General features: G+C 34.5%; 1 protein-coding gene and 1 pseudogene across 1 annotated transcript; both read left to right on the forward strand.

The window, feature by feature from the left end:
• Positions 1–2565: 2565 nt before the first annotated feature.
• RASSF9 (Ras association domain family member 9) lies at positions 2566–34193 on the forward strand. The gene is made up of 2 exons (XM_017880713.1): positions 2566–2987; positions 32786–34193. Exons 1-2 carry the CDS (start codon positions 2941–2943, stop codon positions 34044–34046), a joined length of 1308 nt encoding a protein of 435 aa, XP_017736202.1. The 5' UTR covers positions 2566–2940; the 3' UTR covers positions 34047–34193.
• A 15890-nt stretch (positions 34194–50083) lies between these two features.
• Positions 50084–50773, forward strand: LOC108535037 (TM2 domain-containing protein 3 pseudogene; annotated as a pseudogene).
• The last annotated feature ends 21316 nt before the right edge of the window (positions 50774–72089 follow it).

Genomic DNA, 72089 nt, shown 5'->3' on the forward strand with positions numbered 1-72089 from the left:
TACATGAGATATTTTGATACAAGCATACAGTGCGTAATAATCACCTCAGGGTACATGAGGTTTTCATTCCTTCAAGCATTCATTATTTGTGTTCCAAACATTTTAAATTTACTCCTAAATTGAAGTTATTCATTATTCTAAAATATACAACAAATTGTTGCTGATTGTAGTCAATTTTTAAAAGCATGTTTTTAACTGGACATGGTGGAGCATACCTGTAGTACTAGCTACTTAGATGGGAAAGACAAAAGCATTGCCTGAGTTCAGGAGTTTGAGACTGTAGTGTGCAACAATTGTGTCTGTGAATAGCCACTGTTCTCTAGCCTGGGCCACACAGGAAGATCCTAACTCAAAAAAATAAAAAAATTAAAAATTAAAAAAAAACACAGTGGTTTTGTTACTTTCTTGTAGGATTGCTTTTGCTCATTTTTCTATTAAGGCATTAGTATTCATGTTTTTTTATTCCTTTTCACTTCTACTATCTGAGAGACATTAACCCTTTATGCTTTTTCTTTCAGCTTTATTAAGGTATAATTGTCAAATAAAATGGTATGTGTTTAGTGAGTACAAACCTTTTATGTGTAATTCTTATACATCAAAGAGCTTGCTATGAAAAGTATTAATAGGGCATTTTATGTGAGGATTAATGACACTTAAATGAAACTCATTTGTGATAACCTGAAACTCAAAGTAAGATTATGCTAGTAAAGACACAGTATCGTTTCCTCATTCCCCATTAAAACTCTTTTATTGAAAAATATAATACATATATGTATATAAAATGTTAATAAGCGTGGAGAACCGAAACTAAAGGAAGCATAGGGATATTTGTAAATGTGAAATTATTTGCAAATTGACTGCAACAATTATATTAATAAGTAAACAGTATAGCTTTAAGGGATTACATTTTGAACAACTTAGAATAACTAGGTAAACTTCCATAATAGTTTAAATCATTTCTTGTGAGGTGCTAGTAAAACAAAATCAAAACCAAAACAGAAATACACCCAAGATTAGGTAACTTATGTTGCATCAGAAGTGCATATATACACAGTATGTAATATATATAAAACACAAACACACATATATACACTTACGTTTACAAAGATGAAGATGTGCATACAGATGTTTATACATGTATATATGTGTACATTTATACATACATATACACAGAACATGTCATTACTACTTTTGGTGCCTTGATTTTCTCTGGAATCACTGACCATATCAAATTAAGATGGGTATGTATTTTTTAATTATCCTAACTCCCAGGGATATAAAAAGGTAACTAAACTGTATAACATTAGCTATTGTAATGTTTCTCACTTCATAACGATTTGGATGTATATATGGATAGAATATATGATTTTTATATAAAATTATAAATAAATATAAATAATAAAATAGTATGTGACTCATGTGTATATGTACATACAGAAACATGAAATATAGATGAATAGAGAAAGATTATGATAAGAAATAATGAAAAACATGATTTATCTGAGCACTGCATAAATCAGTGTGTATCAGAATCATGGAAGCCCTTGAGATCACTTTTTTGTTTGGTGTTGTTGGGGGCAGGGGATATACTCCCAAAGTAAGTGTGAGCCATTCATATTCTTTGCCAAGGCTCAGAAGGAATTTACAGGTTTGTTGACTTTCTTTTCCCTCCCTCCCTCATCCTCTGCCTGAGAAGCCTGGGGAGGCTGGTGGGGTGGAGGGTGGTGGGGTGGTTTCAGGGGGGCAAAATCCCAGTAAAACACGTCTGTGAGAAAGCTCTCCTGGCCCTTGCCCCTAAACAGCGCTTTCCCATAGTGCCAGATACCTGGTGGGAGCTGCGCTGGGCTTCCTGCAGGCCCCTGAACTCTCCCAGCTCCATTCCCCTGCTCTGCTTCTGGGTTGGAGCTCTCCTGGGACCTGGCGAAACCCTCCCTCCCTTAGACTTCCCTTCACGTTTCGAGTTCCAGCAGATTCCCTAGGTGTGTCTTCTTTACTCGTTGAGGGCAGGAGCAGTTAGCTTTTCCTCTGAAATTCCCAGGGCTCTAAAGGCCCAGTGAATGTCAAACATGGGGTAGGGGTCAACATAAACTCCTTGGAAGTCAAACACTAAACTCCAGCTGGTTCCTAGACCAAACTGTGATGCATCAGCCCTGGAGGCCTGTGGTCCTTCAGGTCCTTCAACTTTTGCAAGACGAACTTGAGAGTGTGGAGGAGGGACCTGGAAGAAGCTCATAAGACCGTGAGTGCAGGGACTTAAAATCCTAAATTGTCTGTGAGTCCACCTTGATCTGGTTTCCAGCTTCGCTCTCCCTAATATATTTTAAAGTCCTGACACCCTGGCAGGGAATTTGGGGGTCGAATGCGTTGGCAAACAGAGTTCTCGGCTCTCCCTCATGCTTGCCATGATGAGATGACTTTTCACAGGCTGGAGCTGAGCAGGAGTTGGGGGATATTTACTTTAAATCCTTTTATGTGCTTTCAGTACACCTTGTGTGGTTGGGTGTGGAAAGAGGGGGATGGGGGTTTCCAGATGGAGTGAAATTCCCATTCCATTGGTATTACCATGCCTGTGGGGTTGGCAGTTCTTTAAGTTTAGCTAGTCTGCAAATAACTACAGAACACAATAGAGTCCTCCTCCCTTCCTCTCTCTCTCTTTCTTTTTTTTTTTCTTTTCCTGCTTCCAAACGCCTTCTTCGAGGGTGAAGCCGGGCAGGTCTCCAAAGGTGCAGCAGCCACAACAATCCCGCAGTTCAAAGTTAAGCAGCAGTTGCACAACTTCCAGCAACTTTCTCAGCCGGCTACTAATGAGCTGAAAGCCAGGAACATTCGAGGAGAAGAGAAAGCTTCCAGCCCTCCTCCCTTTACCCTGGAAATCCAGACACCCCACCCCTACCCCAGATCGCTTTAAGATAATTTCTTTATTCATTTGCCCGACAGACCATGGCTCCCTTTGGAAGAAACTTGCTAAAGACTCGGCATAAAAACAGGTAAAGTGTGTGTGTGTGTGTGTGTGTGTGTGTGTGTGTGTGTGTGTTTGTGTGTGTGTGTATGTGTCTGGTATGTGTAGTCTGGACCCTACCTGTGAAAGCATGTGTTTTGTGGTTGTTAGATTCTGATAAAAAAGGCTTTGTGGGGACAAAGCCCTAGCCTAAAGAGTTAGGCTAGTATGAATACCTAGATGGTAAGGATATTCACCCAGTATTGATGATGGCATTTACCAGCTCAAGGATCGCAGAGGATAAAGAGTGATTATTTTTGACTCCTTTCTCCCCTTTCGACCAGTCCTGACTCCACAATTAGCAAGACAAACAGTTTCTCTTTTTGTTGTCCTGGACATTTGAGGGTAGTAGAATAAAAAGTGTCATTTTGTTTCAAACAGAGCTTTAGAATATTATAGAAAGAGTTAAAACTTTGATAAAGATATAACTAAACTTTATAGTCACTAAATAGGATGAAAAGTAAATCTGCTGATGTAATTCAGAAACAATGCTTTGGCTCCCCTGAGAGTGGGGCATTCCTGAAAGCTGGAATGTTCCCAAAGTGAAAATACTCTGGAGAGAAACTCTGTGTGAACTGATTCTTTCGGAAATCTTTGAGAATGTTAGGAAGTTTTAAGCACTAAAGAAGGATTCAAGCAGCTATCCTCTCTAATCCTTATTATTACTATTTTACTTTTATTTGATTTGATATTTCAAGCTTGAAATGCCTGTAGTATAAATAAGTTACTTAAAACACACATACACACACATATTTTCCTAGGGACAGTATGTCTATTTTAGTCTTGTTAAATATTTTATTTACACAACAAATGTTATGTTTTCATGCCAAAAACTTGAGAATAAATTTAGACATGGGCTATATTTTTTAAGATATATTTATTTTGGCATAGGGACTTGTCCACCACTTTTCTCTCAATCATTCCTGTTTGTACTTGTCATAATTTGCTCAGTACAGATTTAAAAGGATACAATTACATGGTGGGAAATGATATAATTATTTTAAAGTGTCTACATGATGATACAGAGTAATACAACTTTAAAGTAAATCTCCATACTTTATTTTGTGCACACATGTCTACTTTGAAAATCCTGTTTTTAACTCATTCCAAATGTATTCATGATTTAGTTGACAAAATTTCCTTTAGAAATTAAATGGCCTTGATAAATACTGTAAAAGTTTCTAAGTAAGCTTTATTTTCTAATAATTTGACAATATTTCACAAATATGGTATTTATGATAATTGCAGATAATGAAACTGTATATTAAAATAAAGTGGTGTGAGTATTTAAAATTTGTGTTTTGATGGTGACAATGTATTTTAAAATATTCTAGAATATTCCAGAAAAGCCTCCCCCAAGCCAAAATAAAATATTCTGGTTTCTAAATGATATTTTATAGTGGTATTTTGTAGTATTATTTTGGCATTTGTTTAAATGTCATCAAAATATACAAAAATACTCTGGAAAACTTTATGGTTTCATAAATCTAGTTGTGTTTCTGGCATACTATCCCTGTAGTCAGGGCTTTCTGTTTGTTTGTTTGAGGTTTTATTGTTTTGCTTTAGCAATTTGAGATTTCTGTCATTGGTATGCCAAATACAGGACAATAAAACTTTGCATGTGCCCCTGAGTTTCCCTCAGGGAAGTGCATTCTTCAATTTCATTACATCAGTTCTGCCACTCTACTCTCTACTTTATCTATAAAATTAGCTTTCTTTCGAGGAGGTGAGTATACAAACATTTTAAAAAAGTTTTCTATGCAAAATTATGAAAAGGTGAAAATAAAGATAAAAAATAGAGAGTTTAATAGTGTTTCAAGTTTCTCAGAAAATGGAATGGCTCCCGAAGATGATGCTTTGTTATAAACGGAAGAGTTTTGGAAAAGGAGGCAAAAGTAAGGATATGCGTAAGCTTCTCTAATGAAAGTGTTTCCCTCTACAGATTTGTATTTTTCAATCCTTAAGAAAGATTGAAACCACAGCAGTGGTCTAGGACGCAAAAATATGGGTATTTCTATTAAGCAGTAAATAAATTACAGAGTGTATTGAAATAGAATTAATACTTGTTTTGGTATTTAGTAATGCTATACACGGGGTCTTTGGTTTTGTTTTTTCACCTTAGCAGAGGTGAGACCACAGGTGAAAATTACTTGAAAGATTAAGTTTGCTCATTTTGTTTACAGTTTTCATAATGATTTGAATAACCACACTCTAAAGCACAGAAACAAAATATCTTTTCTTCAATGATGAGTGATTTATCCTTTCATAGAAAATGTGATTTATGATAAGATAGTTATCTGATAAGAGTCACTATATTCTTCAAATACAGACATAAAATTTCTTGTACAATGTAAAGTAAGAATTTGGATAACAAATATATTTATATGCCTTATGATATATGACAGGCAACAATAACAAAAAACTACTTGAGCATAATTGCATCTTTATCAGCAGGAAAATATATGTACTGTTAGAAGGAACATTTGGAGATTAAAGATCATAAAATTTTGAGAAAGTCTGCTTACAGAATTTTTCTGCATGCTATTCTCTGCCTCTCTTTTCACTTTTGGTCACTCTTGGAGTGATACTTAATCACCCAGAATTGAACCTCATGAGATAGTACTATAAATGTTCTTATAATAAATGGATAGTTGAGAGCTTTAGAGACAAATAGGATGCAATTAAAACTTCAAAGTATGAGGCAATACAAAATTTTAGAAAATACAAACCATAAAGCTTGGAGAAGGTGGGGCCATATCTGTCTAGACACCATTGTGTTTTCATGTCCAGGACGGTGCCTGCCATGTGGTAGAAATACAATACAATTATCAATTTTGTAAATTGAATTATAATTTGTACTCAAACTATAAATATACTAATTATTGTATTCTCTATTCATCATGTGACACTAGCTGGTATTACATAAAAGTGAATACTTTTTAAAGAGTTAGTTGATACTTAATGTAATTCAAAACCTAAAGAGATAGACACATAGTTATATGGATTTTGAAACCAAGCAAATTTGATCATACTAGATAATTTTTTCCCAAATTTAAAGATTATTTAGTTCAACAATTTAGGAAATACTATTCAGGAAATTTGAAAATAATAGATGCCTAAATAAAAGCCTAAAAGTTTGTATGCCCAAATATAATCAGGTTTTCATTTCAAACTTTCATATAAAGACATGGAACCAATCTAAAATTTTTTTCTGTTTACAATGAGAGTTAATCTTTTAAATTTTTCTAAGTGTAATAATGTTTAATTGGAAGACTTCAGTTTTAAGAGAATCTGTTGATTTTAGGAGATGAATTATTTACTTTGATTCCAGAAAAACAGAATATTCGCTGACTGAATTCCAAAGATTCTTGATGCATATCTTCTTCATCAGACTTTTTGTTCAACATGAAGAATACAGATGTTTGAGAGTATAGATATATTTCAACAAGCTGTTCAAGTTCTGAAAGTGTTTTCTAAAAGTCACTAGGGAGCCAATGATCCTCACATAAAAGCTAAAGAAGTAAATAATGAAACACCAATCTATTTGAGATTCATGTGGACATTCAGCAATTGGATTTAGATTATTAACCTATTTACCATTCACATAGATTCCATTTGTGCATGTGATTGTCTTTATATTAGATTATGTTTTCAAGGTAAAGATTGTTTTAATGTTAATGTGTCTAAATAACAATCAGAAATGTTGTAAAAGTTCAGATAACTGGAATGTTATTATAAAGCTTTTTTGTAACACTTGGTTGTAAGGTATGATTTTGTAGTGTTTTAATTCATAAAGTTTGGAGACAGAGAATTGGTTGGTACTTTCACCAAACCTTGCTGGAAGTACAACATTACCATAACGAAATAGTGTCTAATGTATTTTTCAAAATAGGAAATGAGAATAGTTTGCATAGGGGATTTGTAAGATAAAAAATAATGAATATAAAAATATTGAATCCAGTTTAAAGGGCATTTAAAATTATTTTGAAGTACTATTTAGTTTTGTCTTCATTTTCCCTTAATTTCATCTCAAGGGTTTCCTTCGACTTTCACAAAACGTACTGATGTATGAATATCCACTACAGGTTATGGCAGACATACTTGTAATATCAACCTAAAATTAAAAGACTCCAAAAAATTTGCTTGTCCTGAATTTATGAGCATAAAATATTATAGCTTTATTGTCTCATAATTGATACATAAAATTTGCATTCCAGATTGCTTTTTAATCAATTAGAACATATTTAGCCAAAAGTTCTTAAAGCCAAGTACATTATATTGTCACTAGAAGTAAATCATTCAATGATTGCTTCATCAGAAGAAAGAATTAAGTTTTGTGGTTAGGGTAAAAGTTGCTGACAAGAAGGATGTCTTCTGTCTGTAATTAGAAGTATGGTAATTTGTGTATTCTGCAGAGTGGGAAATTATTATGCACTATTTTGTTTATCCTTCCAATCAAGATTCAAAATGTTCCCAAAATTGTATGGGGAAGTGCCAGATATTTGAGTATATAAATCTTCACAGTTCTCAGGAGTTCCTGAAAGTGATTTCCCCTGATTATATCTGGTAACTCAAGTAGTTATTAGTTGGCAGTGGATAGCTCATTAGGAACAATGACTGGAATGCTTTATCCCTAGCAAAAATATCCTGAGAGCTGTGGCAAGGGTGAAATTGAGCTCTAGGTTAAACCTGAATTGTTTCTCAAGAAAAACTAAGCCAGCTTTGTACTATATAAAATATATTATATACAGTATCAGTGCCTGGACACATGTCAAGGTGAGAAGTACTTAAATCAATTTTTGGAGAAAAGTTTTAAAAAGTTTGAAGCTGTCTAATAATTTAATTTAGATAATGTATTTATTGGCTGTATAACTCAGAAAGTTTTGATGTTATGTTATTGTCATGTAGTTCCAGGAGATCTGATGATAACCCTAAATAATTCACAAATGTGTGGCTCTATTCTTTTGATACTAGTTCCAAAAATGAAATAAGGTTGAAGTAGGGGTATGTGTTTACCTCTTGCAGGTGTATATGAATACCAGTCCTTGACAAGGAATCTCTTTGCCTCTTACATATCAGCTTTCTAAAGTGAAACCTCATGATATCTGCACCAGGTATATGTCAGAGGAAAAAGTTCAGCTTACTTCTGCATTATAATGACTTTAATATATGGTTGCTTAATTAATTTCTTGACATCCAAACACAACATTGGCAAAACACAACACTGATTTCTTAAGTGCTAATTCTTTACTATTTTTAATAGATTGTGATTCCATGCTCGTGGAGTCTGTTGTAGTACTATACCTTCTAGAGAAAGTTTGTGTATTTGTTGGATAAAATTGAAAGCAATTACTAATATAAATGATCATACAAGTACAAAGTATTTATGAGAATGGAGTAGAGCCTTGCAAAGATGTTTAGCACTGGCAGTAATAAGATATTTCAAGTATAAGAATGAGCAATGTAAATTAAATCTGCTGAAAAACAAGGAAAATTATGCTCAGAAGTTTATATCTTCAGACTAGAATGCACCCTGCTTTTATAAATAAAGTGATTTAAGCATTTTGTTAAAAAAAAATCATTGAGTATAGGTCCAATCAGAGCAGGGATCTTACTTGTATTTTTCCTTCCTAGATAGCCAGAGAGTAAGTGCTCAAAAAATATTTGTTGATTGAATAAAGACATTCAACATATACTCTCAAAATACAGCTGGTCAGTAGTGTATTTATGTTAAGTGGATACGTTAATGCAAGGTTGACCTCTCATCTTCCCTGGTCCTACGCTCAGCTCCTGGTTTTCAAGTGGTAAAGGGCCATATCTAATAAATCGATGATATGAGACTTTACCAGATGTTTGGTAGAAAAACAAATCAAGGAGCATGGTCATTTGTTCTCTAGGGATGCTCTTACCTCCCCTCATCCCCCTAGAGCACAGCCAGGTAGGCATATGAGTGAAGTTGGGTGGGTGAGACTGAATGGCTTATTCTAAAGACCTCACTGTTGAATATGGAGCATATCTCCTCCTTATTTGAGATAGTTTAGCAACACAGTTATAGGAATGTTCTGAGTGGCTACCTTTTAGTTTTATTTCTTTAGGACAGGTAAACTGTGTTTAGTACTGTACCAGGCATGCAAAGACACAACCCCATTCCTAAGAGATTAAACTCCTAATTGAGAAAACAGCATTATAGTAAAATAGCTCATGCAAGAACTTTTTAAAAATCACTCTTCCATGGAAAACTATCTTTGACAGGGTAGACAAAATCATAATCTTTGTAATACAATTAAGAAAATTAGAGTATAATCTCTTGGAGGTGATGAAGGCTATTCCTCTGTAGAGTAGGTGCTCAATAAATGTTGATTAACTCTATGTAGAAATATTTAAGAAAGGAGTAAATGGAGGTAAAGGAAAATAAAATGAGCATCATCGTAATTAGCTAGCATTTATTAAACTCCCACAGGCAACAGGCTTGAACAAGAGAAGGGAATGCAATAAGATTTAGAAAAATATGTAGGAGGGGGCTGAATCACACAGGGCTAAGATTGACTCACATGTGATAATTAAAAGAGAAGAATCCAAGAAGTGGGCAATAATATGGTCAGTTTGGCAATAATCCATAACCTTAGTTGAGTTGATGGAAAACAATATTTTACAATTACAATAAAAGTGTTTAAAATAATTTCATTTATTTATATAACATTGTCAGGTTGAAAGTCAATGGCAGTTGACTTCTGTTTATTCTAATCATCACATTAAATTGGTCAGTTTATCAGATCTTGAAATTGAATAACTCTACCATTTTATGAGTCTTTTAAATTTTATTTCCATTGATGCAGATAGTGGTCCAGCTTCAGCACATTTTCAGGCTCATTAATTATGGTGTATGATTGGTAGAAGCTTTGTGTCGGAGGCCTATTGATATGCCCTCTAGTGCATGTTTATTGTTCTCAACCAATGGTTGGGACATTTTGTGGCCACCTCATATATCTTTAGTTACTCTTAATGCTCCTTATTTATTCTGATCTTTTTCAATCCCACTGGAATCCCTGAAATTATGCTTAACTGTGGTAATTTAGCATTCAGTAGAAGAGCATTTGTTTTGACAAAACACAGTCTTCCACAGTAAAGCCTAAAAGGATACCTATTTCAGCTCTGCACATAAGGCCTTGTGTTTGCCTGGAGGATAAGAGAGATGCTATTAGTAAACCATGGAACTTTTTATGGAGTAGACATGTAATAACTACCTTCTCATATGGAGAAGAATTGTACATGATTAGTAAAAACATTTAAAAGGCCATAGTAAAATGTTGAGGTTTCATCTTTGTTAATAGTGCAGGAAACTAGGCACATTACAGAAGTAGACCACAAAGCATTCAACTTTATTCCTTGACTGCCTGTTCTTCCAGCAGTGAAAGTCAAGGAATTTCTTCCTAGAACTATAACTAATAGCCATGAGACTTAGACTAAGTTACTGTTTTAACAATGTTAAACATTTTTTGTGGTCTTACTTTTAATTAGGAGGATTTGCTGTAATCACAATTTAGAAGATTCAGTAAAATGATTGACTCTGGAATGTAGTGTTTTACAGAATACGCTCATAATATTTTATTTTTCATTTTTGTGGGCACATAGTAAGTGTATATTTATATTTATGTGATACATGAGATATTTTGATACAAGCATACAATGCGTAATAATCACATCAGGGTAAATGAGGTATCTGCCACCTGAAATATTTATCCTTGTGTTACAATCTGATTATACTCTTTTAGTTATTTTTAAATGTACAATTAAATTATTACTGCTACAACCACACTCTTGTGCTATTAGATACTAGAAAATTTATTTTATCCTTTCAGAAAAAATATACATGATGTTCTAAGGAGATCACAAATCTCACTCCATCAGACTTGTGACCTACTTAAATACACACACACACACACAGATATATTTATATTGAGTTATATTGTGAAATATTAATGATAAATCAGGTATGGATTATGTTTTTAAGGAGCTTGCTGATTAACAAGACACACAAGCCATATGTAAACAATTGAAATACAAAGCAAGCATTTTAAAGTGTCATAATAAAATCCACATGTTGAATAATAAATATTTATTTACCTTGTAGTATGTGCCATATATTTTTCTAGATGCTAAGGATAAAGTAGTGAGAAAGATAATCAAGGTTTTTCCTCTGATCAAATGTGTAATGCAGTGGTAGACAGATAGACAATGCAAGAACAATACATGAATTAGACATTTGAGATAGTAATTACTGTTATAAGGAAAAAATAGACTCGTGTAGTGGAGAGTGGAGAGTGGTCTGGGAAGAGTTGGCTTGTTAGTTAAGACTGTAATGGGCCGGGCGCGGTGGCTCAAGCCTGTAATCCCAGCACTTTGGGAGGCCGAGACGGGTGGATCATGAGGTCAGGAGATCGAGACCATCCTGGTCTACACGGTGAAACCCCGTCTCTACTAAAAAATACAAAAAACTAGCCGGGCGACCAGGCGGGCGCCTGTAGTCCCAGCTACTCGGGAGGCTGAAGCAGGAGAATGGCGTAAACCCGGGAGGCGGAGCTTGCGGTGAGCCGAGATCGCGCCACTGCACTCCAGCCTGGACGACAGAGCTAGACTCCGTCTCAAAAAAAAAAAAAAAAAGACTGTAATGAACCAAATAAATCAGGCATGTCAGGTTTGTGGTAGAAGACTGTTTCAGCCAGGTTGAACTGAAAGTATAAAGTCACTAAGACAGAATATGGTTTGGAGCTGTGGAAAACATGAAGGAAGACCAGTTAGTAAGGGGCTTAACTAGTAGGGAAAGTAGTTGAAGACCTAGGTGGAGTGTGATTATTTAGATATTTGTGGATCATAAGGGATGCTGATTGTACTTTAAATGCAAGGGAAATTCACTGAAGGGTGTTAACCAGGGGGAATTATATAATCTTATTTACATTTTTCAAAAGGTCAACTTGGCTAGTATGTAGAGAGGTAATTGTAGTAGGACAAAGAGTGAAAGCAGGGAATCTAGTTGCAGTGACATTACAGTAGTACAGGCAAAAGGTGATGACTAGTGTAATGATAGTAGAGAAAGAATGTAGGTGACAAAATGGATACAGTTTGGAAGGAGAACTTAAATTTGTACTGAGTGAGGGAAGATGAAAAATGAGGGATGACTCTGAGGGTTTTAACAGGGATGATTCTGAAGACATTTGTCAAAGAGCAGATGTTGGGAAGAATGTGTGGAAAATTAATGATTCTTCTCCAGCCTTGCTAAGTTTCAGATTAGTTAAATATACAAAGCAGAGGTATTCAGTAAGATATTAGGGCCTGAAACTCAGGACTGACATATAGATAGAGTGGTATGTTAGGTGACAAGGAGAAACAACCTCTGTGGGTTTTACAAAACAGCGTCTATCCTGGCATCTAAATGAGAGGGAAGGTTAGAATATAACAAGTTGGGAAAAAGAATATTGTAGGTAAAGGAGAAAGAGGAGGAAATGTAAAATATTTGGCATAATAGTATCAGTGAGTTTGTGAATGGCCAAACAGATTCTTTTACTTTTAAATTTAATTTAATTTTTCCTTAGATTGTGGTGGGAACCACTGAAGGGCTATGAGCAAGAAAATGATATGATCATTATGTCACATAAATATTAAACTTGAAGAAATATATTTAAAAATATTGGAAGGAATGGAGAAAGAATACGAGTGGGCCAGGTATGGGAGAGCTGAAGGACTTTCTTCAACAGAAAGAGAAGAACGATTTAAGAGTCACCATGGAGGCAGAATTTATAGGAATTCAAAATTCAATGCATAGGACCAGTATCAGGATGGAAAAAAAGAACCATTGATGACTAGATTTTGGTTCTGAGTAACTGGAGATACATGTGTGTCATCATAAAGAACAGAAAATATGACAGAGATAGGTTTTGGGAGAGAAGAACATCAGGGTGAAGAGTGAAAAAAATTAAGGTATGATTTTAATGTTTCCAAATATTCCACCTGTAAACACCTGGTGTTTGGATACACTGCACCTGAGACGGGACTGTGAAAGCAGCCTTTCATCCAACCTACTCTTGTCCCTCCTGACATCCACATGGGGCTGATTAATAGAGAATAGCACAATGCACCTGGAGTGGGGCTTTCAAGGCAAAACACAAACTGGTTTCCCAGTCAGGGCTGTCAGGTTGACTAATCTTACATGAATCACAGTCAGGCCACATGAGGCAGTCACCCTTTTAGTGATCCTTTAATTATTACCTTTGGTTGAAATTGCTTTCAAACATAGCCATTATTTCCAATGGACTGTAAAGGGGTGTGTGTGTGTGTGTGTGTGTGTGTGTGTGTGTGTAAAGATCACATGATTTTTACCTTTTTATCTCTTGGAGAATGGTACAGAGAAAACTTGTGTAGATATTGAAGTTCAATAAACATTTTATTATTTAAATAAATATAGTGTAGAGTTTTGGGGCAGCCAAATTATCTAGGACAGGAGCTGTCAAACTTTTTGTGTAAAAAACATAATAAATATGTTATATTTTCCCAGACATAGTGTCTCCATCTCAACTACTCTGTCCTTGTAGTATGAAAACAGCTATAGACAATACATAATGAAATTGATGTGACTGTGTTCCAATAAAACTTTTATTTACAAAAACAGGTGGTGGGGCAGTTATAACCATGAGGCCCTTAGTTTTCAGACACTCGATCTAGATTATTGACTGAGAAATTCCCTTTATATATCTCCCTACAACTCCCCTTTCTCATCTCCACCCCACTCCCAAGTTTAATACCTACTGTATTAGGCATTTAGTCAAAAGTGAGACTTAGTCCAGGACTTGACTTGCAAACTAGCAAAAAAAGGAAGCATTATCTAAAGTACAAAGTGCTGCTACTAAGTGTATATTACATTTTGTAGAAGTATCAACATGGTGAAACCTCGTCTCTACTAAAAATACAAAAATTAATCAGGCATAGTGGCATGCGCCTGTAATCCCAGCTACCAGGGAGGCCGAGGCAGGAGACTCACTTGAACCTGGGAGGTAAAGGTTGCCGTGAGCTGAGATCACACCACTGCACTCCAGCCTCGTCGACAGAGTGACAGTTCCTATCATAAATAAATAAATAAATAAATAAGCACACATTTCCATTTGAGTTTATGGGAGTGAGGTTATTCAGAGAAGGTCGGAGAACTTTCCTGAAAGCAACACTTAACACTTAAAGCAGAGTAAGAGTTAGATGGAGAAGGGATCCAAGGATGTTTCAGGATAAGGCAACAGGTTATGGAAAAGCTCAAAGTCAAAATAAAAGCATAGCAGATGTGGTCCATTCCAGTCTAGCAATCAATAATGTGATATGTGTAACAGCAGGTTGTTCTCATAGTAGACCTGTCAGAGATCAGCAAGAAGTAAGGAATGGCTAACTCAATGTGTATATTAATTAATGCTTGACTATGAGTTAGAGGAGTCAGATTATGGAAGGAATCCTAGGAGCAGACAAGAGATAGAAAGTGGGATAAAGGGAGACAGAGACAGATTTAAAATGCAAGACTCAGAAATAATTTAAAGACTTCAATCAAAAAAATTTAAAAACCTAGATTTGCAGTTTAAAAATGACAGTCTGGCACATATACACCATGGAATACTATGCAGCCATAAAAAAGGATGAGTTTGTGTCCTTTGTAGGGACATGGATGCAGCTGGAAACCATCATTCTTAGCAAACTATCACAAGAAGAGAAAACCAAACACCGCATGTTCTCACTCATAGGTGGGGACTGAACAATGAGATCACTTGGACTCGGGAAGGGGAACATCACACACTGGGGCCTATCATGGGGAGGGGGGAGGAGGGAGGGATTGCATTGGGGAGTTATACATGATATAAATGATGAATTGATGGGTGCTGACGAGTTGATGGGTGCAGCACACCAACATGGCATAAGTATACATATGTAACAAACCTGCATGTTATGCACATGTACCCTAGAACTTAAAGTATAATAAAAAAAAAGAAAAGAAAAGAAAAAAAATGACAGTCTGGTAAGATTATGGGGCACAAATGTGAAGGGGAAAGATTTTATAATAACAGAATATACAATATCTTACTACAGTAATATATAGTAAAAGAGTTGTCTGAATTGTGGTAGTGATGAATATGAGGGCAGATATTTGGGTTATTTAAGAGAAAAGATAAACAGTGATTGGTTGTTGAAGAGGAGAGAGGCAAAGGAAAGAGTTTAGGAAAACTCATTTTTCAAGCTGGGTAGACAGATGGGGAACACTATTAATAATTGTATTCATTAGGATGGGAACTCAGGTAATGGAATAGTTTGATATTTGCAGGAAGAATATGATGAATTAGTTTTCATGGGTCAAATTTGAGGTACCTATAAGTTATGAAAATGAAAATATCAAGATGCAAAAAAAAAAAAAGAAGAAGAAGAAGCTGAGAATATAGGTCTAGAGCTCAAGGTCGTTAATAGTTAGGTTTGAGAACCATCATCATACAACTGGTTTACACACTGCAACTATTATTGCAGTCACACACAAGAATGTGTTTAGTGAGACAAGAAATGAGTCACAGTTGAAAACCTAGGGGATGCCAACTGTATCAGTTATCACTTACTGCATAATAAAACACTCTCCAAATTAGTGGCTGAAAGAACAATTTATTATTTTCCATAATTCTGTGGGTCAGCAGGACTGGTTCTTCTGCTGGCTTCACCTGGGCTCTCTCATGAGCAGCTGATTGGCTGAGGGCTCAGTTCAGGTAGAGCAACTTGATTTTGATGGTTTGCCTCTTTTCTCTCCATATAATCTTTGAACTCAGGCTTTTTTCATCAAATAGCAGTCTCAGGACTGCATTCCTAAAAGAAGTAAGCAGAGGCTACAAGGCTTCTTGAAGCCTGAACTCCAGAACTTGCAAACATGGTTTTTGTCACATTCCATTGGTCATAGCAAGTTCTAAGGTCTATTTAAGGGGTGAAGAAATAGATAGCTTCTCTTAATGGGAAGAACTGCCAAGTATTTGTGGCCATGCTAATCTTAACTTGCATGACATCCACATCTATTGACTATGTGGAAGAAGCAACTTTCATGTGGGATATGGGAAGAAGCAGCTGGAAAAGTAAAGGGAGACCTATGTGAGTATGGCATCGTAACAGTCAAGGAGAGGAGAGTTGCAAGAATGGAAGGAGGAGGTCACAATGTATTATGTTACAAAGAGGTCTGCAAGCCACAGTTCTGCAAGTGGCTATTGGGTATGGCAGTTAGGAGATTTCTGATAACCCTAAGAAGACATGTGTCTACTGAGGATGAGTGGAGGCAGTAGACATTTTGTGGTGGGTTGAGGAGTTTCTGCAAAGTGATGTACTAGAGAGAATAATGATGGATTGCTATTTGGTGTGTGAAGGAAAGATAGTGGAGGGAAATATGTGGTCAAGCAAAGGTTCTTTTAATATGACAAGATAGTAGAAAGAACCAGAGAAAAAGGTAGAAGATAAAAAGAGTTTATGAAGGGGTAAATTATAAAGCAAAGTCCTAGAAGAGGTGGAGACGGTAAAATTAAAGCATATTAAAGAGTTAAAACCTAGGGAAGAAAAATAAACGCACAATACTTTTGATATAGATGATTCATGTTTTTCTCTTATCGATAATGTTCCCGAGTATAATATCTCTCCTTTTCCTTAACAAAATAGAATGGCAGGCCCTGATATACTCTTATTTCTACAAGTTAATAATTTTCTTTTCTCTTCAAGAAATTTATTTGTGATTAATGTAAATAGTTGATTATTCAGATGAAGCTTCCAATTGGAAGTTATTTTATTGCAGTTCATTACAGGGTATATTCAGAAAATGAAAGGCTGGGATAATGGGGTTCACCTCATGTTTTCAGCTATCCAACTGGATAACTGAAATTCTTTCATATGACTTATGCCCTTCAAGTTTACCAGCTTATCTCGGAATACATTTAGAGGGGAAGAGCAGGTGGTTGCATGTAAATACAAGCTCAAAATCATTATCATTAGGAAATATCTTGCACTAAGAATGCAAAGCCAATATGAATTCGGCTGTCAAAAGAAAATCTCGTACTAATAGCTGAAATAACAATAGTTATCAGTAAACAAAACATTAAGGGTAGGTGACTTTCCTTTTAATAAGCACTTATTTTGTTGCGAAATATTTCTTTACAAAATACCAAACCGTAAGGGCACTTTAGCAACCTCGCAGGTGCAGGTAATACTGGGAAGTGAACACTCAAATTTTCAACAAGATTAGATATTTTCTCACCATTTCATCTGGTAAATACCACATGTTAAATATTTGCATTTTGATTACAATCACTGTCCGGAATCTGAACTATGAGCTCAGTTTACTTAACCCCAAGTGGTTTCCAATACACATTCTTTACACATTCTCTTCCCTTTTCTCTGTACATGGGAATTATATTGTATAGCTACCCTGCCATTATGGAATGTCTAGGGTTTTTCTTATCCCACATGTCTGGTTTATAATATTACTTCTTAGAAAATTAAAGTGGCATTAGTAGAGCTCAGAACTAATAAATACAAATATACATACACACACTCGTATACACACAAACATATATATCAAATTTTAATTTTCAAGATAATTTCTTCTTTTGTTTTATTAAGTGATGACTGTCCAAAGTTTTCATAGAGTCATTAATTTTCTGAAAGACTCCAATTTTCAAACTATTTTTAAAAAATGTTAATGGTTTGAGTTTGGAGGAAACTGTTTTCATAGCACTAATTTTCATGCTTTATCTATCAAAACAGTGATTCAAATTTCCTTAGCAACCTAAGAAAAGAGCTGTATTATTTATGAGTTCTGTATTTATCTCTCCCTAGGATTGCAGCTGTATGATCCAAAAACAAATGTTACTTCAGAAGACATTTGCCACATACTGGGTAAAATTAAGCAGAGTTAGTTGTGGGCCAGAGCTTCCTATTTCAAGTGTAGCATATTTGCTTTACCTAAACTGCCTTCAGTTTTTCTGAGGTCATTATTTTTTAAGTGTAGGAAATAGCCAGACAAACTTAGAATTTATTGATCAATGTAGCTTTTTTTTTCTTTTTCTCTTCCTTTTCTTTCTTTCTTTCTTTCTTTTTTTTTTTGTCACCAGACTGGAGTGCAGTGGCACCATCTTGGCTCACGCAATCTCCGCCTCCCAGGTTTACGCCATTCTCCTGTCTCAGCCTCCAGAGTAGTTGGGGCTACAGGCGCCCACCACCACACCCGGCTAATTTTTGTATTTTTAGTAGAGGCAGGGTTTCACCATGTTGGCCAGGATAGTTTGGATCTCTTGCCGTCGTGATCTGCCCACCTTGGCCTCCCAAAGTGCTGGGATTACAGGCAGAGCCACTGCGTTGGGCCTCAATGTAGCTTTCAAAGGCTGAACAAGTGGGGGAACATTGAAACTTACTAAAAATAAATTGAACAATTCTCTAAAACTTAAAGAAGACAGTCAAAGGTCTCCTAGACTGACATCCTATACGTATTCCTGAAAAAAATTTTTATGTTTTATGTAAGAGATCCCATCGGCATTGTAATACAATTTTATGCAGTCATACATTATTTACATGAGGGAAATATTATTTAATTTATTGTTAGCAAATACAGGTGGCTTCTGAGGAATAAAGATGACATTTTTCATTTTATATGGTAAAAAAATAGTTTAATTTGTGCATTACAGACGTTTCATGTAAACCTTAAATATTGTGAAATGTTGTGCCAAGGTCAAATACATTTAGAAAGTACTGTATACTGAAATCATTTTCCTTTTCTTGAGGTTTTATGATGTAACATCATCATATTAAATGCCCTAGAATTCCTAAAGTAAAGAAATCTATTTCACTGTGTTTATCCAGGGGTTGGCAAACTTTCAGTAAAGGACTAATAGTAAATATTTTAAGGTTTGTGAACCATAAGATCACTCTCTGTCACATACTCAACTTTGTCATTGCAGCATGAAAACAGTCATATACAATATGTAAACAAATGAGCATGGCTGTGTTTCAATAAAACTTTATGGACACTGAAATCTGAATCGTATAATTTTCATGTCTAAGCTGGTTATTTTCCTTTTGATTTTTAAAATCATGAAAAAATGTAAAACACATTCTTAGACCATGAACCATACAAAAACTGGTGGTGGCCTGCATGTGATCAAAGGGCTATAGTTTGCCAACACTGTGGTAGCCAAATAATTTCCAAATTTATTTGAACATCAAAACATTGACTTATCACCTATTTATTGACTAATGAACAAGTCTAAAGAAAACTAGAAAAATAACTGAACCAGTTGTCCTTTTCAATTTTCCATTTCTAAAACTAGCAAAGACATTTTAGCTTTGTATGTTTAAATATCTAGACAAAGTACTAATATTTACAAATATGAACTTGGCATTCTGCTGGTCTTCATATAACCACATTATTGTTGTCTTCTTTTTTTTGTTTTTTTTTTTCTAAAGCAGATAGAGAACTAGTAATTATAAATGCTAACTATGTATCAGTCACTGGCTTAGAAACTTCACATATGTTGTGTAATTTAATATTTATCACAAACTTGTGATTTGGATGTGTTGTGTAGATGAGAAAATTGAAGCTTAGATGTGCATAATGATCTCTCTGTACTTATTGATGCACTCATCCATAAAATGGGTGTAATTTTAGTACATCTTCATTGGTTTGGGAAATGGATTAAATAGGTGTAAACATATAAAGCACTTACAGCATAGCACATACTAAATGTTCATTAAATATTGGTATTTTTATTAGAAAATAATTAAATATTAATTATCTCCAGGTGCATTTTAAATTTTCTTATTTAAAATCCGTATATTGCTAATTTTTATGATAAACATTAAAGCGGCCAGGAACCGTGGCTCATGCCTGTAATCCCAGCACCTTGGGAGGTCAAGATATGAGGATCACTTAAGTTTGAGACCAGCTCCAGCAACATAGTGAGACCCTGTCTCTAAAAAAAATTAAAAAAATTTAAAAAAAAGGCTCGAGGCAGTAAAAAAAAATTGCCTAGTATGTGAAAAAGCCAGTAATCAAACATACATGCTTTTAATTCCCTCCTAGTTACTCATTATATTGTTTTGGAGGTTTAGAATACCATGAAGAAATTTTGTTTAATCCAGTTTTAAAAATATTTTTAGAAATTTGAATTGAACTGGCAATTCAATATTTTATTCAGGTGTTCACCACGGAAATTACAAAATAATTTTATATTTTCTTTTTTTTTTTTTCCATGAAGCTCTGCCTCCTGGGTTCATACCATTCTCCTACCTCAGCCTCCAGAGTAGCTGGGACTACAGGCGCCCGCCACCATGCCCAGCTAATTTTTGTATTTTTAGTAGAGACAGGGTTTCACCACATTGGCCAGGATGGCCTCGATTTCTTGACCTCGTGATCCTCCTGCCTAGGCATCCCAAAGTGCCACCGTGCCCAGTCAATTTTATAGTTCCTTTTTAAACTGATTTAAAAAATTAGGAGTCTGTGTATGAGAAGCCACCTGATTTCAAGAAAATCTATTATTGAATATTGATAGATAAGCTTGTATATTGATAATACATTGATGTAGCTGATAAATAAATATATATTGTCTTGTGTTTTTATGATACCACAAAGCATATTTTTTCAATAAGCTCAAATCTAACTCAGATATTGTATTTTGTCTTCAGAAAAAAACTTACAAAAACATATTGATTATTAGATTTACTAGAGAGCTCATCAGTGGTCTGACTCAATTCTAATTCATTTATCTAAACTTATTTTACTCCACTTATTAGCTGAGGGTAGCATTGAACGAACAATCTCTTGTACCTCAGTTTTCTAATCTGTAACATGGGTTTGATAATACAACCTATTTGATATGGTTGTAATGAAAACTGAATTTGTATGCATAAAGCATTTACAACAATTGCTGACGTTTACTAAGCATACAATAAATATGAGTTATTATTAGCCAATGTATCTTTTACCTATCCTCAACTGTTCTTTAGTTATCTTACCATTTTTTAAGTAGCTGTTCCTCAGCTACCAGGCCCACATTAATCATGTTAAGGCAAGGCACAATTTGAATAGGTCCCCTTTACAGACAAGATCTAAATTACCACCTTCGTACCACATTAAATCTCTTGAAGCTCTTTCTACAAAGGGTTACAGAGGTTGTGAATGAATTGAAGGTATTGAGAACAACTTCTATGCCTTTTTTATTATTTATTAAAGACTACTTAACTTTATTATTGCCTTTCTTCTCTGAAATTGTATAGTACATTTGTACAGAGCATATCTTATGATTTCTAGTAGTGCTTAGCATGGTCTTGAATTTAAAAAATCGATTTCTCTAAACATATATTTTTTTCTTTCCAGCTATATGACAATATTCTGAATATAAAGATCATTTTATCTTCCATTTCTCTTACATCCTTAACACCAAATCATATTTGTTAAAACTGAAGTTCCATTAACAAATACATATTGAAACAAATTATAATAATTTATATACCATAGCTTAAAATGAACAGTGAATTTGGAGGCAAAGTGACATAGAATAAATGCAATTTACTTGTATAAAATTTTTATTAAAAATTGCACATTTGGCCGGGCGTGGTGGCTCACGCCTGTAATCCCAGCACTTTGGGAGGCCGAGGAGGGCGGATCACAAGGTCAGGAGATTGAGACTATCCTGGCTAACAAGGTGAAACCCCGTCTCTACTAAAAACACAAAAAATTAGCTGGGCGTGGTGGCGGGCACCTGTAGTCCCAGCTACTTAGGAAACTGAGGCAGGAGAATGGTGTGAACCCAAGAGGCAGACCTTGCAGTGAGCTGAGATCTTGCAACTGCACTCCAGCCTGGGCGACAGAGTGAGACTCTGTCTCAAAAAAAAAATTCTGTAATGGTGTTAGAGTAAAATCAGCTTCTATCTACTGAGGATTATATTATTATAAAATGTACTGACATTTAATGAAGATTTTGAAGGGAATTATATGCACTGTGTTTTAAGAAACTATGAGAAAGATAGTCCCCATTTCTCTATGGAAAGAAAATTTTGGCTGAAAACATTTATTTACCTTCCACAGCATGAAAAAAATCAGACTATAACACTAATCTTAGCTTAGTCAAATACTGATGAAATGTAGAATATTAGTAACCATTGCTTTTTTATTTTAACTTTTAAGTTCGGGGGTACCAGTGCAGGTTTGTAACATAGGTAAACTTGTGTCATGGGGGTTTGTTATACAGATTATCCCCTCACCTGGGTATTAAGCCTATAGTACCCATTAGTTATTTTGCCTGAACCTCTCCCTCCTCCTATTCTCCACTCCCTGAAAGACACCAGTGTATTGTTGCCTTCTATATGTCCACGTGTTCTCATCATTTAGCTCCCACTTACAAGTGAGAACATGCAGTACTTGGTTTTCTGTTTCTATGTTAGTTTGTCCAGGATAATGGACTCCATTTCTGTTCATATCCTTGTAAGGACATGATCTCATTCTTTTACAGCTTCATAGTATTCCATGGTGTATATGAACCACATTTTCTTTTTCCAGTCTACCGTTGATGGGCATTTAGTTTGATTCCATGTCTTTGCTATTGTGACTGGTGCTACAATGAACATATGCATGTGTACATGTGTTTTTATATCTAGCCTCTATAAGGAACTTAAACAAATTTACAAGTAAAAAATAAACAATCCCATAAAAAAGTGGGCAAATGACATGAACAGATACTTTATTTTTTAAGTCAGAATATAGGCAGTTTTATTTGGTTTAATGTAATGTATATGTCTTTTTCTTTTCTTTCTTTTTTTTGAAGACATACATGCAACCAACCATCATATGAAAAAAAGTTCAATATCATTGATCATTAGAGAAATGCAAATCAGAACAACAATGAGATACCATACTATCTCATGCCAGTCAGAATGGCTACTATTAAAAAAAAAATCAAAAATAACAGATGATGGTAAGGTGGAAAAAAAGTAATGATTATACACTTTTCAGAGGAGTGCAAATTAGTTCAGTCATTATGGAAGACAGTGTGGCAATTCCTCAAAGACCTAAAATCAGAAATGCCATTAGACTCAGCAATCTTATTACTGGGTGTATACCCAAAGGAGTAACCATTGTTTTATATTCAGCAATCAGAAAGCACAATGCATGGAATAATGCATGTCACCAATTCACATGAATAAGGGTGACTTTGTGACCATATTAGATTCCAGAATGTCTTCTGCACAACAAAAGCAAAATAATGTTATATTCAGTTTAATTTTATTGCTAGGCTATTTTTAAAGGTTGTCCCTGACTTGTTTAGACCTATCTTTTATGCCTACAGTTCCCCTAAACTAGAGGTTTTTTGGTTTTTTTCTCTCTCTCTCTTATTTCCTACAGTTGTCTGTGGGGTTTCCCTTTCACCTTGTAAAGACTACAAATAATTTCTTGGCCACCTCTTTCCTTAAACTTTGAGTGCCTAGAAATCTTCCTTCCTAATTCTGATTTATGTTTGTCCCTTCTGTCCAGGACAGAAATAACTTCAAGGAAGGCATATGAGAGAATTGCAATAAACCATTGTGCTGACTCCCAGCCCTAACACAACCATCACTGCATGGGTCTAAACCATTCCAAGTATGTCATGTCATCCACACATCTTTTTGTCCCATAGCTCATTTCCCATATATAGTGGCCATATATTCAAATACAATTTCTTAATCAAAAAGAAAAATTTACAAGACTATGAATGGAAGCCTTTCCATGAACTAAAATTAATCCTATTCCTTAGAACCTGTTCTGGAGTTAACAAAGAGGCCCAGTTGGGTAGAATTAATTATAGCAAGTATAGCAAGCATAAAGGTTGATGGTGGAATGAAAAGGAGCAAAAAAAAAAAAAAAAAAAAAAAAAGTCCTATTCATATTTTGTTAAATAGAATGCCAACTTTCATCATATGTTTTAGACTACTTGAGATTGCTGCATCTCCCTGGCTTGTTATTTTTGCTTTAATACATTTTACTATTAGATTCCCTAGAAGTGGTAAGAAAAAGAGGGAAAAGGGGAGCTGTGCTGAAAGTATGTTTTATTTTAAATCTGGAACAGGGCTTGTCAACAGTGCCACTATTGACATTTCAGGCCAGATAATTATTTGATATGAGAATCTGTCTTGTGCATTGTAGGATATTTATCTTTCTGGCTTCTACCCACTGGATACATTCTGTTTTGTTTAAAATCTGGAAGAGGGTGTGTCAACAGTGTCACCTGATGTGAAAACCCAAAATGTGTCTATACATTGTCACATATCTCCCGGGGGCAAAATCACCCTTGGTAGGGAACCACTGAGATAAATTTCAGTTTAAAGAATAAACAATGGTAATAAGAAGGAAACAAAGACTAGTCTTTGGGAAGCTGGCCAAGACTCAGATATGCCCCCAAAGTTTCACAGGTCTCATCCTTCAATCTGAAGTTTCCCTCACAATCTCTAGGCATAGGTACCACCTATTCAACCTATTCATACTTATTCATACCTATTCAACCAATAGGTTGAAACTGAAAAAGTCCAGACTCTGATTTTCAAGCACGAAGTCTTGCTCTGCAGAGACACAAGCAATAAAAGCATTTCCCTTGGAATCACTCCTTTACATAGTAGCTACATTGTGTTAGTATTATACTTTCCAGGCTGGCCTGGGAAATCAAGAGTTGTTTCACATGTTCTATGGAAAAATACACTCAGAGTTCCAAATATTTTCCATAAATATTTACAGATTGCATCCTAGTGTTCATATACTGGGTTTTAGAAGCATATCTTGTAATTATTCTTAATAATTTAATATTTTATTTATTCTTACTGTTTTGAAAGTGGGTTCCTGCTTTTATATATAAAATTTTAGCCAAAGTTTAATGTCTACGATACACCAGGAAGAAATTTTGCTCTTTGATTGATTGATTTTCCAGGGCCAACTTTTGTGCCTTTTATCTTTGGGACACTGAATAAAGATGGCCAAATTTTATACATTTATCCACTTATCTTCATTTGTCTCTACCTCCACACTAAATTCCTTTTCTGTAAATATAAATGTTGTTGAATCTCCAATTTGATGCTACAATATCATAGACAATATTTTATCTTAAAACTTCAAGATTTAAACTGCTAATTTATTTCTTGATGCTTTGTGCTTAGTCAATTAAAGTATTTTGAAAGAATATTTGATTGTATGAATGTTGTCTTTTTTATTAGAAGCCAACTCATTTTAATTCTGTGTAATTGTTTCTGTGTTATTAATGCTAATTATCAGTGGAGAACTATTTTAAGTGCTTGCTTCACAATAGAGTCAATGTAAAAGTCCCATATTCAATTTTCACTAATATTTCAAAGTTGTTTTGGAAAATACCTCTGAGGCTAACACATGTTGTTGAAAGTTTCATGTAGTATATAAATCCTCTTGAATTTATGATGGAGATATTCGAAAAAGGCAAAACCTGAATAATGAAACTGGTGTAGACGAATAACCAGGTATATATCTATCTTTTCAGTGAAATGTGTCTCATTAGCACAAATTTAATCAAAACCAGAAAACTATAAATCAGGGAAGATTAAAAACATTCTTGGCTCATCTTTGATCCAATGTGTATATTAATGATTTTTTACAATGTCTCTTATTTGGTTAAGAGTTATTTTATTTTGGTAGTGTACATGCCAATAAAAAAATAGACTGGTTGAAACAGGTGAAAAAAATATTGTGTATAGGTTAGAAAATATTTATAAAATAATATTGTTAACTACTATAGTAAATTCAATAAGGTTACTGAATAAGAGTACTAAAAACACTATACCATTCTGTGTATTAAATAATAATAGTGGTAATTTTATTATCATTCTTAATACCTGTATTTATACAGTATATTTTCCACAATTTTCTACCTCTATTTACTCTTATTTTTACTTGCAGAAAATATGTCAGGGTAGTAGGTCGTACATGCAGTTTTATAGTGAGAGGGCTATATACGATTAGAAAAAATAATGTAGCTGAATTTTTCTAAATCTGGCTTCATGAGAGAGTTGAGAGTAAACATCATAAACAAGTCCAATCATCCCTGCTATATATATTTCAAAATATTTGCAAATGAATCTCATTAATATTTCAGGGGTTATTAAATTATAATGTACATTATATAGCATTATGAACATTAAACATTTTCTTGTATATATATTGATAATTTTCAAACATACTATGTGATTATAAACTATCTTTGAAATCAACAGAAGTATGTTAAGCAACACAACAAAATATTTCTGTGAAAACCTTAGGATGTATTTAATGTTTTCAAATTTAACAAGGTTTCAAATATACAACTAAGGATAGTTATATGCATAAGAAATTTTATAAATGTATACTACGTAATTATAGTTGTAGCATAATATATGTATATAGTGTAACAAAATATTTTGAATAATGTTTTGAATTGTTTTTCATCCAATTTCCAATAACTAAAACATAGTAAAAGATAATTGTGTGAAGTAGTTATGAATTGGTGGGAGTCATAGTTTAAATCTGAGTAAAATGCATTTTCTCTTTTGTTAGGAACCATTCTTGAAATGGACAAACTAGTTCAAATCAAGTGCAATCACAGCTATAATGTTATTCAATTTTGAACGTATATTTCATTGTAAAATGTCTTAAGTTTTATCTATTGTGATGTGTTTTAATCAGAAACAAAATGTAACATACCGTAATTAACATTGTGTAAGGTGATACACTGAGTTTTTATTTATTCATTGTTTTACCTGCTTAAAGTGGACATCTGGTACATTACCTTGTTATAAGTAATGATGTAGATAACTGATTCAAATCTTTTTGACCATATAATTTATTAAAGAAAGTTCATGGATAATAAGCTATTAGCATGCTAACTACTATACTTTGAAGACATGACCCCACTGAATTCTGGCTTATGAAATTTTATATCCACTTGCAAATTGTGAAGATAACAGTTATCAAATTAACCTAAAATTCTAAACTGAAATTGGCATGAATTAAGTGTGAGTGTGGTAGTTACTTTATTCTGTTAAATGTACAATTTTTTGAGTAAAAGCTTTTCCTCTGAAATGTAATACGGGAGTAATACACTTGGAATCCCATAATCCAGGAAATATCTATTTTATAACCAGTTAATTTAAACAAATCTACACTTGCAAACAAATTATGGTATTCCTATAGAGGTGCCCATCAGGATATCCACCTGTTGGTTACTCCCTTCCAGAGTATCTAGTGAGGATCAGTCCTGGAACAAACATCAGTATCAGTCTTACCATCTGCCTTCAATCTCAGCCCCTATTCATCTAGTATTCCAGAATCAGATACAGGGGACTCTCTCAATGCTTGCCTTTATACCGAATGTTCATGAAGAAGATAATTGAGTTAAAGGAAGGCAAAATTATACTTTACCTAAAAGCATTCAACCCAGGAGTTTGATTAACTATAGTAGGTAAAACATTAATTTTATGAAGAAAAGTACATTGAGTTCCAAGTGTTAAATTAAAAGTAACTATTGACATGTAATCAATTCATATAAATTGGAAAATATTTATAAGTGAGTAGCCTTAATAGCTATTGTAATCCACTTTCAAGGATTAGTTATAGGTTAAAGTATAAAGCCAGAGCTGGAAGGAAAACTCCTACTTCCTAGCTTTGTGACTAGGCAAGTGACTTTCCCTCTCCTTGCCTCAGTTATGTCATCTGTAAAATGGGAATAACATTAGTAATGCCTTATACATGGGTTTTTAACTTCAGGGCTGTTGCCCAATCAACCTCTAAAATAGAAATATCTTCATTGGATTGAAAATAGTAAATATCAATAAACGTATTTCCAATGAACAGGAAAAATATTTGAAGTATTGAAAAATATTGAGTGAGCAAGAGCAGAGTATGGTGAGCTGAAAAGGAAAAAAAGGAACAATAACAATCAAATTGGCAGTGACATTGTTCATCAATTAAACCAAAACACAGGTAAGAATAGAAAATAGACATACATCTTGGGATATGAGATTTTATAAATTAAAAACAGAATAAAGCAATGTTTATCTGCTCAGCCCCAAGAAACACACGCATAAAGCAAAGTAACACAGAACAAATAACAATTTTACACATGCAATATAGGTGTATATTTTATGCAATCCGCTGTTGCATTAGAATTGGAGGTTATGTGTCTCAACTACTAGATCTGAATCCATTAGATAAGAACTGTTTGTTACATGGTATTACATAACAAACCAAGCTATCTAATCTAAATTTGTATGTGTAACCTTTTGTTGTGTTTGCATTTGTAGATATCATTATTTCTACTAAACAGTACATTTTGAAAGGTTGAGGTGGGAACATTTTATTTAGGCCCAGTTCGAGTGTTAAAATATTTATTATATCAGATGACTAGGTTTTCATGGGGCTGTGACCAAATGAAAACATTTATGTCTATAAAGTAATGATTATTTAAGATTTCTAAACTGATTTAATTTTGATGGATATTTATTCCATATCCTTTCTACATTTTTAAATTTTTTTAACTTTATGAAATGATACTGAGGGTCATAAGTCTATATCAGTCTAGCAACTGGGTGCTACTAATGTATTAAGGAATTCAGCACTGAAACCACCAATAAACAAACAAATGTTCCATTCTCAATCCTGGCACTTTCCCCACAATAAGAGAGAAACATTTTCTTATAAATCACGCATGTCTTTGTATCATACACATTTCCCATGACAGTGCCAGTCACAGAGGAGGTGCTTAACAAACATGTGTGAAATAAATGAATAGAAACTCAGCCACAGCCACGTTATAAAATAAATATGGTTTATTTTAAATAAATCCTAATTCTGCTATAAAGTAGACTTTAGGCCTGGTAAAGCATATAATAGTTGTGGATGATTTATTGCCTAAATTCAGTAACAGATGGTTATTACTTTTAAATGTGTTCAGAAGAAGTTTTAAAAATTGTTCTGTTTGCATGATTATAAAATTTCCCCAAAATATTGAGAAATAGCTGACTGCAGAAAATACAAGGACATTTGGGGCAGATTTAAAAAAGAAAGACAGAAAATGATAGCACTGGAGCCAGTCAGATCGTGAGGTTATTAATAAGGCACTATTTTTTTAATATGTAACATAGAACCAATGTGCATGACCATCATTAGTGTTCTTTCCATGTGAGCTGAAAACTGGCAGATCTCTGGAGGAGGTCACAATATACAAGAACTTGATCCTTCCAAAGCAGGAAGGATTCCAATAGGAATAGGGGTCATGGGAGTATTTGGGAATCGTCACATACATCATCATCATCATCATCATCATCATCATCATCATCATCATCGTTATTATTCTACTATTAAAAATGATTATATGCTCAATTTCTGAGTCTCCTTCAGAGCTCTAGTGTAGGGATGAAAAATTTGTAGGTCTGCTACAGGAGATAGGTCTAAGAAGACAACAACAGAGGGTTTTGGTTACATGAGAGTTTTGTCAGCTAAGGGAGATACCCAGGTCAGCAGAAATCTTTTATTACTGCATGAGTTATAAAACAAGATTTGACTAAAATTAAAAAGTCACAGAAGAGAAAAATTTCTGCACACATTTCTTTATGGCTGCCTAGTGGACAAAGTTCTTCCTTGATCCATTGAGTGCTCTAATGGGGCACTGTGGTTCATTCCCTTGGTATCTAAGACTAATTTAAGTTCTTGTTAAAAAAAGTGGTTCATTTGTTTCCAAAGTAATCCACATATCCAAATTATCAGACTTATACATTTGTTTTTATAGTGTAGTGGTTAAAACTGCAGACTCTGGAGCCAGTTTTCTTGCCTATGTTTGGACCTTCATTGCACCACTCACTGTGTGACCTCAGGCAAGTTACCAACACCTCTCGTGCCTCACTTTATCTATAAAATGGGGTAATATTTTACCTATCTTACAGAATGGTGACAATTAAATTACTTAGTACATGTAAGAGATTTGAACAGTGCCTGGGACATTGTAGATACTTTATGATGGATAGTTACTGTGTTTAATGCTATTTATTTTGAACAGGATTTCTTTTACAATTTAATCTTAAATACTAAAAAATAACATAAAACAAATTTGTCCTTAGTTTTAACATAATAACTACTAGTATTATAAGGTTGATAATTATGACAACTATTTAATTTTATTTGTACCATTATTTATAAAAGTTTACAATAAAATTTTGCAATTTAACATGAAATAAGTACATAGAATATTGTTTACTGCTTTTCAAATATCCTAGTTGAAGTAAATTAACTCTACGTGGTACAAAAACGTTTATACTAATTTTGGATGTTGCATGTACATAATTAAAACATATTAAGGTAAGGATTTATTTAGAGCTGACTTGTGCTACATAGTCATAACACAGATAGTAGTATCACTTACTTAAAGAACTTACTTGTTTTTGTTTACAAAGTATTTGTGTCTTATTTCTCTACTAATCAAAATATGAAAGTAAGTTTGGTGTCCTAATTTCTAACCTACTCTTTTGTTGCTTGCAATTATTAAATGATGAATTATAAACATTGTCAAATATCATACTTACTTCAAAATATAATAATATTGAGTCATTAAGTGCAAAATATTTTATAAGAGAATTATCACAACTCAGTGTGATTTTTTTGAGTAATCAACTATAACATTTTACTTCCTCCATGTGAATACTTACATTTTCCTGGACATTTTTTGTTAGGAGTTGGACCTAATCTTCAGTGTTACTTGGCATCCCTGATTTATCTTTCACCTTTAGTAATAACTTTTTGATTTCAGGTGAGTTAATAACCAAAGTATAAGAGTTAGTTAATTTAAAATAAAGATAACAACATAGAATTAATCACTATTGCTACCAAAACATAAACACTATAAATTCTAAATGTTAAATTATTATAGGAGCCAGGGAAATTTTCTTTGGTAAGTGGTTCCTGTAGTCATATCCTTTGAGTGCACCATATAAGTAAAGTGATAAATGATTTTGACTTAACTTTCACAAGAAGCCAATTACTACTAAAAACTGTTATACCATCATAAAATCACATTGTAGCATAATTCATTTCATGTCATTTGTTTCTCAGCATTCTTTTAAAGAGATATTATGAAAGAAACAGTCAACTTGATGTATAGTCATGATGGAAAGTATGATCTTAAAAATTTTCCGATAGGTATGATCTAGACATCGTGGAATTTTTGCTGCTTTTACTACCTGTACCATTTTTTTCTCCAGAGAACTGACGTGATTTTTTCCCCCTTGCCCTTCTATAGTACAGAGGAAAGTACTATCAAGCCCATATGTATATGTATATTTACATAAATACATGTGTGTGCCTGTGTGTGCTGGGTAAGGGGGATCTATCTGTGTAACCATCTATATCCCAACTCTGATTCCTTTATGATATCTGTATTGTTAAAACTCTAGTCCGGGAAATCATCATCTCTTTTCTAGACTGATGCAATAGACTTCTTGCTTCTATTTTTTTCTGTTTTCCAGTCCATTTCACAAACAGAAGACAGACATATGTAAAGAATAAATTAGTTTCACCTCTGCTTAAAACTTTCCAGCTGCTTGAGTTTAGGAAAATCTTAGCTAACTCTTTAGCTTTCTCCTTCTCCAAAGTAGGAGATGGAGAAAGGAGATGCTTTTCTCTATCCCCTCTGTTGCCTATTATTTAATCTCTCCTTCCTATTGGCAGCAATTTCCAACTCTGGTATCCTCAGCTTTCAACTACATTCACATTATTGCTGTCCCTAGATCCTTATACTTCTGCTCATTGTTCCTGGAATTCTTTCCTGAGAACTCTGATTGCCTCTTTTTGATAATTGATATTGCTATTCAAATGTCACCTCCTTGGGGAAGACTGTCCTAAGCACTCTACGTAAAATAGATTGCCCTTCTTCCAGGTCATTTTCTATTCCTTCACCCCGTTTAATTTTCTTCATAGCATTTACTGCAATTTGATATTACATTAGTTATATATTCATGTCAGCATTCTTGTCTTCTTTGTTTATTACTTTATCCTTAGTACCTTTAGATGTGTCTGGCATATAGTTGGCATGAAATAAACAGTTGTTAATGAAAAGAATGACTATTTTCCATTTTGTACTATTTTTAACTCTATGATTTCACTATTGCTACCTATGCTTTAATTAAAATACCCTCAGTTGTCTTGAATGAAAGTTTGCTCTTTCTAGAGCACACTAGGAAATAAAAAGATAATTAAGATTCTTTCCATGGTTTTATACTTTTCTTGCATTAAATCTTCTGATTTTTTTTTTTTTTTTTTTTTGAGATGGAGCTCACTCTGTTGCTCAGGCTGCAGGGCGGTGGCACAGTCTCCACTCCCTGCAACCACCACCTCCTGGATTAAAGCAATTCTCCTGCCTCAGCCTCCTGAGTAGCTGGGATTACAGGTGTCCATCACCACACCTGGCTAATTTTTGTATTTTTAGTAGAGACGGGGTTTACCTATGTTGGCCAGGCTGGTCTCAAACTTCTGACTTCAGGTGATCCACCCGCCTCGGCCTCTGAAAGTGCTGGGATTACAGGCGTGAGCCACCACACGTGGCCAATCTTCTGACTCTTATTTTCAACTTTAAAATGCCTCTCTCATTAAGGGTAAAAATCTAGAAAGCATATTAATGTTAAACTGTCTTTCTGAATTTACACAGGCGATGACAGAAATATAATGTGCTTTTGTTTTTCTTTCAGATCTCCAACTAAAGACATGGATTCAGAAGAGAAGGAAATTGTGGTTTGGGTTTGCCAAGAAGAGAAGATTGTCTGTGGGCTGACTAAACGCACCACCTCTGCTGATGTCATCCAGGCTTTGCTTGAGGAACATGAGGCTACGTTTGGAGAGAAACGATTTCTTCTGGGGAAGCCCAGTGATTACTGCATCATAGAGAAGTGGAGAGGCTCAGAACGGGTTCTTCCTCCACTAACTAGAATCCTGAAGCTTTGGAAAGCATGGGGAGATGAGCAGCCTAATATGCAATTTGTTTTGGTTAAAGCAGATGCTTTTCTTCCAGTTCCTTTGTGGCGGACAGCTGAAGCCAAATTAGTGCAAAACACAGAAAAAATGTGGGAGCTCAGCCCAGCAAACTACATGAAGACATTACCACCAGATAAACAAAAAAGAATAGTCAGAAAAACTTTCCGGAAACTGGCTAAAATTAAGCAGGACACGGTTTCTCATGAGCGAGATAATATGGAGACGTTAGTTCATCTCATCATTTCCCAGGACCATACTATTCATCAGCAAGTCAAGAGAATGAAAGAGCTGGATCTGGAAATTGAAAAGTGTGAAGCTAAGTTCCATCTGGATCGGGTAGAAAATGATGGAGAAAACTACGTTCAGGATGCATATTTAATGCCCAGTTTCAGTGAAGTTGAGCAAAATCTAGACTTGCAGTATGAGGAAAACCAGACTCTGGAGGACCTGAGCGAAAGTGATGGAATTGAACAGCTGGAAGAACGACTGAAATATTACCGAATACTCATTGATAAGCTCTCTGTTGAAATAGAAAAAGAGGTAAGAAGTGTTTGCATTGATATAAACGAAGATGCGGAAGGGGCAGTTGCAAGTGAACTGGAAAGCTCTAATTTAGAGGGTGTTAAGTGTGATTTGGAGAAAAGCATGAAAGCTGGTTTGAAAATTCACTCTCATTTGAGTGGCATCCAGAAAGAGATTAAATACAGTGACTCATTGCTTCAGATGAAAGAAAAAGAATATGAACTCCTGGCCAAGGAATTCAATTCACTTCATATTAGCAACAAAGATGGGTGCCAGTTAAAGGAAAACAGAGTGAAGGAATCTGAGGTTTCCAGTAGCAATGGGGAGATTCTTCCCTTTACTCAAAGAGTATTTAGCAATTACACAAATGACACAGACTCGGACACTGGTATCAGTTCTAACCACAGTCAGGACTCTGAAACAACCATGGGAGATGTGGTGCTGTTGTCAACATAGTTCCAATGCCTTCTTTCTGACCTGCTTTCATGTTTTAATGTTTGTTTAACTTAATAGGAAACCTTATTTTAAATATAACACTCTGAAAAAAATGTAAATCATATTATAGCATTCAATAGTTAATAAAACTAGAGAAATGTGTTGTTTTGATGTGAAATTTCCAAGGGGACTTTAAATATTACAAGTTCAAGCAATGAACTATTTACTACGAATGCAGCACAGATAGCTTGTTGGTGGAGAACACAGAAATAATTTGATGGGAATCATATGATAATCTTCCTTAGCGTCTATGGAAAATGATTTACGTAAACTTTAAAAGCAATCCTCCATATTAGACAGCCCAAATATTCAAACATGAAGAAGTAGAATTAAAATGTGCAGTGATATGTATTTTTCCAAAACTGTATCATTGGAATTTTTATATCTGTAAAGTATATGGAAGCTACTGTGTTGTAACTGCATTAATTCAAATTTTGGTTCTTTCAACTGATCCTTTGATAATACAACGTATCATGTATATCACTTCCTGAACCCTTCTACCTGTTGAGGCCTATGAAACAGGCTGTTGTTGGGACATGTATAAACACTGGCAGGGAATCAGACATATATAGGATATAGATAAGGCAGGACCAAGTGCTGCATACAAACAGCAATTTTTATAAAGAAGTCTAAAATTATTAAGAGCTATGCATGGGTATTTGCTATCTGGCAATTCAGATCTCCGACCAAACCCATGTTCATGCACTGAGTAAGGTACAGTGTGGGTTACAGAGAAAATCAGTCAAAGTGTTATTTGTTTATGTCTTGTCTACAAAAGTTGCAGTGATGGAATTTGGAAACCTTCTGTGGATAAAATAGAATCTGCTGTAATTATTAGCATTTTGTCTCTGAACCTACGGAGAGGAAACCACATGGTTATTCTGCTATGCCATAATTCAGATTGTCTTATTTCTTCATCTAAAGTGCTTTAAGAAAACTTAGCTCCTAAAAAAGTACTAGCAAAATCCCAGACACACTAGTAAGAATCCAAGAAATTGAAGGGATTATTTAGGTCTTATCTTGACTGACAATCATTATTATGGCCGACTATGCTTGTTTTTTAATTAGAAATGTGCTTTCTTCTTTCTCCCTTCTTTGCTTACTTTCTTCTTATCTGCCTTCCTGTCTGCCTTACTTCCTCTCTTTTCCTGCCTTCATCTCTCCTTCTCCCATCTTCTTTTTTTCCTTTTCTTCCTTCCTGCCAATGAACACATGATGCAATCATAATGAAATAATTATTTTTTATTGTGTTGTTAACTGAATACTGTGGTGATTTATTTTTATTTAGCTGATACCTTTCCTGTGTGTCAGTGCACATGTAAGTAGAAATATTATTTTAGTTAGTTTCAATATGTGGACATTGATTAAGCATCCCAATCTTTCTCATTTCTTCTCTTTTATTCTTATGCATATTTCAGTGCAGGTTTTAATTCAGTTTTCTTATTGTTTTACTTTCAACATTTGTAAAGTATTTAATTTTTTAAAGCAACTTTATTGTTAACTCATTTAAAAAAATCTATTTTTCCTTAAATTTTAACATATTTATTTGTTCCTGCCTTCTCCTGTCTTTTAACTCATCTTTGGGAAGATATTTAGATTTTTCTTATTGCTTCAGTTTCGTGAGCATTTATACTATCATTTCTTGCACCAAAATAGGTATTTTCAGGTCTTATTTCAAGTTGGCTGGAAAGAAAAATAGAAATTTCCATTTCATGGAAAAATACAGTGATAAAGAGTAATAATTCTGACATCGGTTATATATATATACATATTGTTAAAAAAGAATTGAATAGTCATCTGTGAAAGGAAAGTTCACCTGCCTAAGAGTCTATAAAATTATTCAACAATATAAGCTACTGATGTATTCACTAATGGGGATCAAATTCAGAAGATCATCATAAATGATAAACCAATTGTAACATTTTCCTACAGTGGAAGTAATCTCTTTGAATTACTCTTATCTTTAGTGAGAAAATAATGAAAGAACATGCTTATCTATTTGACTAATTATCTGAATTTGAAAGAGGTTCTGATAAGAAGTAGGCCCGGAGAGATAATTTCATCTTAGAAACTTTGAATTAACTTCTGCTTTTATACAGTTAAGCACAGTGATCCATTTAAGGGTCAATTCTTCCACATTTTATAGTAAATAATGTTTGCAAGTCTCAGAAAGCAGTACCATTGCTTTTTAAATTCATTTTAGAATTTCCATTTGCTCACTAGTTATACAAATGCATTTGTGCTTTTGATCATTACAATCATTAAGTTTTAATCATTCATCAGCTACTGTGGTGAACCTCTTAATTTACAGTTATATGTTAATGTATTAACACAAATAGAAGTACTGAAATACAATGCCGTCATGTCTGAATAATGAACTATTTGTTATTAAATTAAGTGAGAATTAGAATTATAAGTATAGAAATTGATAGAAAATACTGTTATTATCTATAGAAATGTTAAAGTATAAATTCTTGAGTAACCTGACAGGTTAACTATGAAATTGCTATATGCAGCTAGAAGAAACAACCAAAGCTGACTATTCTTAATTTCTGTAACAAGACCTAGATTCATCCTTGTTCATCCTTCCACTCAGAATTCTCCTTTTTCTCCTTCTGCAGTGCTCTGAAATCTTACCCTTTCCACAGTCTTTTTAATGTGCTAGCTCTTCTATGATATGTTTCTTTCATTCAATCAGTTGGAATCTAATCTCTGAACCCAGAAATATTTTAGAGGTACTTCTCATAAGAAGCATTTTTATTCTGGCTTAGGCTATATATATTTATGCACTTACCTAATTCCCCTCCTTCAATGAATTCTTACTATATTACTTTATCATCTGTCTTGTTAGCCTTACTCTTTCTGTTAACTTCTTTGCCCCCTACTCCCTTTTTGAATTGAGTTGCTAAATTTTAGAGGTTTGTAGCTTTTGTGTGTGTGTGTGTGTGTGTGTGTGTTTTATACATGGCAAATTATGCTTGTACATTTTGTACATGAATTAATATGTATTTTAGAAGACTTAAAACATTAACAGTAATTGAGCTTATAAATTTTGAGAAAGAAAAGTTAAATCTTCATGCTACTATGATTTTTTTAAATGTGACATCAGTTTTATTTTATTTTAATTCATAGAATTACTGACTTAATAAAACCCATATGTTGTCTCTTTTAGCTGATTTAACAGTTATATTTTGGAATTTTTCATTGCATTGTGTGCTTATAAGAAAAGAAACACACTTTAGAGTTGGATTTTAAATGGTAGACACAGAAAGTAACTTTAAAATATCCTAAACAAAATATCTATTTCATTTTTCTTCTTAAGTAAAATAACAACACCTCATTAGTGTGTAGAAGCTATTTTAATCCATTAAAATTTTATTTTATATTTATTTAAATATCTACTGTACATGACAAAATATATTTCTGTGGCTGCATTTTATAATTATTTTCCAAGTAGACATATTGTTCTATTTAAAACATATTTTTCTAGTGACAAAGAAATACATTTTATCCTGATATGTAGTTTTTAGCTATTAGACTATTTCTTTTCATGCTGCCTGATTGGTTTAATAAACACGATGTGACAAATATTAAGTATATATCATTTCTTCATGTTGTAACTGATCCAAAATAATAAAATAAATAATTATACCATTAATGTGATACAGTTTTTGGGGGTGTTTTATTTGGCTGTATTAAAATAAATCTTCTTTCAGTTTGAATTATGTAATTGCTACTTTTTTTTTTTTTTTTTTTTTGAGACCGAGTCTAGCTTTGTCACCCAGACCGGAGTGCGGTGGCGCGATCTCGGCTCACTTCAACCTCCACCTCCCGGGTTGGCTTCAAGCAATTGTCGAGTCTCGGCCTCCCGAGTAGCTGAGACTACAGGCACCCAGCATCACGCCTGGCTAATTTCTTTCGTATTTTTAGTAGAGACGGGGTTTCACCATGTTGCCCAAGGTGGTCTCGAACTCCTGAGTTCAGACAATTTGCCCCCTCGGTCTTCTAAAGTGCTAGAAATACAGGCATGAGCCACCGTGCCCGACCATAAATTATATAATTGCTAATCTAATGCACAATTTATTTTAAGATTAGTTATTTCGTGAAAATATAAATATATAGCAAATAAGATTGAACAAAGCTATTTATTAGGTTTTACACATATTTGTTCCAATTTATTGTGGACGATTACACAGCCTCTTACTCATACTTTTCTTACATAACTCCTTACTCACTCTGAGATGTAGTTATTCTGGAGATGGCCCCATATTGTTCATACAGAGATTCCTTACTCTGATAGCAGCAGAGAAATTGATTGTATCAATTAAAATAATTATTTTAACTAATCTGCTCCTTTTGGGAATTTAGATATTTTCTGATAATTTACTATTAGAAACAATGTCATTCTATCAATGCATTTCTGTAAGACTAGATTGCCAGATGTAGGAATATTGGCTTAAAGGGTGACAAAGGCGTTTTCAAATTTAATAAACATTGACAATTTATCTTTATAAAAATTAATGTTTTATTACCCAAGTTGTTAATGTACTCTTCCCACCCACAGAGTGTGCTATTTGTCTTTTAACTTGTTTATCTTAAAGCAAAAAATTAAGTTATATAGTTGAATGTATGGATAAAGAAGTCATGAAATGTTTTTTGGTCATTTTTGAACAGGCCTTCACACTGCATGATAAATAATTTTTAAAATAATTTATCTGATCCTTCTTTAGAGCGCATTCGTGTTTTAGTTGTAAACTTTCAACGTTTTGAAATTAAGTTAGTTACAACGCTTAAAAGTAGGGAGATAATTGACTCTTGTTTAGGTGATTATAAGTTATTCCACATTATTTACCAAATAACATTGTGCCACTGTTTTTAAATACCCCTTTATTGTGAACCAAATTCTGGTACATATTTTGAATCTATTTTTGGACTTTTTCTACCATCCCATTGATTTGGCCGGGTATTCACATTCAAGATCTACATGATTTGAGTTTTTGTCACTTTATAATCTTGTTAAGATTTGGTATGTTTTGATTATTTATATATTCCTACTATTTGTGTGTGTTTTTAAATTTTCCCTGCTCTTGCTTTATACATTTTGAAATATTTATAATCATCTTGCACAGCTACACAAATAGTCTGTTGGTATTTTAAATTGAGATCATGCTAAATTTATACATACATTTTGTTTGTTTGTTTTTGAGATGGAGTCTTGCTCTGTCGCCCAGGCTGGAGTGCAGTGGTGCAATCTTGGCTCACTGCAAGCTCCGCCTCTGGGTTCATGCCATTCGCCTGCCTCAGCCTCCCGAGTAGCTGGGACTACAGGCGCCCGCCACCACTTCCAGCTAATTTTTTGTATGTTTAGTAGAGATGGGGTTTCACTGTGTTAGCCAGGATGGGCTCAATCTCCTGACCTCGTGATCCACTCACCTTGGCCTCCCAAAGTGCTGGGGTTACAGGCGTGAGCCACCATGCCCGGCCTAAATTGATATATACATTTAGGGAAAACTGACTACTTAAATATTGAGACTTATAGTTTGAGAGCTTTATGTGTTTCCTTTTGTTCAAGTCTTCAGTTGTGTCCCTCAGCAGGATTTAAAACTTTATTTTCTTCTTGCACAAACAGTATAAGATTTATTTCTGAATTTCATACCTTTTGTGTTACTGTCATAAATGAGGTTTGTCTCTCCTCATTAAATTATTCAACTGATAAGTATCTTCATCCAAGTTAAAATTTGGAAATCCCCTAGTCATTGCTTGTTTTAAGCCCTCACTTCAGAACTATGTTTTATCCATTGAATTCAATAACTTCACTGAATATAGTGGATTAATAGTACATTAATTCTTTATAGTACATTCATGCTAAAGTTTTAAACTTTCAACTACACATTCAAATTATTCTTACTCTCATGCATGTAGACTTTCTCTCTTACATTATTTTGCATACCAGAAAAGTAAACTGAAAAAGTTAGGAAATTATCTGGAATATCAAACAAACAACTATCCTTACCCTAAAAAAACAAATTAACTGACCAACAAAATTCAGATCAAAACACATTTGAATGCAAAGAAGTCTAAAATTTTTACTTAGTTTGCATAGTATAGAATACCTAAATTTAGTAATATTTGTAATGACCATGACATAAATACAAATAGGATTTCTATTAATATTGTATCATTGGTCCAGTTAGGAACTTTATGAGGCTATGAAATGAATGTTTGCATAAGAAAAATGCTTAACCTGCAGTGTTTCTCAGCTGTGGCATTATCAGCACTTTGGCAGGAGAGGTTTTTGTCTGCTAGACTCTCCCATTAACTGAAAAACATTTAGCACACCAGGATGCCTCCTATAAAATGGCAATGGTACCACTGTATACTGGGACAAGCAAAATTGTCTTCCTCTAACCCCTCCTCTCACCCCTGTTTCCAAGCATTCCCTAGAGGCTAGTATTGTCCCTGGTTGCAAATAATGAAGTCATATGGGAGTTCAATTATTGTTAGAATAAAATACCACTTATCTTTTAAAAGTAAAATTAAAAGAAGAATCAATGACAAGAGCTTGTTATATTAAGTACAAATGCACAGAACAATCTGCTTAAATCAAAGGAAGGAGGGCCTTAGTAGATCAAGCTGGATAATAATTTATGAGACTGAGACATAAACATAAAGATGGGAGACAATTTAGGTTTTTTCTTGAGTGATGATTGACATCATCCTCATTTGCCAGGTGTTCAGCAGCCCAAGTTGATTTCAAAATCTACAGAATCTTGTTAATATGCTTCCATAGGAATGGTGCTTCAGAAAGTGCTAATCAAATTATCAGTTATTGAAACAGTTGTCTCAGCACAAGTATTCTATAATTTCTACTAGGATGAAATAAAACTTCCAAAAGACTCAATGTGGGAAGAACATTTTTCTTCAGTTTTGTTTAATTCATATCTATAGGAGTAAATTAAAACACTAATTATTATTCTGAGATGAGAAAATGTTGCTTAGAAGTTACTACTTAAAAATTCAAACAGCGGCCAAACAGAAAAGAAAAAGGTAGACTAGAGATTAGAGAACAAGTAGCAGTCATAAATACTAAATGTGTCTCTAAGGCCAGGTGTTGTGGGTCACACCTGTAATCCCAGTGCTTTGGGAGGCTGAAGTAGGAGGATTGCTTGAGGCCGGGAGTTTGAGACCAGCCAGGCCAACATAGAGACCCTGTCTCTACAAAACAAACAAAAAATTAAGACTAAATATGTCTATAATGACTCTGGTCTGTAAGTATCAGAATTTTAGGTATTTAGTTCTCATTTTCTCAGCATTGCTAGAGTTTATGCATTTCTATCGTGCAACAGCTCCACCATTCCTATTATTGAACAACTTTCCATTTGAAAATAAAATGAACGAAATGGCCTTCCTTGATAAGTAAACCCCTAGATTTACTTACGGCAATTGGTGTAACATATTGGAAAGTAATTTGGAAATAATAGTATAGATCAACAATTATTCATAGCTTTCAATCAGCATTCCTGCATTTCATAATAAGTAGAGGGAAAATATTCCAAAATGTGTGAAAACATATATGCATGAAATTACTTGTCTTAGCTTTATTCATAACAGCAAATTAAAACCCTGATAATAGAGCAAGTGTTAAGTAGGTTCTGGGGTATTATTGGAGTAAGTTCAGATTACTGAAATTTACAAATATCAATATTTATCATTATAAGACAATACCATAGTAAAATCTACTTTAAAAGGAATTATTTCACAAATGTATATAAACAAACTATGCTAAAAAATAAAACCTACATAACTAAAAGCATATCCATCTGAAACTGGAAATGCAAAATTTTCGACAAGTTTTGTATTAACTTGATGATTTCAGGGATGACATATTTCTTTTCCACTATAAATATATTTCAAAATGTAATTTAAAACTTTAAAAGTGTTTCCTGTATATAATATCCTTCTAACTTTCTGATTTCTTTGCCGAGGCTCTTTAAAGACTTTTATGAACATGAAACAGCTACAGTGTAACGGGAAATGTCAAAATCAAATAACTGAGAACTGGAAACCTGAAGGCTGTAAACAATTTGAATTCTAGGATGTCAGATTCCAAACTAGAAAATAATTTAAAATAAGAATATTAAAAAAACTAAATTAGATAATCTATAAGGTTTTCAGCTTGGGCAAATTATATTAAATAAGGCATTCAATAGATTTGGTACATGCACAACAAATATTAAGTGTTTATTTGTTGGACATGGCTCTATTTATTTTATTTTATTCTTCATAGAGCCACCTTAAAAAGAAGTTAAAGTAGCCTACTAACTGAAAAAGAGGGAGTTAAAACTCAAAACTCTGCTTCTCCTGATATGTTTACTCTTATCTCTCATTTCTTTTCAGATTACTTAGGGTGGGGCTGTAGGGTTGTTATTATTGGCCATGATAGACAAAAGAGTCATGGTTATGTTAGTTAAACAATGTATGGCTAGGGAAAAAAGAACAGCATTTGTGTTTCCAGAACAGAAAAAGTTATTCTGAAAATAGAGGTGGAGAGAATAGTAACTTGTATTATTTATTTTAATATCTCTAGTGCTCAACAGAGATTAGAACCTAATATTTACCAATAAATGTTAATAAAATTAGATATATAACTAAAGGGCAAGCATAGTGCCGGGAACTTTATAGTTATTCTATAAATGTTAACCCTTATTATTGTAAGTAATGAAAGAAAAGTTAAATGTCTATTACAGGTAAAATATTGCTTACATACTTTGTTTGAAATGAACACTACTTCCTCTCCTGTTTCCATTACTCAGGGCAAATACATTGGTACTAAGATATACAATCAAGGTATGGTTTTTCCATTTCAAATATTATTTTTGAAGTTTTAAAATTTATTCTAGGCCGGGAGCGGCAGCTCATGCCTGGAATCTCAGCACCTTGGGATGCCGACGCAGGCAGATCGCGAGATCAGGAGTTTGAGACCAGTCTGGCGAATATGGTGAAACCCTGTCTCTACTAAAAAAATGCAAAAATTAGCTAATCTTGGTGGCACGTGCTTGTAGTCCCAGCTACTCTGGAGGCTGAGGCAGGAGAATCTCTTGAACCCGGGAGACAGAGGTTGCAGTGAGCTGAGACTGTGCCACTGCACTCCAGCCTGGGTGATAGAGTTAGACTTCATCTCAACAACAACAACAAAAAATTATTCTAAGTAGCAATATCCCAGACAAGGAAACAGAAAAGTTTTATACCTTTTTAGAACTGAAACTAAGATTTTGAAATGTTTGTTAGCATTCTGTGAAATTTGCAAGTCACTCTTCTCAAGTAAGTGCAGGTGCATGACATGGTGATTGGTAATTGCTCTGCTTTCCAAGTACGAATCTCATCACAAAACCTCTAAATTACCTTAGAGGGAAAGAGCCCGAAGATGGATATCAAAGCTACATATCCCTCTTTTAGCATCCACCCATACCACCCCACTCCTGCAGTCATCGTCCAAAAAATTATAAAATACAAAAATGTCAAATAATGTGAGGAATAGCAGTTTCACAGAGTATGAGGGTGGTCATGGTAACTGGGATCTATCGTTCAAAAGTAAGACAGACTAAGGAGGAAAATATCCTAAGTTGGAGTTTTAAATAGGTCAAGCCAAGTCATGAGTCTTTTGGAGGTAATTCCCAAACCTGTTTCCACAACAAATTCACAAAGAGTGCTTGTTAAAAATGCAGATTCCTGAACTTTGCCCTGGTGAATTTGATTGAGGTGGTCTGGATTGCAGCCCTAACTTTAGTGATTTTAAATATCTAGCCAAATGATTCTAAAGAAATGGCATTAGAGTGTGGTTTATTAACTCAGCAGAGCTGATGACTAAACCCTTTACCAAGCTAAATGAAGGATGTGGAGAGCAAGCATTCCTAAAGTGATCCATAGAGCTCATTGACTCGGAAACATAAAAAGCACTATGTCCCAAGCCAAGGGTAACTGGGAAACAGAAATGTGTTAAAGGGCTGCTCCAAAGACTACAGGTACCCAAGACTTATTGTCTCTTTTTTAAATGGTGTCTAATCTAAGATGAAAATGATAGAAGAAGTTAGACCATTGTGGAAACTCCTGTTATCATACGAGTACTGCAGATATTTTTTAATGTGTCTTACACTATTTTCCTCAAATATGACATTAACAGGACTTGTATATTAGTTAATTGTCCAAAAGTGTTGTTTTTCTAGGCTCAAATTAAAAGTAATTTATTCTACAAAATAACTAAGACAAGTCTCCTTTAAGAAGCCGGACATATTCGGTTCAAATTTGAGTTCAAGCCCTAGTTACTTGCATGATTTTAATCAAATTATTCAACTATTCTGTTCATGAAGTTCTTCAACTGGAAAATTGTGATAATAATAATGCCTAACTTTCTGGAATGCTTTAAGGATAGGAGATGTAGCATGAAAAATACTCAGCATCTCACCTTGTATACAGTAGACTCTTATCATTATAGCAACTATTATTAGTCCAATATTTTCCTGATTTTTTTTTTTGTTTGTTTGTTTTGTTTTTTTTTTTGAGATGGAGTCTCACTCTGTTGCCCAGGCTGGAGTGGAGTGGCCGGATCTCAGCTCACTGCAAGCTCCGCCTCCTGGGTTCACACCATTCTCCTGCTTCAGCCTCCAGCATAGCTGGGACTACAGGCGCCTGCCACCACGCCAGGCTAATTTGTGTGTGTGTGTGTGTGTGTGTGTGTGTGTGTGTGTGTGTGTGTGTATTTTTAGTAGAGATGGGTGTGTGTGTGTGTGTGTGTGTGTGTGTGTGTGTTTTTAGTAGAGACGGGGGTTCACCATGTTAGCCAGGATGGTCTCAATCTCCTGACCTCGTGATCCGCCCGCTCAAAGTGCTGGGATTACACACGTTAGCCACCGTGCCCGTCCTTTTCTTAATTTTATAATGAAGGGTGCATCACTATACTTATGTCAAAAAATATTTAAGTGCCCATCAGTTTGAACAGTAGGTTTTGCTGCAGTTTCTGCTCTTAGCTCTTGGGGATTATTTATAGAGTAACTATCTGTTCATTCTACTGATATTTCATTTGGGTATTTATGCAACTTTCACTCCATCATAAAAGTTTATTTAAAATATTTTACTACAGTCCATCACTGAAATAAAAAGTTTGTATGTGGATAAAATAGAACAAAACAGAGCTATGAGATCAGATGTAACACAGGTATTATAAGCAATGCATGTGTTCTTCCTTGAAGGATGACCACATGTTTATACTTAATTTGGGGCAATAGCCAAAAGTTTTCTAACGCCTGATAAGACAAGATAAAGTTGCACTGTATATGGTCATTGAAAAGATTTTCTATTCACAAAACAAGCTGAGCAATTAAAGGCAGTAGAAACATCCACGTATCCCAGAATAAACCACAGAATTTTCAAAGTTAAGAGAGGTTAGTGTAACTTACGTATTATAAAAACTATTGCTCAGATGTCGAATGACAATTTGTAAAAAAAAATCTGCCTTATTTTAGAGAAAATCATTTTCCAGTAATACTTAATTATGTTAAGGAATCAAGTTATGGTCAAGGAGAATTACAGATTGTTACATTCCATGTTTTTCTCAAAATAAACTAATAAAGGGTATAAATATTTGTTATGAAAACCAATATTTTATATACATACAAATTAATCATAATTCTCAATGCTTAAAAGTAATATAGAACAATTTAGAATTCTTAATGAGAACACTTAGACCTAAATCGCTAATATAACAGAAGAAAAGCATATGGTTGTTGGCTAAAATACTACAGCATGTATTTCTTTTATTCTTCAAAAGCTGCTTTTAGAAAAGTGTATTATTACAAGTACAGTACAGATATCTTATTTTAAACACATATTTTGTAACAGATAACATCAAGAGTGTCACAATAAAAACTTCAATTTCCAAAAAATACAAAAGATTGTAACAAAAAAAATTATTATGTAAATCTATCGATCAGGACAAAATGTAAATGGCTATACAAAGAAAACTTGCTGTGGCAAGTGTAAAATTTATCTCAGTGGTTTGTGTTGTTTTGTCTTAGGTACTCTGTATGAGTAATTACTTTTGTTTATTTGAAAAAAATTGCTTAAGAAACCACGGTGGAGTAGAGGATTCAAATTTTAACAAAGGGATGCAAAATAAAAAAAAAGTGATCAAAAATTAAAAATAACTCTGCAATATTGAGTTTGAGCCTTATAAAGTGATAGTAGGCAGGTAACTCCTAGTGAGAAGTTGGCAATGGATTTTGTGGTCACACATTGGAAATGAATTGTTCCTTTTCTGAGCTTCACTTGAGTCATTATCCTCAAACCTCATTAGCATTCTTTTCATGCAGAAGTATTCTTTTATAATATTTTGGAGAATAAAAAAGATTCCATGTCCACCTCTCAGAAAAAGTGGAGTTGAGAGAAGCTGGGGAAAGTAAAATGTTGAGCAGAAAACAAATCATAATATGGGAGAACCCAGTTAATGACTAAAAGTGATATGTGTACTATAATCATTACAAATATGGTGTCCTGTATTATTTTTAATTTTCTTGTTTGTATGTGGAGGTTGTAATTGCCATTTAGGCAAACAAACTTTTAAAAGCATCTGTTCTGCACTTAATTAACTCTACTGTTCACAATGGGCTGTTTGCGTGAAAGATGGATAACGCAGTTGTCTAGTTTCTTTTGTTGCATCCTTCCTTTTTGCTTCTCCTACAGAATGTCATGTGCAGTATACCTGTTTATTAGTTGGATACAAAGTTCTTCATTGATAAGGTCAGGGAAAAGTAAATATTAATATGAATTTAAAGCTTTATTCTACAGTCTTGGAAATATATCTAATACCTAGAATTATTATTAGAAAAATGTATGAAATCAATGTTTCATATGAAGTGTTTATCTTCAACATGAAATACACTACGTATTACCTCTATTTGTAAAAAGAGCTTTCAAACACTCTCCCGAATATTCTTTCTAAAAGTATTTCAATGAAATAACTTATTAATTAGTTGAGGATTGTTTTAACAACTACGAAACACTGATAACTTAAAGTCTTCATGATTCTATGATATTAAGCAGCACCAATAAGTTTGTATCGAATAGAGGCATATTTGGTAAGAATCTGGCAAACAAAATTTAAAATGTCAATTTTACTTAACAAAATCTCCCAATGTGATTCTTAAAACAAAAAATCTAATATAGGAAAAGAAATCTGGAGGAAAAAGATGGAAGCAGCAAGTTTCCATTTCATCTGGTAATCGTAGGAAATATTAGAACACTTATTACCTATGGCACATGAGAGGAGAGCTTCAAGTGGCTTTATTTATATATCAAAAGGAAAGATAACTCCAGAAGCCCGAAGAAGATGGAGGTAGTCAGATTATACAAATTTAAGAAAACAATTTTTAAAAGGATCAAATAGCATTTAAGATGCATCTTAGACATGGATTTTGACCTAATATAAGGGGTGAGTTACCAGTAATCTTTAGAAACATTTATAACATTTTTTAATATCTGTGAATAATTATCAACAACATTTAACCATCTTCCTCTAATGTTACTTCACTTTAGTTAAGCTAGAGAGGAGGCAATTTATGACTGAACTTTGGCATGTAAGGAGTTACATTTTGAATATGGTACAGTTGGAAAGAGACTAGATCCTACTTTTATCTTAATGTATAATTTTTAAAGGATTATTTTAGCAATGAACATGTTAGATATACAAGTAATATACCATTCTTAGAAAGAAAATTACATGGCCATTGTTTCACACAAAAAAATAATGAATTGCAAGACTGAAAATGAAGAATCCCCAAATTACTATAAAAATAAAAACTTATCTGCTTATTTTGAACTTAAAATCTTTCAGACTTTTCATACATACACAAAAAAAAAACAGCTTCTCATATATAATGAAATTAAAGTATGTGATATGAGTTAAATATTCAAAGCCTGATGTAATGATGTGTCGTAACAGATAGACTTAATAGAACCTTGTGAAGGTCTCTGTCACCATGGAAGCTCAGCTGAAACTGGCTCTGTAAGTTTTCATCTCTACCTTATTGCACCGAAAACCACCATTAGTTAGGCTCATGGGTAGTCACTACCTTAAGCTTTACCCCACTACCTTAAATTTATAATTAGAGCCAATGCTTAGTGTTTATCATTCCTCATAGACACAAATTAAATGAGGCTTGAAGAGTATCTGCTTTGTCCATGCTATGTGAGTAATGAGTTTTTATGCATAATGCCAAGGAAATTTCTCTAGATGGTTAGAACAAGAATACACAAGTCAGGAAAAGAAAAAAGAAAAAAAAGATTGATGATAGCTTTCCTAAGCAATCAGTGCTCAATTGTCAAATATGTGAATCACCCTGGCTGCTGCTTTCTCCTCATTTTGCCTGCATTTTGAGAGATTTAACAGTTAACTCTGTTAACCAGATATCAGTTACTCAAATTGGCCTTTTCAGAATCTCCTTAGACTTACTACTCTACCAAATACTCATATTGAATGTCTCCAAGACCTGTTAATTTTTGTCATCTATTTATCCAAAATTAAATCTTTCTTTAATCATAGTTTTTTTAAAGTTAGGTCTGGGAGTTTATGTACTCCAAATCCATCATGTTACAAGAGCAAAAAGAATCCCAGACAACTGAAGATTTATAGATAGTTCATAGTGAAATTATTACTGAAATTAAGACCTTTGAACTCTCAGAGGGGCTTTTTCTTCTTCAAATTGCCTCAAGGAAAGTGGATTCCTCACAATTCTCTGTTAATGCAACACTTACTGTCTTAATTCTGAAAAATATACCCAACTGTAGCTAAATTATAATATTTTCCTTAAATATAATCTTCTCTTTCTTAGAAAAAAAATGCATAGAAAGTATCACATTGCCTAGGAAGAACTTGAGCCTGGAGTTTAATTCCCCTGTTACTTACACCAGGTATCCATAGAAACAATGAACGGACAGTTTCAATACTCTCTTTATCTTTGTTCAACTATCTCTTCATGCTCAGTCACTAGAAAAACACTCAGTCACTAGAAAAATGCCTACAATTGACAAATGTTTGATGAACATTGATTGGATTCAAATCATTGGTCATTTGACAACTAGAGGCACAATTAGAAGATCTGTACCTTTTTATCTATTTCAACAAACAGTTCACATTTTTCCGTGTATCTCCTATGGGAAAATACCAGTTATTTCCAAAGTAGCAGAAGAGAAATGGTTATAAATACTATAAACATTGGGCAATATTTATAGAAGCATTGTTCCATATATAGCATTAATTTTAAAATGTTTACTTGTTGGTCTGTTGCTTTATTGCAGTGAATATATTTAAATTGTCCATGATGTATGAGCACTGACAGAAATGTACCTCATCTATGTAGAGCCTCCTTAGTGAAGCATTTGCACTACCACAGTGTTTCTTCAGTGAGTGCATTTATTCACTCCAAACTTGTAATGGAAGTGAAAGATGACAGTTCTTCTCTACAGGAACCACACCAAGTAAATCCTGTCATTCATTCATTCACTCAGTAAATGTTTGTTGCTAGTGGCTCTCAGCTTTTTCAGTCCTTTCATCTTTAAGAGAGGAGTGACACAGGGACATTCCAGAAGTTATCTGTGAAGCTACCCTCTGGAGCATGAGTCACTGTGAGGAGTTGGCCTCCCTGTTTCCCTCACCCTACCCTTTCTACCACTCCCAAGGGACAGCTTGGGAGAAAGAGTTCACTCAAGGTGACAAATCTCCAAACCAATTTGTTTATTCAGGCTCTCCCAGTAATCCATTATCATAGATAATTGAGAGTTGACTGTACTCTAATTATAACAAAGACATCTTGAGGTTTCATCGGTAAACTAAAGCACACAACACGGGATGGGCGAGGAAGCTGAATTTGGATAGACCTGAACTTCAGGTAGCGCATTTAGCAAAGAGAGTCAGAGGAGGGAGAGTAGATCATAGTATAATAAACGATATGAAAACAAAAACAATTGTGACTAATAAATCAAAATTATGGGTGGCTGTAACAGCTCAGCTGTGGGATGCCCACTGCCTGTGCCATGTGCTGCTTTTACTCTCACAGTGCTACTTCCTGTTGGGCAGTGAAAGTACCGAAATTCCACCTTTTACGTTCAAGCAATGGTTTGTGTAGCAGATATTCTGCAGACTTTATAGACTGCACAACAAATGTCCCCTGTGTCTATGGGAAGCTAGTCACTTTTGACTGTACAGTGAGACCTTCAGTTGCCTGTGTTGATTAAGAATTAAAATACCAAAGTAACTTTATCATCAACATGACTTGATTTTGCTGGAAGCTTCCAGAAACAGAATATGAATGTTTCAATTCTACCAGATGCATAAGGTCCTGTCCTCAACGGCATTACCTCAAGCTGCTAACTGCTTGATCAACACATTCATGACTTGGGTAACTACTTTTTTCAAAATGCTGTACTGAAATTGGGTTGGAGGCTGTAAGTGGTCAATTGCTCTGGCTCTAAGCATCACCCTTGGTGGCTTTGGAGCAGACCATTTCTACCTCGACCAGTGGCAAGAAGGCCTTGGCAAGCTCTCCAGCTTCAGTGGCCTGGAAATATGGACACTAATGGACATCTTGCTAATTGGAGTTGGCTACATTGGACCAGCAGATGGCTCTTGATACATTTAGCTGTGATTATGTGCTTCGAAGAGGAGCAATGTTTAGTAAAAGCCCTTTTGCCTGTAGGAGTTGATGCGGTGTGAGTGATGTATTTGTGTATTTTTAATGTGCAGCACTGGTACTTTGCTTGTCTTGATGAAGTAAAAAAGAGAAATGAAACACTGAAAAAAAATTAGAAGAAGAAATTGAATATTGTAAATATTGGAAGAAACACACCTACATAATATTTATAGTATATACAGTAATAATCTCACTTTAATACAGCAGTTTCTTGATGCTTTACAGAAATCTCAAAGTATATTTCATTCATGACATTGGTCAACCATCATAACTCATATGGAAGAAAGTTAAAAACAATTTACCTACATTTAGTGATGTTGAAACTAAGACACATCAGTTATTTTTCTTCCAGCATTTCCATATGGTTAAAACTGTAGGCAGAGAATAAGATCCAGTTTTAAAGCATATCTGCATTTTGATTTCCAGAAATTATTTTAATTTATTTTTTCCTTTCCTTGTTTTATTCTCTCTCTCTCTCTCTCTCTCTCTCTCTCTCTCTCTCTCTCTCTCTCTCTCCGTGTGTGTGTGTGTGTGTGTGTGTGTGTGTGTGTGTGTATGTGTGTGTGTGTTTTAATACTGGAAGTTATTTGGCTCTGTTCTTTCAGCCACAAATTAGAAGCTCCCACAAAAATCCTTCATAATTTAGACTTGTAAAGCTTTGGGTTGTACTCTGATTGAAGATTTCCTAATTTACTTAGCAAAATCCATTCAACAAATATTTGATGAGCCCTACAATGAATATAATACATGTTAAGTATGTGGTAGTAACAAAAGAAGTATGATTCAAGACTGGGCACAGTCCCTAAGTGCTTGTTGAGGAGGCAAAACACACAACCATAAAAGAGTTGAGTGAGGATAATAAAAATTAACATGACACAAATTTTAGGACTGTATGGAAGAAAAAATCAGGAAAGGTAGTTAACATTTTTGAGGACTAATATTTAGCTAGAAACTTTGCAATTACTATCTTATTACAGTTTCACAACTCTGAAAGAGCTCATCTCAACTTTACAGATGTAAAATAAAACCCCAGCAACCAACCTGAGACCAAAAGAGGATAAGCAAATTTCCCCCTATAACAAGATCAGATATGAAACTAAATCAAAGATCTTAGTTTGGACCCCAAGGGATTTGGAAAGTTGGAAATAAAGAGAAAAAAACTGTATAAGCAATGGGATAAAAAGATGAGTGAAGAAGCAAAAGATCTGAGGAGTCTAGACTTGTTCAATGAAACAGGTTTGGGGACTGAGAATGTCTATGTTGCATGAACTTGTATTTAATTTTAGTAGCTAACAAATTGGCAATAATATGATCAAACTGTTTTCTGAAAATGTTATTCTGAAAGGGTATACTGAATAGATACAATAGTAAAAGTCTAAGCAGGGGGCAATATGGTGTCAACAGGTGGCTATGGTTGGAGTTATTGAGCAAAATATATGAGATGCTCAGTAATATTATCTGTAAGAAAGCATTTGAATATGTGGGTTATAGTGGAGCTAGAAGACAAAAAATAATATAAAATTGTAAATTCATCAGAACTTAGTATGATCACAAACAGATAAAATATTACAGATTTAGATTTATTGATTTTTGAGGCATTGTTTGAATTGACAAGTCAATTGCTATAACTAAGAGAAATCCACAGAGTAGTTACTTAAGCCTAGGTTGTTCATTATAATAACTTTAAGAAGATTATAAAGATCCCAATATCTATGCTATACCCAGATCAATTAAATCAGGATACTTGGGGGTAAATATAATCATTAATAATTTAAAAAATCTTTCCAATATGCAGCCAAAGTTAAGAAGCAATACCATAGAGCATGAAAATTGAAGGTATGGATATGGATGAGATCAGCAGCTGGTGGAGTACATAAATACACACAGTAGAATCGTGAATCAGTGAAGTAGACAGAAAAGAAACCACAAAGAGGTAGGAAAAACTGAATAATGCAAGATCCTGAGGGCCAAACAAGAAAAGAAGCCAAATAATCAGGGAAACTCAATAGGCCAACTGTTCATCCACAATTAGGATAAGAACTGAAAGAGGTATCAAGTTTGTTGAAAAGGAAGTTAACTGTCGACTAGAGAATCAACTTTCAGGAATGTGGTGAAGATCATATTACTATTAATTGAGAGAATGAGTGTTGGAAAAGGGGAGTTAGTATGTGTGAACTAGTTTTTGGAAAAGAAGTGGTCTGGGGGCTGAGGAAGAAAGAAATGAATTGAAATAATTTGATATTTCCTGATGATTGACGTATGAACAGTTAAAACTGAAGGGAAGGAGGTAAGAAAAAGAAAAAGATTAAACAGGTATACAAAAGAAGACCAATAAAATAGAGTCCTGGAGAAAGCTAAGGAACAGTGAGATATGCAAATGCATACAGAGGATTAGTCCTGGCGAATAGAATAGTGCCATATTCTTGGTAATAAAATGAATTAGGAAGAATGACTTTTTGTATTGTTTTGTTTTTTTTAAGTTTTGTTTTATTTTTGACGTATTTTTTCATATGTTCTAAGAATGACTTTGAATTCTCTAAAAATTATAAGACATGGTCATTTTCTTAGGGTTTCAAAGTGAGATATGTACTTTCAGGAGAGTGAAGAAGGTCTGGGATAGTTTATGTGAAAACTTTGATAATGTTATCAATAAGACACACACACAAAGATTTCAGAGTAGCAGTGAGGGCTCAGTAGGGATGCCTACTTTATTAGCATAGCTTTGAGACTTCTTTCAATAAGGCTCTGCTCTAAGGGAAATTGGGGGTAGGGTGATTGTGAAGTAAGTTTTCTGTGTATATGATTCATATTTGGAAATTGACAAGAAGGAAAGAGTAGGAGCAGGCCCATAGTTTCTGAGAGATTTTACAGGAGTAGTAAGCCTATTATGAAAATAGCCAAGCCTGGAGTTCCAACTGGCTACATTGATACACAAAGCTAAAGTGGGGAAAAGAGAGAGGTGCATGTAAATACTGACTGTGATGACCAGTAATGGGGAATTTGTTCAATCAAGTAAAAAAGTGAAAGAAGTAAGATTAAAAAACGTAACAAAAGAGAAATATTTCAGAGTTTATGCTTACGCAATATAAGTTAATATCAAAATACCTTGGAGACTAAGAAGTAGGAGCCACGAAGGTCACTAAATTTAAAGACTTTAGGACAGGTGATGCTGTGATATTAAAAAATCTGCATAGGCCGGATGCTCGCGCTTGTAATCCTAGCACTTTGGGAGGCCAAAATGGGTGGACTGCCTGAGCTCAGGAGTTTGAGAAAAGCCTGGGCAACACAGTGAAACCCTATCTCTACTAAAATACAAAAAATTAAGCAGGTGTGGCGGTATGCACCTGTAGTCCCAGATATCCGGGAGGCTGAGGCAGGAGAATTGCTTGAACTCGGGAGGCGGAGGTTGCAGTGAGCTGGGATAGTGCCACTGCACTCCAGTCTGGGCAACAGAGTGAGACTCCGTCTCAAGAAAAAAAGAATCTGCATATACAGTTACAGTCTAGTCTATATTTAGAATCTACTACAATAAATAACATGCAATACATTCAAGGAAAATATTTTGATATTTTTACACAAGCATTTGCCAGGAATTGTTCACTGAAATATTAGTCAGCTCTTTCAACAAACAGAGTAAAGGATGTCCATGGCCAACAATTATGGGAAATATTGTATCCTACTCTTAGGGAAACAGGAGCCTAGGATAACCAAGGTGACACCATTTTTGAATCAACTAAATCTTAAAGACTAGCAAGGTGCATTATTTTCCACTCATAACCCGTGATCCTAAGATGCTTATAGTTGAGGAAACAGTCTAAGTATACCTACAAGGGCACACTCCTACAATGACAAAAAGTCCAGATGTCCCAATACCCATAACAATATGTGCTTTCAAGATATTTATAGTTACACTCTGATGTACTTACACACTAAAATGTCAAAGATAGTTTTCTTTAAATCAATAGAATAATAAATACTGTCATGCTGTCAACTCAAATGCACCTAGTCAAAGCTTAGTTTAGTCTTTACATAGACAAGACCACAATAGAAGAAAAACTTAAAGCCAATGTGTTTCTTTGCCTGCTTTGTGAGGAAGCCCTACTCTATAATGGGTGTTCTCAGAAAGGGGATGCCCATTAAACTAGCAATCCACTGTCTCTTCTCACTGCACTCTGTGACTCTATTTGAATTCTTTCCTATGTGGGATCCAAGAACTTTCTCTTGGGGTCTGGATGAAGACCAATTTTTCTGGTAACACTACCATATGGTATTGGATATTTACAATGAACATTAGTAGATTACAAGATTGGAGAAGGTCTAATGTCAGAATACACGCAAATAAATACACAATAACAAACTACCACAACAACAAAACCTGCTTCACTCAAGCTAAGTATGTCCAAACTTACTGGGTTACTGAACTTCTTTTTTCTGTTACACCTAAAAGATCCACTAAAATAGTATTTTATAGAACATTTTTGGAAAGTGACTTTCCTAGTTTGAATATAATTGTAGTTTTAGCAATTATTGTCTTAGATTAATTAGGAAGTAATCAAATTAATCTATAATCTTTTATTTTCTTCTGCCTTTATTTATTGCCTTAAGTAGCCAGTTAATTTCTATTTTTCCTTTAATTCACTAGATAAATGTCAATTTCCTTTACATTAAATTGTACATGAGTTGAAGCACATATTTATGTACTGGTATTAGAAGAATATACAGACACTCATATTTCAAAAAATATGAGAGTACCATTGGTAATTAGTCTTTGCCTTAAAATGCTAATAGATACAATATGATAGAGGATATCATAGTAACAAGAATTCAGAAAAAGAAAATGTTAACAGGTCCATCAACCATACACTTTTTTCTATGCAACCAAATACACATTCACACACACTGACACACACAATATAGTAGACACAGAATACATGAGATATAATGCATGTGCATATACTGATTTATGTAATATATTATATGAAAAATCTAAATCATATATCAGAATGCTAATGAAGGTATTTCGTGTAGAAATTGGTTTCATTTGGCCTGATTATGTATTCTAACTTTTCTAATGTTACAATAATTAGATGGAAAGCTATTAGAATGAGGAAACTCTAGCACTCTGGGTTCCTTTGCTGTCTGCTGAAATAAACTCCTAAAAACTTTAATTTGCCAAAATTTATCTTTAACACTACAATTATCATCTTACAACTGCAAGGATTATTTTGAAAAATCAATTTGACCACATGTTCCACTGAGTAGAGGAGTTTAGTCCTGGCTTAAAAAGGCTGTTTCATATTTTCATAGGTAATTATAGACAACTGCAACACAAATGTGAGTCTGTTCCATCTGTAGGCCCACACACAGACTTAGAGATAAGCTAGTTGGTGTTATATATAAAATTGTGTTGCCTCAAAAAAAAACTGTATTGCTTCAAATCTGTAGATATGCTAAAATATATGATTATAACTGAGTTTGGAAAAGACAAAATGTTTTCATAGACAAATATTCAATTCATTTCCAAACAGTTTGAGAAGCAAATATTCATTTCAAATGAATAATAATTCAAATGTAGGCTAAAGTTTCTTTAAAGAATAATTTGAGATCAGGTATCCTGCTAGGTTGAACAATATAAAATTACTGCTATTAAACCATTGTTTTTTTTTTTTTTTTTTACTTAGCTCCAACTAAAACTTAAATGTGCATGAAATCAGGATGCTAATCATTTACAATAGAATGTATCTGCTGAATTGAAAGTTAGTTCCTGTGTAGAAAATAACTTGAAACAAGAAAATAAATATTTTTGTTGTTTAGGATTGCAAACATCATTCTATTGTTTTCTCTTTCTTATTTTCTTATATCTAATGGTAAACAATTCCAAGGACAAACAATAGTTTGAACTGTGTCATACTGAAGACACATAATTAAGCTCTCTTTTAGTTATACACAGAGACATATCCTGCTGAGTGATGGGGGAAAGAAATACAGTAGTTTTATTTCACAAATCTAGTGAAATGAAGGGTTGGGCCAGGTTACAGTAAACATTTAATTACATAGAGATTTGATGCAATTCACCAGTAGCAGCAAAGGGGATACTAATTGCTTTCTTTCTAAGGTGATATTATCTTGAAATAATTACTCTCCATTTTCAGTCCCAACCTGATGAAAACTGAACATGCTTCACTTGTTCCCAATTTTCTTTTCCTAGTCAAGATATTGATCATCCACTTCTTTTCAAAGAGGTGTAGAGTCAGAAATTCTAGCATAATGATGCTGGTTTTGTGGCTTCTAAATTCAATTAGCTTTAGCTATAGCCAACTCTTTCCCATAACAAAAGCCCCTCTTGAGTTTCTTGTTTTTACAAATGATCTACTGTTGTATCATAACACAAATCTGCTAAATTAAATTTGCTGAAGTATAACAGCAATCTCTAAAGCCGTGATGATCTTTGGCATTGCTTTTTTTGTTGTTGTTGTTGTTTTTTAATTTGGTATACAAGGTCTTAGATAAAGAAAGAAAAAGAGGAAAAGTTGATATATCACTGTGGGGAAAAACAAAAAAAAATCCAGTTCATCAAAGGAAAACAATAGTGAGTCACAAAGAAAAAAAAAGTTGGCCATAAAATTAGGTGACAGATTGTGTGGGCAAAGAGTAATCTCAGGGATGTGCCCAAAACAAAAATGAGCAGAATAAACTATCAAAAAGGCTCTACAAGAGATACCAAATGGAAAGTTCCACAGTTAAGCAATTTATTTTAGAAACAATGAAAGACTATGTGGGAGGCCAATTGAGCATAATAGACAAATCAAAGTATATTTAACCTTTATATATAATATATTCTGGGATTTTTTAAAACAACTTATATTAAGAAAAAATGAAAAAGCTTTAAGGTGTTTTGATTGATCCCAGAACTGGGTGATGATACCTTTCATGATTAAGAAAAAAATATTTTGGAAGAAATAATACTATGCTAATGATAAATTTCTACACTGCCAAAATAAACAAATGAATATTTTAAAGACCAAAATTTTACCTTTGAAGTTCTATGTGCAGATAGATATATACAAAATTATCTTGTCTGTATTAGTGATCTATTGCAGCATAGTAATTTATCCCAAAACTTAGCAGCCTAAAACAATGTAAATTTATTTTTTTAACTGTTTTTTGTGGAACAGAAACCTGGCAATGGCTTAGTTAAGTTCTCGCCTTTAAAAGTTCTCACAAGTTTGTAATCAAGATGTTGGCTAGGGCTGTGGTCTAATATGAGGAGTCAAACTAGTAAGAATACGCTCTCAAACTCACAAACCTGGAAGAAAAATAAATAAATGTCATATTTACGTTAAATCACATATTTAACTCCAATTTTAGAATGTATAAAATTTATTTAGAATAAAATCTACAAACCTTGAAATGAAAATGATTGAAGTAATGACAATAGTTAGAAATGATTCTAAATATATTTAAATGCTGCAGTATGGAAATAAATACTGTTATTCCATTTTTAAATTCATTTATTCTTTTATCTGGTAAATATTTTTGAGCACTCACTTGCTTCTGAGGATATGGCAGTAAACAAAACAGACAGTATCCCTGGCCCCATGTAGCTTATATTATAAGAATGGAGATAGAAAATAGGTAAATAATAATTCAATATGTTATAAGAATGGAGATAGAAAATAGGCAAATAATAATTCAATATGTTAGCTGATGATATTTGCTCTAAGAAAGCAAAAGAATGTTACAGGAGTATAATTTTATATAGGATGCCCTCTCAAGGTCCTTCTGAACAGCTGATATTTGTGCAGATAGCTGAAGGAAGTAAATAAGTAACATCTCTAAATAAGGGCACAGACATTTGAGACAGGGAGAAGAAAAAGCATATGCCCTTATCCATGGGCATGTATGATGTGCTCACAGAATAGTAACGCAAAGTGGGTGGCTGGGAACATGGTTAGAGTGATTCAGTAATTGGAACTCCGAGAGATAACCTTGGGCCAGAGTGTATAGGACGAAATTCTAAAGACATGGGGAGGCCAGGCGCGGTGGCTCACGCCTGTAATCCCAGCACTTTGGGAGGCCAAGGTGGGCAGATAATGAGGTTAAGAGATCGAGACCATCCTGGATAATATGATAAAACCCCGTCTCTACTAAAAATACAAAAATTAGCTGAGTGTGGTGGCGGGCGCCTGTAGTCCCAGCTACTCGGGAGGCTGAGTCAGGAGAATCGCTTGAAGCCAGGAGGTGGAGGTTGCAGTGAGCTGAGATCATGCCACTACAATCCAGCCTGGTGACAGAGTGAGATTCTGTCATAAAAAAAAAAAAAAAAAAAAAAAAAAAAAAAAAAAAAAAAAAAAGACATAGGGAAGACAAAATTTGAGTTATATTTTCCTCTGGGAAAATTTGTGTAATACAGAAAGTGGAAGGAGGGGTATCCAAGACAGTAAAACACCAAGAGTTTTACTAATTAAGACTCTACTGAACTACCTACTGAAATGATCCAGGTATCCAGTAAAAGATGATGGAGGCTGAATGAAGGTGACAGCAGCGGAGATGGTGAGAAGTGATCCAATTTGGGGTGTACTTTTATATTATGGTGAATTTTTTCCTGAAAAAATAGATGTGGTGAATGAGTACAATAAAGGTGTTTTATGCAGATACTAAATTGATTAAATAAATCCCTAACTTTGCTTTGATGGAATTTTTGTATAAACGGCTTGTATAAGTCTGCTTTTCACGCTGCCAATAAAGACACACCCGAGACTGGGAAGAAAAAGAGGTTTAAGGGTTTACAGTTCCACATGGCTGGGGAGGCCTCACAATCACGGCAGAAAGCAAGGAGGGGCCAGTCACATCTTACATGGATGGTGCCAGGCAAAGAGAGAGAGAGAGCTTATGCTGGGGAATTCCTCTTTATAAAACCATCAGATCTTGTAAGACTTACTCACTATCATGAGAACAGTATAAGAAAGACCTGCCCCCATGATTCCTCCCCATGGGAGGACCACTGGGTCCCTCCCATGACGAGGGAATTATGGGAGTTACATTTCAAGAAGAGATTTAGATGGGGGCACAGCCAAATCATATGACAGCTTAATATTAATTTTTTTTAAAGAAAATAATATTTTTATTAAAAGAAAAGTGCATATTGCCTTTTAAAATCTCACATGCTCTTTATCTGATTTAGAATTATTTACAACTTTCAGACTAAAATATATATGCATATTTTTGAAAGGTTTCATTTATCATGAAGTGTTCTGTGAGATATCTATTTCAGAGATGTTTTGTAAGGTTGATTCACATCAGTTTTTACTGTTTACTTTTACTATAGGAAATATCTTTAAAAAGTTTTGATGGGTGGTGCTTATAGTATATACTTGGGGCAAATGTCAAAAGCTTAAGAATCAATTAAGTGTCCTGGAGCATCAACTTGACATGTTCACTCTGCTCTTTACTATTGATCTACACCCTGTTGGGCAAACATAAATACATAAAAGGAAAATAAATGTATTTTTATAATGATTAGAGTTTTAATTCCTGGGAACTTCATCATTTAATGCAGAAACAATAAAGGAAACTATACATAAGCGAAAGCAATGACACTAATAAAGATGAGTAAGTAATTGTATCTAATTTAACTCATGGAATTACTTTTTAAAAATCTTCCTTTTTAACTATTGTAGTGTAATTATACTTGCACTAAATTTAAGATTGAAAAAATTCACGTATCAGCCATGTGATCTTGGTGAAGTTCCATCACCTTGAACCTATATCTTTCATCTGCAAAAGGATAACATTGGGGTATATGACAAGTGAGACCAAATAATATAGCTAATAAATTTTATTATGAAAAACCCCAAAAGTTAATTTATAAAATGTATTGATTCACAGTTCATAACTACACATAATGAAGTTTCATTTGCTTTATTTTAAAGCTTGCTAAGTTAGTCTTTTGTTAACATATTTATTCAACAATTATATATTTTTATTCTGCTAATATTTTGTAGAATCAGATATGAAGTCCCACTCATCACCCCCAAAAAGTACTCAGTTTTATTTAGGAAATATGTGAGAAAATAAATAAATTCAATACAGTAGGCTATGAGAGTACTCTAATAGCATGTGGTCAAGGGTGGGTATTTTCGTTAGTCAGGACGTTGTAGTTGCCAGTGACAGAAATCCAACTATTAATAACTTGCTTATGCAAAAGCAAAGCTGCATTGGAAAGATAACAAAGAAGCTCCCATAATCAAAGGAAATTCTATAGGAAAGCAGCCATCTCTGAGGACCTCCGGGTTTGTAAAAGAAATTTAAATTCTGCCAACACTACTTTTCTACCTGTCTTTTCTCTTTACTTGGCATCATTCTTGCTCCTACTGACAGGCTATCTCAAATGATAGAGAATACAGTCACTAACTTACCCAGGTTCACATGTTTCTTGCTCTATGTGCCAGGAAGAACAGAGAGTTCCCATGTTGGTACAATAAGAAAAATCTCAGAAAGGGATTCTCAATGGACAGGTTACAATAGTCCTAGACCAATATCAATTACCAGAGCAGTGGGCATACTGTGACTTTCCAAGCTGGGGCTATGTGTCCTCCTACTTCTTGTGGGAGGTCGAGAAAGAGGTCTGAGCAGAAAATAGTGTAACAAAACACTAATTAACCCAGTAACTAACCCAGAATATGAAAATTCAGTGGTAGAACTATTTGAATCTGATCTAAAAGACTGAAGAGGAAGAGGAAGAACGGCACATTTTACACTATGGGAATAATATATAAAGGCATGGAAACATGAAAACATGTTAACACTAGAGTTCTGGACAACAGTTGTGTGGGCTGTAGTGACGAAGTGGGGTGCCGGTAGAGGGTAGTAAGAAACAAAGTTGGAAACGTGGGTTGGGTCACATTATGCAGGGCCTTTATGTTTCATGTTAAGGTTTTGGAATTTCCTGACTTTGATGCAAGAAGATTGAGAAAAAAGGTCAGGAAGCAATTCAGCAAAACTGGTTGAATCTTGAATTGAAATAATCGAAAGAGGGAGCTAGAGAGGAAATGAAGACATTTTGCAGTATAATAATTTGAAAGGAAAGGTAAGGAAAGGAAAGATAAAGTCTAGAATGAATCTCTAGATTGCCATTCACATTGCAAGAATGGTACTATTGACAGTGAGAGATAGAACACCAGACAAGGAAATTTAACTGACTTCAGAAAGCACACTTTTTAAAGACTTTAGAATAAGAAAATTTCCTTAGAAATTTGGACTACCTTGAGACTTCAACTTGGACAGTATGGTCAGTTCTAGTACTTATATTTTTTGCTTTTGCGTTGCTCACATTTTAAATTATTTTTTACTGAATATATCCTTGATTGGTTTGATTTCATATAATGGAGTTCCAAACGGAAGTATTTCAACCTGAGAGTTTTATTATTCAAAGCCTTAGAACAAGGGGAAGGGTATGAAATGTAAATCAAAAGCTTAATTAGTTGATTCTATTATGGGATTGCCTATGTATGAGTTGTGTGACCTATGAAAATAAATATGTTATTTTAAATGAGTTATTTTTTCTGTAAAATGAAAATGTATCTTCAAAATTCAGACATATTCTGAGTATTTGCTTGGAGGCAGACTGAGAACTGAGACTGTAAGCCAAAACTACATTGAAAGTAGTCCCATAGAATTGTACTTGAAAAGCAATCTATGGAAAAGGGAAAAAAAAGCAAGAAAATAAAATCTGACCTTTAATTGCTCTCTGCTTGTATGCTCCTGGAGGGTTGGAGTTTGGTGGATATTACCATCTTTCTTAATCAGTTTTCTTCCCTGACATATTCAAATTAGTCATCAGTCACCCAATTTTTTTGTCTCTGCCTAGGCTCATACTTAAACTTTATTTAAAAGCTTTCCTCCATAGAAAGATGATGTGGACACCTAGAACAAGAATAAACAATAATATGAACTCACATCTACACAGTTCATAATATGAACCAGGCACCGTCTTTAGCACTTTGTACATACCCAATCTTTTAACCATCACAGCAACAATATGGGATTGGTTTTTATTTACTTTTGTAATTTGTTGTGTGAAGGTAAGCCTTATAAGATAGGTATTTTAAGTTATTTGTCCAAAGTCTTAAAGGCAGTGAGTGATAAAGTTGAGGTCTGAACATAAGTAGCTGCTTCTAGAATCTGTGTCTAACCACTATGGAATAATTCATCTTGACAGGCAAGAGAGTTTGAAGTTACTGGGTTTCTGCAGGACTGGAGAAGGTTGGGCAGTAAGGTGCCCAGTGTCTTTGATTGATGGTGCATTATTTCTCACCTGCTGCATTTATTTCTGAAAGGCTCTACGCCAGGAAAGAAGACATATTTAAATGCACTCTTATAAAGAACTATTTGATCACAGTCTTCCTACTTCAGATCATTTTTACTGTATGTTATCAGTTTAATCCAATGACAGGCAATGATATTTGACGAAACCTTAAGTATTAGAATTCTGGATAATTTCCTAGTAACAATGGTACTATGTATTACATAATTGTTTGTTGAAAATATATGTTGACAGTGAAATATTTACAAAGTAGAACATTTATGCTAACCCAGATTATTCCAGTCTTTTGTCAGAAATGAATTAGTTGATATGTTTTCATTTGTTATTATTATCATAACAGGGATATTCTCTGTTGTGGGGACAGTATTTATTGTTTATACAAAAGCTCTGTTTTCAAAACCAGTCTAACCAAACATAATGTGGGTCTAATGAACACTGTGTGCACAGACAGGTCCCACTTGGTTTCTTTGCTTTTCTTTCCACGTTGTTTTATGATGTTGACTGCGAACCTTTAAATGTTGGTTTATTCTGTTTTGTCACCATATAAATACATTTAAATACCAATAGATTGGACATATTTTAATTACGTTGTTCAATAAAACAATCAGCTGATTCAAATTAGGCTGTCATATTGAATTATTATCTTGCATTACCTGATAACCATTATTACTAATGTGCATGTTATATGACAAATGCCACTACTTGATACTTTTCCAAATGTGTATTATTCAGCTACTACACATTTGCAGGGTTCCTATTACATAGCTTCCAGTGAACAGAATTACTGATGCTAATTTCCATGTAATATGTTTTAAAGGTAGCATAGATCTCAAAGGAATTCAAAATAAATTAGAATACGTATTCATCATTGAATTATACTACATTATATATTATATTTGTGTATTAAGCAAGCCTTATATATTTCTTATTATCCAATTATAGGTTATTTTAGAGCATAGAACAAAGTTACAGGAGAATACTCTAATTCTTTTAACTGTGAAAGTAAAAAGGGGATTTAAAAAATGGGTTTGTTTTGTTTTGGTTTTGGTTGTTGATTGGGTTAAGTACAAATAACTTAAAAATCCCAAAAGTTATATCTTCTTGTACCTAAATAAGAGAAGGTAAATACAATTCTATTTACATGTAATCTAGACATTATTACCAAAAAAATAAGTGAAGGGAGATGAGTTCATACCTCATAAGCTGGAATACAATTGTTAGAGCTCTTGAAAGACTGTATTGTCCACTGTGGCCTTTGCATGTTTTGTCCCCTCCTTTTCAACTGCTCCTTCCCACCTAATTTATACATGAGTAAGCACCTAACTCTTCCTCCTCACCTTTGTTACATTTGAATTGATCAATAAACAGCTAAAAATTCACATAACAATTTCACCATCTTCTCAGAATTGATATTGACCAATTAGCTGAATTTTGTATAATCCCTCTTGCTAAAGCTTTATAAAATTCCCCCTTCCCTTTAGAAGACAAAACACTCCTAGCAAGCATTCTTGTTCCTGGCATTTCGAATAAAGGCTTAGGCTAATGGTACTCTGATTTTCTTCCACAAAATGGGCAGAAAATTGAGCAATATGTTCGCCTAACTGTGTTATAGGAACAAAACGACTTTCTATTGATATTGTTACCAATTAGTAAGTTCATTAAGAACAAGGAGCTCTTCCAGTGGAAACGGAGTGATGTCTAATTCAACAAAATTAACTTAGAAGTGTTCACTAAAATGAATATAGCATTGGAATCTTTACTTACCTGGAGGCATGGTTGCTCTCAAAAGGCAGGGTAAGAAAAGTACAGAAATTAAAATAGATAAATGAATAAAGATGAATTGTTGAAATTGATCAAAATTGGGACCTGCTTTGCTGTTCTCATTGGGATCTGGTTTTTTTATTTGGAATAATTATAATAATTGAACAACATGTGGAAAACATTGTTAATCAGGTCTCTCAGTTACAAGTGACAAAAGCCTACCTACTCAAATTACATGAAGCAAATATGATTGTGTCTGTGAAGTTGTTACTTGAAACTTGTTATATATGTTCATCAGCTATTCCTGTGTGAAATCAGAGAACATTTACAATTCCGCTTACTTTTGGCCGCGCACAGTGACTCATGCCTGCAATCCCAGCTCTTTGGGAGGCTGAGGCGGGTGGATTACCTGAGGTCAGGAGTTTGAGACCAGCTTGGCCAACATGGCAAAATCCTGTCTCTACTAAAAATGCAAAAAATAGCTGGTCGTGTTGGCAAGCGCCTGTAATCCCAGCTACTTGGGAGGCTGAGGTGGGAGAATCGCTTGAATCTGGAAGGTGGTGGTTGCAGTGAGCCGAGATCGTGCCACTACACTCCAGCCTGGGTGACAGAGCGAGACTCTACCTCAAAAAAATAAAAAAAATATAAATAAATAAATAAATACTGCATACTTTTGCTGGGGAGCTCAAAAGTACCAGAATCAAATATGAATACTTTGCTAAATGGTATAGTGCATACCTCTTGAATTTGTCTGCCCTTTAAACCTCCATCTTCGGGAACTATTTACATTTCTATTTCTTGTGGTAACTGTGGACCTGTCAACCATATTATCCCAGTCACTCCCAGATTTAGGAGAAGGCTTATGTTTTAGACCTTATTAATCAGACTGTCTCATTGTCCTGTCCAGTGATTGGGTTCCAGGATGGGCACATAATTTAAACTAGGCTGAGACATTCTTTTTTTGCTAGGAAGGTGAAAAGTTATTCTCTTGCTGTTGGGTTCCCATTGCAGGAAAGAGTTTAAGCACTCTCACCACCCTTCCCCACCACATGAATAAAACCTGTCTATAGTAGTAGAGAATGTGGCCAAAACACAGAGAGAAGCAAGACAAGTACACTTTTAAGAACAGAACATGAGTGCCAGATCCACTCTTATGCCTATGTTACTTCCACACCTGTCCTCAGTTTTTGTGAAATTGAGCTTTTTTTTTTTAATTTCTCTACTTTGAATTAGGTTTCTGTCAATGAAATATTAAAGAAGTTTAATACACATAAGATTACATGGAAAATTTTTCACTATTACTTTAGTAGTCCAGTGTATAATTCTTTAGCAGTACATTTGGTGATAATAATAACAATATTAATACCAATCTGAAAGATGTCTGGCATTGTGGGTACAGGTGAAAGTGGGTGGAACTACACACACTGTGACAAATTTACAAAACGCTAGAATCAAAATAAGAAATTTAATTTGTGTATGGATATATAGCCAATAAATTCTTATGACTGCCTTGTCTGTTCACAAAATGTCTACTTGTGTTTTGTTATTTATTAAATCATTGCAATATTTAAAATATTACAATTAATCTACTTGGAAAATCCAAGGAAAATAAGCTTGAATAATGTTAGGTTATTTCGGTAGGTGTGGTGACTGCACTCCTTACAGTGTCTTTTTGGTACATTTGTCTTTCCCAAACTCGTGTCCTTAATTAAGACATTTATTAAAGTCTATTACATGGTGTGCCCTACTTATTTAAATTGACTTACAGAATACAGACTTTTAGCCAGAATGCATGTGTGGTGATTTGTTTATCAATGATATATGGGACTGTTATCTTTGGAGTGCTAATTTAGTAGTCTATCCCATCTCACAGTGTCTTCAGGATTCCACAGAGCCCTCTCACAAACAAAAGCAATTACAAACATATTTCTTCACTATTGACATACTGTATTGATGTAAGGATAGCTGACTATGCCTCAATCAAGGACATCTTGCAAAATCAGTCTGTGTAGAGGCTGATTAACAATACAACTTGTCTTTGTAGGATTTTATAGGGCATCATTCTGTAGTGTTCTTTGAGGGCTGACTCAGTTCTGACTTTATACTTTCTTATAAACAAATCAGTATTTTCCATTGTAATCATCTCAGCAACAATGATCTGTATCCTACAGAACACAGTAAATCATTTATATGACATACTTTGTTCTAGAGCTATTTAACACCTTTCTTCTTTGTGGTACATCCTGTTTTTCAGAAACACCTCATTCTTTACTTGGAAAAAGAGGAGCAAAACAATTTTAATGCAACCAAGATTTTTACTAGAAACTAGTTATTATACACAGAAAATATATTGTTTAAAATTTTTATTTTATTAATAATGATTCTATTTCACATCTTCAGACTCCAGTTCATGGTTTCTGTTTTGCTTTGTTTTGTTTTTATGAGACAGGTTCTCGCTTTGTCAACCAGGGGGCTCACCTCCACCTCCCAGGTTCAGGCGATTCTTTTGCTTCAACCATCCAAGCTGCTGGGATTACAGGTGTGCACCACCACCCTCAGCTAATTTTTGTATTCTTAGTAGAGACTGGGTTTCACCACGTCGGCCATGGCTGGTCTCAAACTCCTGGCCTCAAGAGACCTGCCCACCTTGGCCTTGCAAAGTACTGGGATTACAGGCGTGAGTGGGCAATTTATTTATTCATTTTTATTTAGATTAAAATTGAAAACAAAGCAAGTGCAAAGTTTTATTGATTTCACTAAGCTTTCTCTTTCTCTCTTTCTTTTTCTCTTTTTTCCCTCCCTCCCCCATCCTCCCTTCCTGCTTCCTTTTATTCTTCCTTTTTTGTCTCTTTCTTTCATTCTCTCCTCTCTTTCCTTGTTTCATGCCTTTGCTAGCTTACTCTTGAAAATAGTCATGTCCCAAAGCAAAGAAGAATTCCGACGTTGTGGTCATTTTTATGAATATTTATAAATAACTTTTTGATAAATTAAAGACTGTGACTCCATTTCTACTACAAGACCTCATTGTTCTTGATCAGGTTCCTAATTTGTAACAACAGAAATGAAAGTCATCTTGGTGCTTTATTTTATGTTTAGATATTTCTTATCTAAGAGTTGTAATTCTGCAGTCAACACTCTGGCTTAGCCCATGCAAAACAAGACTCCTAGTGGGCTGAAGGTGAGGAAGGTGGGTAATTTGACTTTCACAGCTATCTGTTTACATATCTGCAAGATGATACAGGTGAATGTAGGCTGTGATGTGCTAGGGAAAACCAAACAAAAGCCTGGTTTGTAGCAGTTCTTGATTTCTGTGGTGTAAAATATACCCACCGTGGCCAATTTCTAACTGCCAAGCTAATGCCATAGAACACAGAGTTGCGAATAGATGCTGACAATTAACTCTCAGAATCTAGCATGAGCTTGCTCCAGAAAGTCACTAAATAAGGGCCATGAAGGGAGGAACTGCATAGTGACTACTAGCCTCTCTGCTTCCTTTATGGTAGACCACATTCTATTCAATGGAAAGCTGAAAGAGATATTTACAAAAATCAGTACCAACATCAAAGGGAAGAGATAGACAGAAACAAGGTCTTCTTTCACTAACAACCCTGAGGACTTGATGCTTTCATACTCTCAAACTTGAAAAACACTAAATATGCTAGCATCTTCAAATATAACTTGTTTTAGCCACCGTGGATAGGTCTGATATAGAAACAACCAAAATCCTAACTAACACAGGCATTGATACCATACCAAAATAGTAGAAACCATCATAGGCAGAGATTGAATTAGGTGAAAAGTAAATGAACATAATTGATATCTATATGTGTGGAATAAAAGCATCTAGATAATTCAGTTTTACATGTTTCTTTTACTTCCTTTAATTTTTTTTTTTTTTTTTTTTTTTTTTAACAGGGTCTTGCTCTGTCACCAGGCTGAGTGCAGAGGCATGATCTTGGCTCACTGCAACTTCTGCCTCCTGGATTCAAGCGATTCTCCTTCCTCAGTCTCCTGAGTAGCTGGGACTACTGGCTCGCACTACCACGCCTGGCTAATTTTTGTATTTTTAATAGAGACAGGGTTTCACCATATTGGCCAAGATGGTCTCGAACTCTTGACCTCATGATCCGCCCACCTTGGCCTCCCAAAGTGCTGGGATTACAGGTGTGAGCCACTGCAGCCGGCCTACTTCCTTTAATTCTTTAGAAGTTAGTCTACTACTGTTGATTTTATTTTAATTATCTCCATTTTAGAGCTCACAATCCAGAATACAAAACCATAAATGTCTGATATTCTCTTCCACTTAACTACAAACTTCTCAACAACCTACAATAAAATGTGCATAATTTTTAACTTCTTGTCTAAATATGACACTCTCAGTTGGCATAAAGTTATACCAAAACACAAAAGGCAAAGTACATTTTAAAATATGAAGAGAAATTCTAAGTTAACAAAGAAGAAAATCAACTTTTAAAAGGAAAATTTTAAAGACTCTGTGAGAAAAGGTATAAATTATGAAACTGATAATTTAAAAAATGAAGTGCAGCAAAATTTGGCAGGAGAAAATTTCTCAGGTATCTGATATATCCTCTGGAAATATTAACAGTCACTGTAATTTATCAGAGAATTTTGGATGCAATACTGCATTTGGAAACTAAAAGTTAATCAATATAGAACATTGGGTTGAAATCCAATACATTTATTTTTCATATTTCTTCACAATGTTCTTTTGTATTTAAAAGATATTCTACTCAATTGTCCTATTATAATCTGAAATGAAGACAGTTGCTGAGAGGACTGCTGAAAAAGCAACAGATAAGATAAACACCTCCAAAGTGGTGTGGGGAAAGATGCATCAAAGCTCTAGTTAGGAAGAGAACTGTGTCAGCACAAAGGCTACAGTGCTGTATCAAACAAAAATTCAAAATAAAATACCATTAATACAGGATTGGGAATGGATTTAACACTTTTCCTAGTGAAAGAATATTTTGCAGATGTAAATACAAATGACCTAACTTTATCCCGCTTTTGCAGTACAGGACATCTCCAGACCAATTCTTCTCTGGGGCAGATCCTAAGTTCTCAGGTAACATCTCACTTCCTCTCTATTGAGTTGAAAACAAGGTTTATCAGTTTCTTCAGATTTTATGCTCCTGAGATGTAGGAGAGGAGAAAGAGAATTAAACATCGTGTTCTGTTACCAGAATGAAACAATTCTTATATGAACAATTGTCTTGCTAATACTCACCTGTTCTTTGGCAAATTCTAGTGACTTATTAGAGTAGCGCATATTTACCCTCTTCTTATCAAAAATCTCATCTGCTTTGGTTTGGTTCTTAACTTTAGTGTAAAAGACAGCAAGCGTCTTACTCTAGGGCAGCGCAAAAAAATGGGAAATCATTGTCTAATTACATATAGTTACTCTAAAAAATTATAATAGGAAACTTTTGAAAGACAAGCCTAGAGAAATGATAGAACTTTTTTATGATCTTCAGTAACAACTCCTGAAAGAAGAACAGGCTGACAATAAGCCTTAAGTGTTCTCTCAGGGCAGAATACTTTATGCTCAATTCTCATGTTTCTTTGTGGAGAAACTTTCCTGGAAGTCATACTCTGCTTTCACTTCTATCCATGGAAGAAGAGAGACTAATATGATTACAGAATCTGAAAGGAGCTGAGCCTGAGACCCTACCTTTCTTCTTTGGGTCAGCCTGCCTGGTCTGATCTTCTTTTGTAGAGGTCTGCAATCCCCAAGCTGCCTATGTCTACCAGTGGGTAAGCCTGGCTTCCACTTCCATAGAAGTAGCAGGGGAAATGACTTAACGATATTCACTTCTGCTTTATGGATGAGGCCTACTCCAGACACCAAGGAAACTAATGGGGATACACAGGGATTTTATAAGGCATTCCGTTGGGCTCTTACTTTGCATTTGTATTAGAGTTTCTTATTAACTGAGCTCTTAGGTGAATCACAATTTCTGTAATAACTATTTTATTGATCCTATTATCTAAGCTCATTTATTGACTGAGTTTCCTATTTCCTACCCACGTCTGCTAATTAGCTAAGGTTTTTGAATCTTGAGTTCAAATTTTCTCATAGTTTAGGGCGTTAGTAATTGTAAAATGAGCTTAATGGCTTCAGTGGTCCATCAGAACTTCTGTGAATGTCCTTTTCCTATGTTCTTAAATAGAATTCTTGAGTTTCAGACTCTGTTTACAAATTCTATAACATATTTACATACTACTTTGTCTTATATCCATTGATTATATCCTCAGTTGTGCCTTCTCTTGGTCTATGTCTACTACTAATCTGTCCTTAAAACAACTGAACTCTAGTCTTATAGGCAGCCTCCTGAGCTATTTTTCTTCCGTTGGTTCTCTTTTTCTTTCTCTCTCTTTCCTTCCTCCTCTTTGAATATTGTCCCAATGGATTACATCCACTCTAATGGCTTCAAATATTAGGCTTTACCAAATCTATTTCATCACCCTCCTTTTCTTTGCTATACCTGTATTTCCTACTGCCTATTAGTCATTACCACTTGAAAGTAATTCAGGCACCCGAAGCTTAAGAATCAAAATCTGCTCTCAATTATTTTCACCTGTAAACCTGTTGGCCTCGCCTACCCTCCCCTCCCCTCCCCACCCCTCTCCTCTCCTCTTCTCTCCCTTTTCTTTTATCTTTCTTTTTTCTTTTTTGAGAAAGGGCATAGGTTTATTGCCCAGACTGGAGTGCAGTCATAGCTCTCTGCAACCTCTACCTCCTGGGCTTAAGCAATGTTCTTGCCTCAGCCGCTTGAGTAGCTAGGGCTACTGACACACACACAATTGCCCAGCTAATTAAAAAAAAAAAAAAATGTAGACATGAGGTCTCACTACATTTCCCAGGCTGGTCTCAAACCCCTGGCCTCAAGCAATCCTCCTGCCTTGACCTCCCATAGTGGTGGGGTATAAGCTGGAGCCACAACACTCAGCCTCTGTTCCTGCTGTGTTTTTCCCAACTCACCTACCTTTGCCCCTTCCCAATCTCTAAACATGATAGGCTTATTTACCAAAGCTGTAAATCATCATCATTCTTGAATTACTCCGCTCTTATCCATAATTCTATGTTCTTGGCTCAGGATCTTATCAAATACAATATCAAAGAAAATACTTTTCTTTCAGTACAGTTTTATAAGTATA

This window comes from Rhinopithecus bieti, unplaced genomic scaffold (assembly GCF_001698545.2).
Source record: "Rhinopithecus bieti isolate Rb0 unplaced genomic scaffold, ASM169854v2 scaffold_11966, whole genome shotgun sequence".
Lineage (NCBI taxonomy): Eukaryota > Metazoa > Chordata > Mammalia > Primates > Cercopithecidae > Rhinopithecus > Rhinopithecus bieti.

Coding starts and splice junctions, on each gene's coding strand:
- RASSF9 (XM_017880713.1), top strand. CDS start 2,941: ATGGCTCCCTTTGGAAGAAACTTGCTAAAGACTCGGCATAAAAACAG. Junction 2,988..32,785: donor AAGACTCGGCATAAAAACAG/GTAAAGTGTGTG, acceptor TTTTTCTTTCAG/ATCTCCAACTAAAGACATGG.